We start from the raw sequence: 71,192 nt of genomic DNA, 5'->3' as shown, positions 1-71,192 counted from the left end.
TCTGTCAGTGGCACAGACGATGTATGTAAGGGAAGTTTCCATCATACAGTCTTTTTTCTTTTTCAGTGATTTGACAATGGAGATGAACAGGTTCCGCCTGATTGGTCCACTTTCCACCTCCATCCTAACGGAGGCGCTGAAAACTGCTTCTGTCCACACTGTAAGAGTAAATGTGAATGTAATGCTGTTTTCTAATCATGTTTTTCTTGACAAATTTGCAAAACCTAATATATAATTTGGTAATACTTTGGGCTGTGGCTTTTAAACATTTTAAACATCCCGGCTTATGCTTATTATCAAAGATTTTATCTTTCATTTCTATTAGAGGACTACATCTAAGTGGATATGATCAGAAGCTGACTGTTCTTACTTAAATACAGACTGTTCTTGCAGCTTTAAGTCTTGTAGAAGGGTCTTAGCTTCTGCTTCATGGGTAGGGCGTCCCTAAAATTCCTGTAATTGTGTGCCAGTTTTTGTGTGTTTGTGCTTGTTTTCTGGGGCTAGTTTTAGGGATATGTGATCCCCTAAAATGTTTAGGAGTGATGTGTCTAATTCAGCATTTCCAGTAGAACTTTCTGTGAGGATGGTGTTCCTTTGTGCTATCTAAAATGATGACCACTAGCCACATGTGACAGTTGAGCACTTGAAATGTGGCTAGAGTGACTGAATTTGTACCTTTATTTAATTTTTTTTTTGAGACAGGTTTCACTCTATTACTCAGGCTGGAATGCAGTGGTGTGATCCCGCTCACTGTAGCCTTGACCTCCTGGGCTCAAATGATCCTCCCACCTTAGCCTCCCAAGTAGCTGGCACATGCCAACGTGTCCAACTAATTTTTATTTTTATTTATTTATTTATTTTTGAGTCAGAGTCTTCCTGTGTCGCCCAAGCTGGAGTGCAGTAGCATACTCAGGGGATCAGGCAATCTTTCCTCCTCAGCCTTCCAGGTGGCTGGAACCACAGGTGTGTGCCACCATGCCTGGCTAATTTTTTGATTTATTGTAGAGATGAGGTCTCGCCAAGTTGCCCAGGCTGGTCTTGAATCTCTGGGCTCAGACAATCCTCTCACCTTGGCTTCTCAAAGTGCTGGAATTACAGGTGTGAGCCACAGCACCTGGCAATCCAACTAATTAAAATAATTTTGTTTGTAGTGATGAGGTTTCACTATGTTGTCCAGGCTGGTCTCAAACTCCTAGACTCAAGCGATTCTCCTGCTTTGGCCTCCCAAAGTGCTGGAATTACAAGCATGAGCCACCGTGCCTGGTCCTTTATTTAATTTAAATTAGCTAAAAATTAAATATGAATAGCTTTTTTGGGTAGTGGCTGCTGTGTTGGACAGTGCAGGCCCAGAGTGCAGAGACTAGGTTAGGAATTTGACACTGGCTTCAGAGACTGTTTTTCTGTCTTAGTGCAGTTCATTTTCCAGTACCTGTGCTTCTCACTGATTTGACATGGTCAAATATGATGACAGAACTGAGCAGATCCTGAGCTTTTAGAAGAAAGATGTCTTAAAAAACAGAAGCCACTTCTTTCCATCTTTGTTTCCTCCACTGTGGTCTCAACTGCTGTTGTCTCTTGCCTGGACCATGGAGGAGCTTCTTACCCTTCCTCTACAGTTCCCCTTTTCAGTAGCAGATTGATCTCATAACATTTATTCACACCCTGTTGTTTCCTGATGAAAAGTTTTTGAATAGCTTCTCATGGCATTTAAGATAAAATCCAAAGCCCTGAAGGTGACCTGTGAAATCTCACGTCTTCTTGCCTCTGAGGACTCATCTCCTCACCTTCTGCACATGAGCCACACTGGTGTGCTCTCAGGCGACCATGTCAGTTTCCGCCTCCCTCAGAGCCTTCACACCTTCTTTTTTTTCCACCAGCTGAACATTCCTCCTCCACCATCCTTTGCTTATCTGAATCTTCCTCACTCTTCAGGTTACAGTTTACATCATTCAGTCTATCCCATTTCCCTCTAGAATCCTTTCCTGATTCCCCAAGGTAAATTACATCCTTCTTGTTTTCAGACAATCTTATATATTTCCTCAGTGTATGGATTTGTATACTTATGTAATGTCTGTCTGTGGCTCTCGTTAGACTGTGAGCTTCATGAGGGCAGGAGAGGGTTGGTCTTGTTCTTTACTCTTTTCCCAGTGCTTAGCACACTGCCTGACATAGAGAATGTGCCCCATGGGAGCTAAAAAGTTGGGAAGCAAATGTCTGAACCTAGGAAGTTTGGTTCCAGAACCATAGTACTAATTACTGTATTAAATATAGTGGCAACTGGTTTTCCCCATAACACATTCATTCCCACACACGGAGGAAAAAAGGGGTGGGGGCTGATACCACAATCATAACAAAATTATTAAGAGAGATTCATTATTTGTCTGGTGAACTGGAGTTGCTATCTTGCAGGGGGAAGAGGACACAGAGAAGATACCTCACTGCTGGTGGAGTGAAGCCTGTAAGAATCCTGATAGCGTTTCCCTTCATCACAGACAACAAGCCATTTTTGAATTGTTGGGAGGTATACTGAGGGCATGCTGGGTTGTATTGGGGAGGAAAGGAGTGGGGGGGAGGAGGTTAAAAGAGCCCTTTCTTTTTTTTTCATCTGGGGTCTCACTCTGTGGCCTAGGCTTGAGTGCAGTGGCATGATCACGATGATCACAGCTCATGGCAGCCTCGACCTCCTGGGCTCAGGTGATTCTTCCACCTCAGCCTTCTGAGTTGCTGAGACTACAGGCACATGCCACCATGCCTGGCTAATTCTTTTTTTTTTTAGAATTAAGATTTTGCTGTGTTGCCCAAATCTTCCCACGTTGGCCCCCCAAAGTGCTGAAATTATAGGTGTGGGCCACTGAGGCTGGCCTGCTGCTGTTTGTTATGATACAGCAAGAGAAGCCAGTAAGAGAGGTTCCAGGATTCAATGAATACGTGTTATATTCATGTCTGGTTATAAAACAACAAACAAGATGTTCATATTCTAAATAACTGGCAGTCTGATATTATGGCTGAATACATATGCAAGGTACTGCCCCAAGATCTATGTTTCCCTACACATGACTGCATTTGTGTTCAGAGCTGCCAGCTTAGCACTGATAGAAGCATGTGTGCTTATGTCATAAAATAACCTTTTTTATGTCAAGGTTTTTTGCAAGAAATTTCACTTTTTTGTAAATGTTAATTCTCTAAAAGTATCAATGGGAAAAAAGGGAGTACATGTTTTTGAATAATTAGCCCAAGAAGAAAGTTTCATTAGAAAATTGGAAAGATTTAGCCAGACATGGTGCCTCACACCTATAGTCCCAGAAGTTTGGGAGACTGAGTTAGGAGGATAACTTAAGTCTAGGAGTTTGAGGCTGCAATGAATTACGGATATCAAAAAAAATTTTTTTTTAATCTGAAGAATTTGACAGTATAAGCAAATATATATGTATTATGAATGACTTTCTATGAACTTCTTTTTAAAATTTTTGTTCTTTTTGTTGTTTTTAAAGGAATAGCATCACCAGCAGAAATTCCGGCAGGTACTATTCTGGGACTGACAGTTGGGGATCCTCGAATAAATCTGCCTCAAAAGAAGTTCAAAGCTCTGACCAATCCAGAAAAATGCCAAGGTAAAGTTCTTGAAACACGCCAGGTTTTCCTTTTGATGTTGAGCAGTCCTGTCTAGTGAGAAGAGTTCCGTCTCTGACACTTCTATAGTAATGTCATCTGTAAACAACTAGTCTTTACCGGCCTGCTTTATAAGATGATTACAATCAAACGAGATAGTATGTGTCAAAGTATCTTTCAACTAAAACATGTAGCCTGATGCTTATGTTCATTTTGTTTTCTGAGTGTCTAGGTTTAGTCTCTGGTAAAACCTGTCTCTCTGCCAACTATGTTCTCTAAAATGCCTGGCATTTTAGAATTTTAATTGTGAGGAAGGGATCTGCACCCGAAGCTGGTCTTGTGCTCAGTGGAAGCCTCTGTCTAACCATGCAGATGATCCAGGTTCGAATCCTGGCAAGGCCATCCCAGGTGCTGGAGTCTAAGGTGTCTTGGTTTAGACTGAGTAGAGTTGCCTGAGAAAGCTGATTGACTGGAGTGGTGTAGGATGGTGGACAAAAATTGAAGTCTGATCTGGGATTTGCAGCAATTGTGGTAATGTCTCGTTCGTTATAGTTACTGTCATTTAAACACGATTAATTGGAAGAATAATTAAAATTAACTTGTGAATTTTTGGAGGAAAAAAATACAGATTTGTGTCATTACAAATTTAGAATTTTTTTGACCTCTTCACATGTAGTTAGATAACTTATTAAGAGGGTAATAAATTGCTCTGTCAGAACTTCACATGAAAGGTGGATTGGATGAGTGAGGAGTTTGAAGATATATGGGTAAGTTAGTTAATTACGGAGCCTAAGACTTTAATCAACAAGTTACTGCCTCTTTTCTTTTTGAATGCCTATATGGTCTGGTGCAACATAATAGTTGCAGTGTTTATTACACTTAAGTGTTGAGCATTGTAATCACCTTAAAGATATACTTAAGCTCTATTTAGTTTCTCTTGCTACCTGAAATTCTTTTTTGGAATGAGGCAGTTCTATATTAAATCCTTTCTGAGACTTTTATGTTAATATGAATCAGTGCAAGGAAAATTAAAGTCTATCTTGAAAAACATGATTTAATTTCTGCCATAACAGGTTACCGTCTTGTTAGTCATTGTTGTGGTAGTTTATTAAAATGTGTTTTAAGTAATTTCTTTCTTTTTTATTTTTGAGGAGGAATCTCACTATGTCACCCAGGCTGGAGAGCAGTGGCTTGATCATAACTCACGGCAGCCTCGGTCCCCTGGTCTCAGGCGTTCCTTCCACCTCAGCCTCCCAAGTAGCTAGGACTATAGGGGCACAACACTGCACCCAGCTAATTTTTTGATTTTTTTAGAGACAAGGTCTTGCTATATTGCTCAGGCTGGTCTTGAACTCCTGGGCTCAAGTGATCCTCCTACCTCGGCCTCCCAAGTGCTGGAATTATGGCTGTGAGCCACTGCACCTGGCCTTATTTTAAGTAATTTCCTTGAAGGAGTATTTTATCTGGTATGTGAGCTACAGGAAGAAATAAACTTTTTAAGGAATTAGTATTGTATCAATATTATTAACAAATGTAACATCTCATCCAGGAAGACTCAATTCAAAACTAAGGTTAGAAATATTCTTTGATGGTCTAGGTCAGTTCATAAAAGATTTCTTTGCTTCTCTAAGTAAAACTCATTAAGAAAGTTTTAATTTAACTTTGGGTGATCCTTAAATACATTTAAGAAAGGAGAAAGCAAGCCATTTCCTTCCATCTTTGTCAAAATTCTAGAGTTATAATCAGTTAAAGGGCTTTTATCTGGGTAGGAAACGGTGAATGTTTTATGTGAGTCTTGGGGGAAGGACTCAGAATCACATTCAGACTTGACAGTCAATCTAGGCACACTAATGTACACACTGACTCAGCTGGCCTTATCCTTTTTCTCTCCCTAGCGAAGGGAAGATTATTAACCTCAAAGAGCCTTCCCCTTTGCCTTCAGACAGACTCTACCTTGAGGAGTTTTTTGCTTGTTTTTCTTTTAGAGATGGGGTCTTGCTGTGTCACCCAGGATGCAGTGCAGTGGCTTGATCATAACTCACTGCAGCTTTGACCTCCTGGGCTTAAGCCATCTTCCTGCCACAGCCTCCCCAATAGCTGGGGTTACAGGCATGCACTATCACTCCCGGCTAATCTACTTTGTTTTAGATAGACTTATTTTTTAATGCAATTTAGGTTTAAGGCAAATTTGAGCATAAAGTACAGGGTTCCTGTGTACCTTCTGTCCCTTCACATGCACAGTGTCCACACACTCGATGTCCCTACCAGTGTAGTACATTAGTTACAATCCATGAACCTGCACTGACACATCATTATCACCTAAAGGCTGTAGTTTGCATTAAGGTTGACTTTGGTGTTGTACAGTTCATGGATTTTGACAAATGTATGATGACATGTATTCACCATAATAGTATCATACAGAGTAGATTCACTGTCCTAAAAATCCTCTGTGTCCTGTATGTTCATTCTTCTCCCCAACCCCTGGCAACCACTGATCTTTTTACTGTCTCCATAGTTTTACCTTTTCCAGGTTGTCACACAGTTGGAATCAAACAGTATGTAGCCTTTTCGAATTGGCTTCTTTCACTTCGTAATATGCGTTTTAAGTTTCCTCCATGTCTTTTCATGGCTCAATAGCACATTTCTTCTTAGTGCTGAATAATATTCTGTCGTCTGGACGCACTATCTACTTTGTTTTATTAATTCTTATTTTTTAGAATATTTGCAGATGAGGTAGTGCTTTCCTGTGCCTTCACACTCTAAGTATCAGCCATCTCTTTTGTCTGCAGCTCAGTCTGAATGAAATCCCAACTCTTTCATGCACATCTGTGGCAGCGCTTCTCAGGAAAGCACCCTGGGTAGGCCGAGGCTGTTGGGATTGGAGCTTGTCTGCTCCGAGACAGGCTGCAAGAGCTTGCACAGCACACGGCGCTGTTACTTGAGAATCTGTTGACTGTTATCTCCATGAGGAAGAGTTATGTACAGAAGCAGTCACGGCTTTTAAGTAGCTTTCAGCTCAGATCTTTTCATCAACATAATTTTCTGTAATTTTCTCTAACGTTGTTTTCCCCCCAAAATCTGTTACGCTGTGGCCCAGTCGCTTCCAACTTATTTTTTTCCCCAGCCATCAGGCCCACGCAGGTATGTGCCTTGGAGTAATGTTTCTGTATTGGCATTTTAGAACCATAGCCCAAACTCATGAATTGTCTAGCTTTTTAAAAAAAAATTCTTCAGTCCAATAAAATAAGATCTGAAATCATTTTTTTTCCTAGTGTTTAAACTGCATTTGTAAGTTACTTCTGTCAATATAGGTATTTATCATTGAAGAAAATGCCTTCCCCTTTCCACTAGAATACTTTCTAGCATGTGTGGTGTGTTTAAAGAGTTGAAACACTATGTTTCACAGAAAATATTATTTTAAAGAGATGAACAAATATGTTCTATAGAAAGGCATAAATAGTTCAATATCAGAGACTTGTAATATGGGGCAGAAGAAGATGATATCTGTTGGTTCATCACCATTGAGTCAGGGATGATATACAGAACCCTGAAGCCAGTAGTTAAAATATGTCTTGTGCTTTTAATATGGCATATTATTATTATTATTACTGTTTCAGAGACAGGGCTTGCTATGTTGGTTGAACTTCTGAGCTCAAGCAATCCTCTTGTTTCAGCCTCCTGAGTAGCTGGGACTACGGGCTTGTACCACTGTGCCTGGTTTCATATACCATATTATTGAGAAATTGTTTGCCTCTGCAGTAACTTCTACAGTTTGATTATCTTAAATGTGGAATTAGGCAGTTATTTAGAGGCAATTTAATATTGTGGTGTTTGCATATTATACTTGAAAGCTATCAAAGAGAACAGTTTAGGAACCTTTGCTATTTCATAGATTATGAAACCAACGATAAGAATAACTTAATTTCTTGCCAAGTAAACTCTTCTGAATAAGTTAAGTAAATACCTGTAAAATATTTTCTTGTAGCAGGTCTATTGCCAGCATTTAGGGTTCGACTTCACTGGTCTGAAGGATGTGATTTGAAGGCTGTTTCTTTTCCCTCTTAGATAAGGAGAGCATTAGACAGCTGCTCCTGGAGGGCGTGCCTGTGGAGTGTGCACATAGCTTTATCTGGAACCAGGATATCTGTAAGAGTGTCACAGAGAATAAAATCTCGGACCAGGTAACTCATAGTGTAAGGATTCTCGGTCAAGTCATGAATGGCAGGTTGCATTCATCATTTTAGAGACTATAAAAAGTTATTTCATTGTCTGTAGACTCCCAGACTTCCTTTTATTTTCAGACAACTTGTCGATCCCTTACTCATGATATATACTATGATTTTTTTCTGTTCTAAGAATAAGAGAAGGATCTTATCTATTATCTAAGGATAAGAATCTAAGAATAAGCATACATACTATGGTTTTTTTTCTGTTCTTAGAGATAAAGTAAGAATAATCTCTTAAAAAAAGTTAATACAAAGACTTATTCTTGCAATGATGATCTCATGGTTTAAGTATGTTTTTCTTTTCTTTTCTTTTTTTTTTTCTTCTCTCAAATGTTCTGTCTTTGATTTCACTGTGGTTGAGCACCCACCAGGGCTAGGCATTGTATTAGATGCTGGGATGGATGACTAGGGTATGGTCGAAGAAGTACAGGGCCCTAAAGAAGCCTGTGGAAGGCGTCCTGAGCCCAGACCAGGGGAGTGAGGCTGGCCCCCTGGATGGATGGCTGGTATTTGAGGTAGGAGTCAGGATTAACCAGACTTCTTAGGGGCAGGGTCAAGGCTGCAGTGGAGAAAAGACTGCAACAAGTGAGAACAGCAAGTGCAGGGGCCCAGACTAAAAACAAAATGACATGTTCATGAGTCTCCAAGTAGATCAGGAGCTTGGAGTTGAGGTAGGGGCAAGAGATGAAACTGAAGAGGTAAATAGGGACCAGGGCATAGAAGACCTGGAGGCATTTTAAGGAGCTGGACTGGAGGCATGAGGCACCATTGGAAGTTTTAAGGCAGGAGTGACATGATGAGATTCCATGCTGGCAGCAAGCAGTATGGAGGGTGGATTAGACTGGGGGTGTGGGTGGGGAGTGGGAGAGCTGGAGAGAGCACTGTGAGTGGCATGGCCTCAAAAAGACCCTTGAGATAATCCTGGTGTGACATGGTGGGGCCTGAAGGGTGGCAGTGTGGCTGCAGGGGCGGGGATGGGGTTTAACACATATTCCTGGAAGGGGAAATTGACAAGACTGGTGGTTGATTGGGAGATGGGAGGTCATCAGCGGGGAGGCGTGAGATTAGCTCCTCCCTTTCTGGCTTGGGTTTAGGATCTCTGCCAAAAGAGAGCCAGAACCATGTCTCCCCTTGCTCATTGCCACGTTCCCGGGTTCTAGAAAAGCACATAAGAGGTAGTTAGTAAATGTTTGAAAGGACTGAAGTGTGAGTCATGGCATTGCTCAGCTGGGTGGGGAATGCAAGAGGAGAGCAGGTACAGTGGAAAGATGATGAGCTCTGTCCTGGGTAAGCCAAGTTTATCCCCAGGCTGTGGGACTTCTCAGGAGTGAAGGCCTAGGATACGGTTTCAATTCCAGGAGGAAAAGCCAGGGCTAAAGGGATACATATTTTGGAATTACCAATACAGAGAAGGTAGCAGAGACTTGAGCAAAGGTAAAAAAGAAGAATCAGGACTTGGACATGGCTTGAAGAACATCCGAGGGTAGCAGTTAGACTACAGCATGGAGGTGGTCCCTTGTCTAGTTTTTCTAAATTGAGTGGGTAAGTTTTCTAAATTGAGTAAATTTTCTAAATGACCTACCTTTTAATTTCTTTTTACAGCTCCAAGAAAAGTCTGAAAGGATGTTGTTACTCCCTACATTTCCCCTTATAGTAATTTATAGCATTTTCTATTTTAAATCTAAAGACTTGATGAAAAATTTTCTCAAGAGTCAGAGTATTTTTTCCAGTTGCCCATCCCTGAAAAGTTGTCACTCATTTGTACCTTATATTACTTCATTACAACACATCTTTTTTAAAATTTATTTTTATTTTGTTTGTTTATTTATTTATTTGGGATAGGGTCTTTCTAGGTTGCCTAGGCTGATCTCGAACTCCTGGGCTCAAGCAATCCTCCTGCCTTGGTTTCCCAAAGTGCTAGGATTTTAGGCATTAGCCATTGTGCCTGGCCAGTAAATATTAATCAAAATAAATGTAGGGACAGAGAATCAAATGTAAGATTAATCTTGATATGAGAGATCAGCAGAATGATATATATCATTTTATAACTTTGAATCATCTAGTATATTCTAGCCCAATTTTAACAAACTTTAGATAATTTGGCATTTTCTACCAAAACACTACCATAGAGGACAATCTTTATTTATAGGAAGAGTACCTTATACTTAAAATGGCTGACATTTATTTATGAAAGTTATCTCTGACCTTTTTAAAAGAACAGTTACCTTCCTAAAACTGTTTATAGGGAGACCTGGTAGAATCTCCCAGAAGACTAGGGTTGTTTGTCTTGAATTATTTTTTTCCACTTTAGGATTTAAACCGGATGAGAAGTGAATTGCTGGTGCCTGGGTCACAGCTTATTTTAGGTCCCCATGAATCCAAGATACCTGTGCTTTTGATTCAGCAGCCAGGAAAAGTGACTGGTGAAGACCGACGGGGCTGGGGAAGTGGCTGGGATGTCCTACTCCCAAAGGGCTGGGGCATGGCTTTCTGGATTCCATTTGTAAGTTACCTTTTGATTCTGACTAACAGTTGCAACACTGCATACATTCCTAACTGCATACATTCCTAATACAAAATGAGAGCTGAAAATGTCCCAGACTTTATGTACAACTTAGACACCGGGTGGTATATTTCTGTGCTTTAGAGCTGTAATCCTGGATATAAGCTACTTCATGCATACTGTCCCTGAGGCCAGGTTCTCATGATAAGACCTATGCTGACATATTGTGAATTGTTGAGGTTTTTTTAAAGTGGCCTGATTTTTGAATAGTGGTAACAAAATGATGAAGTTTTTGACTTGACAATTTGTCATAGTTTAAAAGCAAAAGCCTTAACTTTTACAGAAGTATAAAATACATTTTTTTGCTTCTAAAATGTTGATTATAATCCTATACTTCTGTATACCAACTGCAGCTACAAATTTGATTAAAATCTAATTTTTTTAAAATGGTTATTTTAAATATTACTTTGATGCTAGAGAGTGTAAAAGGCGGGCTACCCTGTCATGCTGGTAATTAATTTTTAGCCTCTGTAGTACAAGGGGCATTCAATTAATCATTTGAGAGTGGGAATTTTAAAAAATAAATCTACTTAATTTTTTAAATTATGAAATATTTCAAGCATAAAGAAAAGTCTATATATTGACATAATCAGTGCCTATGTACTTTACCTACCATCCAGCTTAAGAAATAAAACATTACAGATTCATTGGAAGTACCTTGTGTACCATACATTCTCCAGTCTCATTTTGTTTTTTCCTTCTAAAATAATCCCTGTTCTGATTTTGATGTTTCTCACTACCATGAATATTTTATAGCTTTATTAAGTGTGTTTGTATCCCACAATAAAATTACTGTATTTGGCATGTTTTTAGACTGTGTACCTAATTGTATATGTGCTTTTGCAGCTTGCTATAGCCACTGGGCATTGAGATTTTTCCATGTAAACTGATGAAGTTTAAATCAAACTTTTACTGTTGCATGGTCACCCGCTGTATATGTTTACCCATTCTTTTGATGTGCATTTAGGTTGTTTCTCATTATTCTCACATGAACAATCAGGCAATTCCACTTCAAGTTGGGAAACTGACTGTGTCTTTTGACATTTCTTATAGATCTATCGAGGTGCAAGAGTTGGGGGATTAAAAGAGACTGTAGTACATTCTCAGTATAAAAGGTCACCCAACATCCCAGGCGATTTTCCAGACTGCCCCGCTGGGATTCTGTTTGCTGAAGAACAAGCTAAGAATCTTCTTGAAAAGTACAAAAGGTAAGAAACCGGCTTCTTGAGTTTGATAATGTTTTAGGAAGAGAAGAAAGGCCTGTTCATATTGGCCAACAATGTTTGCGATAGCTTTGGTAAGTTTTATTCTATAATGTGGAGTTTTGTAGACTTTTCCTTGAGTTCAGCATTGCTGAGAAGTAATTAAGATATTACTTAAGTCAGGAGGTTGTCTTTTATCTATCTGGCTTTTATAGGATCATTTGGATTACAAATCCTTCTGTTTGCTTCCATTAATAATGGAGTCTGTGGACATGAGTTTCAGACACTTGTTAATAGATTCCTGCCACCAGCCTTCTCCCCCTCCAAAATGGAAACTGTGTTTTAAAAAACTGATTATAGAAGTATGAAAGTGTGGCAGGCTGTGACTCATGGGCCAAATCTGGGCTGCTGGCTATTTTTGTTTGACCCATGAGCTAAGAATGCTTTTTGCATTTTTTAGTGGTTGAAAAACACAAAAGAATAATATTTTATGACAGATGAAAATTATAGAAATTCAAACTTGAGTGTCCATAAATAAATGTGTATACAATTTATTTTTATTTTTACCAGAGCCATTTGAACAGAATTATAAAATTTTAATGAAACTATGAAAATATATAGAAGATAATGTTGTATAGTCCTGCCATGTAGAGAGAGATAAGCACTATTTTTATAGTTTAGTATCTATCTATCTAGACTTTTTTTCTCTTCCTTTTTCGTTGGAGGTGTGGCCAGTGAGAGGCCTGGTTTTCTTTATATTGTGAAGTACATTTTAACATGGGGAACCTGTATTCCCTACCAAACTGTAGCTTCCAGAAGCAGAGAGACTCATCTCTCGTTTGTTTTGGCATCTGCAGTGTCTAGCCAGTGCCTGGTGCATTGGGGCCTTAGTAACTTGTGCTTGTTGTTTGATGAATTTCCTTGTCTATGAGCTTCATCTGTTCACTGCTGCAATCACAGAGACAGGCAGAGTGCCTGACCCAAACCATGTTCTGAATGGTGGATGAATGAATGAATGAATGAATGAATGAATTAGTGAATGAGTGGTGATACCTGGATTGGTAGCTTATCAGCTCTCTAAAGGCAGTGATTTTGTGTTGTACATCATTGTATCACTCATAATATGTAGTGGAGGGTCTTCTGTGTGTTGTTACTAAATAATAATTGACAATAATACTTCTCATTTTTTAAGATTTTTTATGCATGCAGATTTTCCATACAATTTTTTTTTTTTGAGTTGGAGTTTCACTCCATCACCCAGGCTGGAGTGCAGTGGCACACTCACAGCCACTCCAGTGTCGACCCGCTAGGCTCCAGCAATCCTTTCACCTCAGCCTTCCAAGTAACCAGAACTACAGGAGCATGCTACCATGCCTGGCTAATTTTTGATTTATGTCGAGACAGGTCTCACCAAGTTGCCCAGGCTGGTCTTGAACCCATGGGCTCAGGCAATCCACTCGCCTTGGCCTCCCAAAGTGCTGGGATTCCAGGCTGAGCCACCGAGTTCGGCCGATACAATTTTTTTTTAAGCAAAAGGATGGTACTGTTTTGAAATCTGCCTTTTAAACAATATATTTTGAATTCTTTTCTCATATAAAAAAAATATGACTCTAAACCAAGTATTGATAAACTTTCTTGGTAGCAGGCCAGATGATAAATATTTTTGGCTGTGTGAACCCTTTGGTCTCCGTGGCAACTACTCAACCCTGCCATTGTGGCACGAACACAGCTGCAGATGACATGTAAATGAATGAGCATGGCTGTGTTCCAATCACATTTTATTTATGGACACTCATTTGAATTTCATATAATTTTCATCTGTCATAAAATATTATTCTTTTGTGTTTTTCAAGCACTTAAAAATGTAAAAAGCATTCTTAGCTCATGGGTCATATAAAAATAACCAGCAGGCCAGATTTGGCCCATGAGTCACAGCCTGCCAGCTCTTGTTCAAAACATAACTTTGAGTGGTCACGTCGGATTGCGGTGTGGTTGCACCATAGTTTATCAGTGGCCCTTTGGTTATTGCCAGTTTTTTGTCATGTGCTTCTGTGAACACCTCTCTATGTTCATCTTTCCATATTTGTCTCGTGTTCATACGTTTAACCCATATTTATTTAGATCCTGCTGATTCTAACGGCTATTAGGCTGCCTCTGAAATATAAACACAGATTTAGATAGGTTAGGTCCTCACTCTCCTGACTGTGACTGTGAAAAAAGAGGCGAGGTGATGAGCCAGGAGTAAGGAGGGGAGAGAGGCTCTTGGAGATCTCAGGAATTGATGTCAGCAGTTTCTGGGAGAGTGGAGGCTGGAATTGACTGGTTTCTCCAGTCAGCTGTAAGAGATTTATAAGAAGTGTCAAGAGCATTCACTTAAGATTGTGTTTATACAGGAGGTGAATGGCTGAGGCATTGTTGTGGGGAATGTCGCATGACTCTGAGAGCAGGGTACTTGACGTTGAGATTTTAAGGGGGAGCAGGTGTTGGCAGTGACCAAACCTAAGGTATGACCAGGAGAGTGGGTGCTTGAGGTGGGGATGTGAGAGATAGGGCATGAGGGTGTGAAATGATGGCCCCAGGGCATTGGAAGGATGATTTGTGTAGATGCGGAGGTCACTGGGGGTGATGATGAGTCATGGCAGCGGAGGGGAAAGCAGTGTGGCATATGAACGGGGCTGCCTGGAAGTTGGTAGACAACCTGACCAAGGAGAGAGAGTCAATGGTTTATCTGACAGTGTGGGTGTGACCCAGGACCGGGCACCTGGGCCCTTGGAGGAGGAAGGAGGTGAAGAAGAATGGTCTGGACACATCAGGAGACCATCCCTGCACATCCCTGGGCCGTGAGAGAGAACCAGCCAGCTCTGGAAAGGGACTGTAGGGGAGAAAGCAATGAGCTTAGGCTAATTCTCTGTGAGTGAGGTGTCTGGCTTAAAAAAAAGGTGTTCACTTTAAGGCGTGTGATCTGCTATTGCCCAATGGCTGTTTGTACTAAATTGAGCATTCTATCTGTAGCTATAGATTTCTATTTTCCCTCACTCTGACCAACAGAGGCTATTATCAGTCTTTTATTGCCTAGACTGGTGGGAAAAAATGGGATCTTATTGTTTTAATTTCTGTTTACTAGTGACCTTGAATATTATGTGTGTGTTTTGCCATTTTGTGTCTTTTTTGTAAATTGCTCATTTCTTTCTTTTTTTTATTTTTGGAGTTGGAATGTCACTCTGTCACCCAGGCTGGAGTGCAGTGACGCCCTCACGGCCACCCCAGGGCTCTGGCGATCCTTCCGCCTCAGCCTTCCAAGTAGCTGGAACTACAGGCATGTGCTACCACGCCTGACTAATTTTTGATTTATTGTAGAGACGAGGTCTTGCCAAGTTGTCTGGGCTGGTCTCGAACCCACGGGCTCAGGCAATCCACTCGCCTCGGCCTCCCAAAGTGCTGGGATTACAGGCTGAGCCACTGAGCCCATTTATTTCTTTTGCTCCTTTTTCTATCAGAATATTTATCTGCCCCTTTATTGATTTTTTTTGGAGCGTTCTTAATGTTAATTCAACTCCTTTTATTGATTTTATAAACTTTTTTTATTTACTCTTTTTGATATACTTTGTAAATATTATTCCTTGCTTTCTTTGCCTTATAATTTTATATGTATTGGAACACTTTTTTTTTTTTTTTTTTTTTTTAAGTTGGAATCCCACTCTTGTCCACACTGGAGTGCAGTGTGGACTCTGGCGATCCTTCCGCCTCAGCCTTCCAAGTAGCTGGAACTACCACGCCCAGCTGATTTTTTTTAATTATTATTTTTTACTGTAGAGACAAGGTCTCGCCAAGTTGCCCAGGTGGGTTTCGAATCCGCAGGCTCAGGCAGTCCACTTACCTTGGCCTCCCAAAGTGCTGGGATTACAGGCAGAGCCACCGAGCCCCGCCTGAAACACATTTTTTTCTTACATGGTTTTAGGCTTTAGTGTTCTGCTTAGAAAGTCCTTTCTAGTCAGATGACACAAATATTTACCTATTTCTAAGAGGCAATGTAATGTAATGATAATGAAGTCACACTGATGAGGTTTGTATCTTAGCTCTGCCATGTATTAGCTTTGGGGCGTAGATAGGAACCCATCTCATGGTGTGGTTGTATGTATGAGGAGGACTCCATTATTGAGGGCAGTGCTAGTTGCTGAAACAAACAAACCTCAAATTTCAGTGCCTTAACACAACAAAAGTTTTCTTTCTGGACCAGGGGCTGATGCTTCAGAGATCAGGGCCCCTTCTGTCCTGGGGGTTCACTGTCTCTCCAGGGTCTCGGGGGTCTTTTGTGTACAGCTGGCAGAGGGAGGAGGAACATGGAGGAACATGGGCTGGCCCAGGATTGCCACACATGTCACTTCTACTCCTGTTCTGTCGGCCACAAGGAAGATGAGGCTGTGTAACCTAGCACTGTGCTCAGAAGAGAAAATGAATTCAGAAGTGAAATCCTAGCCAGTCTCTTTGTGCAAGGATTAAAGGAGTTAAGATTTATAAAGCACTTGGAGCAGCAGTGGCACAGGGTAATTGCTCAGTGAGTGTTAGCTATTGTTATTGTTACTGTTATTCTAGTCTTTCCTGGATTTACATTTGTGTGAAGAATGAAACTGTTTTACAAAACAGGAAGCCATTTCTGACCCCAGACTCACACTCCTACCTCTTACCATCTGTATTCTCTTACTTCATCTAATATTGCTCTATACTGGGAGCAGAGGGATGTGTGCCTAGTACAGGCTCCCTCTATCCATGACCTAATACCTGATAATTTACATATAAAACCGAGGGAGAATTTGTTTAAATCGTATTTACCTTTTTGGGGGGGATGAAGGAGCTATTTTTAAAAACCTAACCACAATTCAGATTGTGTCTTATTTCCTTAGTATCCTATTCTTGCTATTTTACTTAACTCAGACTAGGAATTGCCTTCACTTCTCTTGATTATCTTTTCTTTAAGCTTTAGAAAGTTATCATTTCAAATCCCCCTTTCCGTACTGTTTATTCCATTTGCACCTAAAAGCTCAAAGAGGTTTGTAAGAATATTGTGTCCTCCTGAACCATGTTCCAACACTACATAGTCTGTGAATTAAATGTGCTCTCTATGTGAGGGATTGAAATGGATGTACATGGTTGTCCCTTTGGGCTTTGGAAGTTCTCTGGGTGAGGTGGTACCCAGGAAGTGCTTTGTCATCTGCCTCTCTTAGGAGACCAGTACACATTTGGTTTGACCTTGAGAGTATAGGCTCAGCGTGAATCCTCAGTCAAGCCTACAAGTTCATGTCCATTTGAGGTCTTAGGACACAGCACACAGCAAGAAGTAAATGAGAGAAGGAATGTTTGGCCTTTCCTGGAGTAGACCATCACCTGAAGATTTTGTCTTGGACTGCTAGGAGTCCTCCAGGCAAGAATGGCCAAAGCCAGGCCAATCTCTACTTCTTGGGATCAGGCTTTGGTTCTCACTAACTTATAGTATTTCTCAAAGGTTCTACTTCATTTATACATCGCTAGGAAGGTCAATTAGTATCACCGTTGTGGAGGGCACTTTGGAAGTATCTGTCAAAATCAAAAAAGCTCATATTCTACCTTGGCAGTTCCACTCCCAGGTACTCATCCTCTGGATGTACTTGCACATTTGCAGCATGTTCAAGGTCATTCACTGTAGCGTTGATTGTAGAATCAAAAGGTTTGAAAGTAGTCAGTGTCCTTCAATAGAGGACTGTCTGAGTCAATTAGGATATATTCTTGTGGTAGAGTAAGATACACAAAAGAATGAGGGAGCTGTCTGTACTGGTATAAAGTGATCTCCAAGATATTTTGTTAAATGAAAATAGGGAAGTTAAGCAAAAAGTACTGTATCTAGTATGCTACCATTTGTGTAAAAATAAGAGAAATGTGTACCTATCTGCTCGTAGGTACAAAAAATGTCTCTGGGAGGATATATAAGAAACTGACAATGATATAGCATTTGTGGAGGGCAGCTGGGTCACTAGAGTGAGGGAGAAGCTTCACTGGAACCTGGAACCTTATAAGTGTGTAGGGACATGGTTGCATAGTTCCAGGGGCACCAATTACTTGTAGCTTTCAGATATGGTACTTCCTGAGGTGGTTTAGTGGCCATGTGGAGCTACACTGTAGATATGTTATCTGTTAAAGTCCAAAGGAAACAAAAGACTTGGCTAGTAAATTGGTTATTATTCTTTATCACATATTTCTTAGAAAACTTTGTGTGTATGTTTTAAATAGAGATGCATTATAATGGCCATACTTATTTTAGTTGTCCAGTCCCAAATTCTTCAACATTGGTTTTCCTCTTTGCTTTTCATTAGACGCCCTCCTGCCAAACGACCTAACTATGTGAAGCTTGGCACCCTGGCACCTTTCTGCTGTCCCTGGGAGCAGTTAACTCAAGACTGGGAGTCAAGAGTCCAGGCCCACGAAGACTCTTCTGAAGCTTCATCTCCAAATGGCAAGGAGAGTGACCTAAGAAGACATGAGGTGCCTTACACTTCCACGTCTGAGAAGACAAGTCAGCCATCTGATGAGTTGGGCACATCCAGGAATCACCCCGGGGAGCCGGAAGAAGTAATGGACACAGAATGTCAAGGCCAGGCGGGGCCTGAGAGGGTCGTGGGCCAGGAGGTCAGTGAGAACCACGTTGCTTCCACTGGCGGTCAACTCTGTGTTCTTAGGTAAGTGTAGGTGACTCCTGAGTACATTTGGATTGTATATTTTATTTTATTTTTGTAAGGCAGGGTCTCACTCTGTCACCCAGGCTGGAGTGCAGTGGCATAATCACGGCTCACTGCAGCCTTGACAACCTGGGCTCAGGCTATTCTTCTGCTTCAGCCTCCCTAGTAGCTGGGACTAAAGGTGTACACCACCACACCTGGCTAATTTTTTTATTTTGTAGATACAAGGCCTTGCTATGTTGCCTAGACTGGTCTCAAGCAGTCCTGCCATTTCAACCTTCCAAAGTACAAGGATTATGGGCGTGAGCTGCTGTGCCTGTTTATTTTAATATTGAACAGGCTACAGGATGTAAAAGTTATCACCGCTCCTTTATGCAAAACCCAAGTGAATTTATAGACTTTCTGGAAGGGAAAGCCAGTTGTTAGGTGTTTCATAGAGGACCCAGAGAAACAGCTTAATAATATTTGATTTAGGGCATGATGCTAATTGATGAGATGATTTAAAATATAGTCATCCTAAACGAAGATAGATTTTTCTAGGACATATTTCATTTAGTCTGAGCAAGCATTCTGTGTGTGTGTTTTTTTGTTTTGTTTTGTTTGTTTTTTTGAGTCAGGGTCTCACTCTGTTACCCTGGCTGGGGTGCAGCGGCACAATCATGGCTCACTGCAGCCTTGAACTTCTGGGCTCAGGTGATCCTTCTGCCTTAGCTTCCCGAGTAGCTGGGACTACAGGCATGCATCACTATGCCCAGCTAATTTTTGACTTTTGTAGAGATGAGATCTTTTATGTTGCCCAGGCTGGTCTTGAACTCCTGGACTCAAGCAATCTTTTCACCTAGGCCTCCCAAAGTGCTGGAATTATAAGTGTGTGCCACTGTACCCAGTGCTTTTAATCACTGAATTTCTTCAGTTCCTTTTGAATTATATGAATTTGAGGTGGATTAGCATGACATGCAGTATAATATCGTCCTAACCATGAAGCTACCATATAAAATGCATCTGTTCTCAATACTGCTGCATGCTAAGCTGTTTATCAGCTCCCCTGTATTCTGTGCTCTGATTCTTGGCCTCATAATTATTTTTCTGTATAGTAACCTCATAATTTCATATTGTTCTTTCTTATAAACTGTCCCTTAGAGTTTCTTTTCTCATTAAAATATTAGCTTCTCTTTGTTTTCACCCTCTCACTGTGATTACAACCCTAGATTCTTTCTCAGTCTTATTTTCTCTGCCTTCAGCTTCTTAAACTTTTAGTCCTTCACTTTCAGAATGGCAGGCATGTGAAAAAAGAAATATTACTGAAAGGTATTACAGTGCATTTTAATTTTTTAAAAGTTAATATTTTGACTTGGAGGGCTGAGTCAGAAGGATCGCCTAATCCCAGCAGGTTGAGTCTGCGGTGGCTGTGAGCGTGCCACTGCACTCCAGCCTGGGCGGCAGAGTGAGACTACAACTCAAAAAAAATTATATTTTGATACTTTCTCACAAATAGTATAAACAAATCTAACTCTAGTTTCCTTGTGTGAAATCTCAAATGTGTGTCTCTGACTTCATGTAGGAGTAGGATATTGCTGAAGCAACTGTCAGCCTGGTGTGGACCCAGTTCCGAGAACAGTCGGGCAGCCTGGCGAGCTCCCAGTAGGGGCCAGCAAGGATTGACCAGAGAGGCCTGCCTGTCCATCTTGGGCCGCTTCCCCAGGGCCCTGGTGTGGGTCAGCCTGTCCCTGCTCAGGAAAGGCAGCCCCGAGCCACACACCATGATCTGCATCCCAACCGAGGAGGACTTTCTCCAGCTCCATAAGGATCGGCACTGCTGCGGGCCCCAGGAATCCAAGCACAGCGACCTGTTCAAGAGCAAGATCCTGAAACAGAAAGAAAAGAAGAAAAAGGAGAAGAGGCAGACGCGGGGCTGTGCTGCTTCTGAGGGCCTGGCCGGGAGAGATCCCCCAGCCAGGCAGGGAGCGCTGACCCAGGGGCTGTGGTCAGGGCCTCTCCCACGTGTGACATCACACTGCTCCAGAGTGCTCCTTGGCTTCGTCACTCAGGGCGATTTCTCCATGGCCGCTGGCTGTGGGGAAGCCCTGGGGTTTGTGAGCTTGACAGGCTTGCTGAATATGCTGTGCAACCAGCCGGCAGCCCAGAGGGGCCTCGTGTTGCTGAGGCCCCCCACCTCTCTGCAGTATCGATTTGCGAGAATTGCTATTGAGGTGTGAATGTGGGCTCCATCCCAACAGGGCACAGGTAATAACTGTTTGCCAAGTCTCACAACTGGAGAGTCCCGTTTTCCTGTCTTCTGCTCTAAAATATCATGTGAAACTCCCTGGAAACAAAAATTAAAAATTATATATAATGCAAATGATGAAATGTTTGCATCATTGCAGTCGTGTCATGGATTTCCAGCTTTCCCTGTCCCTGCTGTAATACTTCAAAATTATTTGCCATGTACAACCGGAAGCTCTTGTATTATGATCTCTGGGTCTGTAATTCTTGCTGAAAATAATTAGAGGCTCTACATGTTAGGCACATCTTTTTCTGTTAGGGACAAAGGGCTGTTAGGTCTGTTTGAACAACCTGGTAGTTGAGTGATAAGCAAAAATAGACACTTAATGATTTGATTGTTAAAGAAGAAGAAATATGGGCCCCTGATGGCCCTGTTCAACCCTGCACTGTCATCTGTGTGTTGAACAACTTAAGCCACGGAGGAAGAAATCCTGGATAATTTATTGCTGCCTGTTTTCAGGCAGGTTCAGTTGATGACATAAGTGCAGGGCTGGAATTAGAAAGGGGTCCATGACTTTATGACCCCTTGACCTCTTTGTTGTTGACCAACACATGATCTTAGGAGTTACTTATATTTTTTTAAGTAAAAAGTTAATATTTTTTTGTTTCTGTAAAGGATTTCTCAAAGCCGTAGAAGAACATTTCTCAAAATAGGTTCTACCAAATGTGTTGCCTAATGCAAATGATGAAATGTTTGCATCATTCCAGTCATGTCGAGAGATTCCAAGGTCAAGTTGGTTTGGGAAACTGTGGGTTAAACCAAGTTAAGCATTTCTTTATTAAAGGACTTCTGGAACCTTCCGTGTGAAAATGTGCATTGTGAACCTCCAGGAAGTAGATAATAGTGTGGAGTATTTTCTAAATCCTTTTGATCCCTGAGCTCCTTTTACAAGGAGCAGCTTATAGGACCAGTCCTAGACGCACGCTTCAGGCAGTGTGACTGATCAGAGCATAGCTACCTCTGAAAGGTGATCACTAAAACCACAGGCTGCTTTTCAGCACTTATGCGGTTGCATTGTCCACCTGAGATTTGAGCAAGTTATAAAAGAAAGGGCTCATCCTGTCCCATAGGAAGAGAGGGCCTTTTTCCACCTGGGACTCATCAACTTTTTGTTGCCATGTATGTCTCATGTGTACCCTTGGTCTTTACTCTCCTGGTGTAAATTTCTAGTAGATCTTTTTTGTCATGTAAATGTGTGGTTAGGCATCATTTCATGTAAATGTGGTGGGTTTTTGCAGTAGCATTTGGCAATAAATGTCTTTGAGGGTGATGAGCTGGGGCAAGAGACAGGTATTGCAGTGGTTGGAAGGTACCTCGAGCCGATGAGGTGTCTGATGTGCTTGCTCACCTTGCTTTGGATGTCTCTGGTCCATTCCAAATGAGACCGAAAACAGTGTAACTAACAGGCATCTGTCAACAAAATAAATGAAAATGTCACCCAGTGTCAGCTGTGGGTACTTATTGGACCTTTCCTAATTTGTTTTCTAGGCTCTAAGTTGCTTCCTCTGGGGCCGAGCTCGCTTGATGACAGAAGTTGAGCATGGTCAGCTAACTTCATCCTGCACAGTACCCTGCTTGGGACTTGCCATCCTGTTCCTGACTAGGGACAGGGCACATTTGCAACCACTCTGCTTTGCAGGTGGTATATACCCAAGAGCTGTGCACCAAAAAGATAGACTAGAACTTCCCAAAATGCACTCCTGGGAGTACCAGTCCCTGCAGCTGTTCCTAGAAAAAAAAGTGTTTTATGGCTAAAGACATTTGGAAAAAGCTATATACGGTAACCTCCTGTTGCAAGTTCACAATGAATAATTGCACCAGCAAGGCTTTGCAGATCTCTTTTTTTCCTGAGTCAGTCTCACTTTGTCGCCCATTCTGGAGTGCAGTAGCAGGCTCACAGCCACCCCAGCATCAACCTGCTGGGCTCCAGCCATCCTTCTGCCTCAGCCTTACAAGAAGCCAGAACTACAGGCACGCACAACCATTTTTGATTTATTGTAAAGATGAGGTCTCATCAAGTTTCCCGGGTTGGTCTCGAACCCATGGACTCAGGCAATCCCACCTCGGCCTCCCAAAGTGCTGGGATTACAGGCTGAGCCACCAAGCCCAGCCTGCAGATCTCTTTAGGAAAGAAATCTATCTCTCAGATGCCCCCCCCACTTTTTTTGATTTTGCATACGTGTTGTCTGGAGAACACTAGTTTCACAGAATACGCTTTGAAAATCTGACAGAATCGGCACAGAGACAGTAAAGAATCCATGTCCCTTATGAAAAAGACCCAGAGAGGAATGGCTTTACTTTCTGAGGTGATGAAACCGATTAGCATTTCTTTTGATCCCACCAGGTGCCTGCCATGCTGTGCTAAAGCCACAGAGCTACCAAGGATGTACCATATGGCCCTGGCTTGCTGAGGGGGCAGTGATTTTAGGGTTCACAAAGTAAGCATCCCAAAAGGCAGAGTTGTGAGCTGAGTACACAGAGACCAGCTACACACTTGAGGTGTGTAAGAAACAGGATCAATTCTTTTTGTGTGATCATGTGTTTAGTAATGCTGCTAATTTCCATCACCCACATTCATCAAAGAAAATCGAGAAAATGGAGCTAAGCAATAACCATCACAAAATTCACATCACCTGAATTTTTACCACACAGGCGAAGCCAGTGTTATCTTCTGGTACATATCCTTCTAGGCATTAAGTCCCACTTGGATGTTTCACAGTACAGCTTCACAGGCCTTGTGAGCTCATGTTGCAGAAATGCCACTTTATTTTTTTTAAGTTGGGGTCTTACTCTGTCTCCCAGACTGGATTCCAGTGGCACTATCATGGCTCACCGCAGCCTCGACCTCCTGGGCTCAGAAGTTCCTTCCCCCTCAGCCTCCTGAGTAGCTAGGACTATAGTCATGTACCACCACGCCCAGCTAATTTTTGAAATTTTTGTAGAAACAAGGTCTCACCATGTTGTCTAGGCTGGTCTCGAACTCCTGGGCTCAAGTTATCCTCTCGCCTCAGCCTCCCAACGTGCTATGATTACAGGCATGAGCCACCATGCCTGACCAGAAGTGCCGCTTAAGAAAAAGTGTTAGTAATTACTTATCTAAAAATTGACAACATACAAGTGCAGCTGAAGTGCATGTTGCCAGTTCCTTACAGAGCCTGATTGGCAGGACCCCTAAGGTTACTATTCCTTTCATGGGAAACAGGAAGTTAGTAGGTAATGGCCTGTCATGTACTCAACGTAGCATTGCTCTGTTGGCAGCCACAGGCCTGACGTGAGTTTTTTCTTCCCAGCCAGTGGGAAGTGAGGGGATCAGTTGACAGGCTGTCTGGACTCCCTACTCGTGACCAGCTGACCTGGAGCACAGAGCCAGGTTCAGAACTGGGCTGCTTAGTAGATAACACAAAAGCTGTAGCAGTGGCGGGTCACTCCATCAGCAGTCCCGATTACCCAGCAATTCGGTTTACCACAGACCTCCCCCTACCCCGAACATGGAGGAACACAGGTGCCATCTTTTCTTTGGCAACAGTGACTTCTCATCTTGGCTGCCCATTGAAATCGCCTGATGGGACAAGCCACAGCCCAGAAATCAATCTCGGGTTGGGCCCAAGTATCAGTACTTCTTAAGAGCTCCCCAGGTCCTGATGACAGAAAACTCAGGCTGAGAGCCACTGCTTTTGGAGGTCTGGCTCTTGGGACCCTCTGCCCTTTGGGGAAGTGTCCATGAGTAGGAGGCTGTGGAAACCCTAGAATGCCCACGCCTTTAGCAGGCCTGTTTGCCACGTGGAAAAAATGGATTTCTGCAACATCAGCTCACAGGCTTAGTTGCCTGCATCGTGAAGTGTCCAGGTGGGACTTAATGAACGTAGTGTGGAGGGCTGGGTGGTCCAGAGCAGGAGTTTCCATCTGGGGAAGAGGCCTGGTTTTGAAAAAGAAAACAGCCTGGCTCGTTTCTTGTGTAACGCTCACTCCTTGAGGGGTGTCAGATGAGGTTTCCTTTTTTGTTTTTTTCTTGGTGAGTATCCTTCCAGATCAGCTGTTCTCAACCTTGGCTGCACAAAACACCTGGGGATATTTCAAAGCACTGGTGCCAGGGGGCCCACCCCTGGGGATGCAGATTTAACAGGTCAAAGGTGTGATCTGGATGTTGAGATTTTTAAGCACCCCCAGGTGACTTGCAGCCAAAGTTGAGAACCACTGTTCCAGACTTTTAAAATGAGGTTCCAATGTAATTAGCCAAAGATATTGCTTCTCGGCCATGGGGAACTTGCAGGGTGGGACAGCAGATACAGGCTAGCTTGAGGGTCACACAGGCTGTTATTGATGGCCCTGGGGAGGGGGGCTGCTGGAGCCGGGCAAATGGCCAAGTTCATGTCAAGGCATTTCCCCTCAGCCTTCTTTTTGAACATTTAAATTTAACCAGATACGGTTCTGGAAGAATCCACCCTAACTATCTGTGTGCTTTCACTTAAGGAAAGGTTTTTGTTTGTTTATTTTTGAGACAAGGTCTCTGTTGCCCAGGCTGGAGTGCCGTGACATGATCATGGCTCACTGCAACCTCAAGCTGCTGTGGACTCCTCGAATTCAAGTGATCCTCCCGATTCAACCTCCTCAGTAGCTATCACGACAGGTACATGCCACCATGCCTAGCTAATTTTTAAAGGATTTTTTTTTTTAGAGACAGAGTCTCGCTGCCCAAGCTGGTCTCAAACTCCTGGCTTCAAGCGATCTTCCCACCTAGGTCCTCCAAAGTGCTGGGATTACAGGCATGAGCCACCGCTCCCGGCTGTGGAAATATTTGCAAATATGGAACTTTCCTGGCTTCTCTCTCCAGTCTCATTTTGTCCCTGGGGCTCTGAACACACTGGTCTTCCAGTTCCTTGAACAGTCAGCTCTCGGCCCCTCTATGATTTTGCATGAACTGTGCTCTGCCTTCGAGAATTTTCTCACCCATTCTCATCCCTTCCTTCTGAGCTTGATGTTTGTTTCTTGGAGAGGCCTTCTCCACCTACCCTATTTAAAATAGCCTCCTCCTGCTTTTGTTATTTTCTTTTTCTTTTTTTTCTTTTTTGAGTCAGAGTCTCTATCGCCCAGGCTAGAGTGCAGTGGCACAATCATGGCCACCCCAGCCTTGACCTGCTGGACTCAGGCAATTCTTCTGCCTCAGCCTTCCGAGTAACTGGAACTACAGGCATGCACCACCATGCCTGGCTAATTTATTTATTTATTGTAGAGACAAGGTCTTGCCATGTTGCCCGGGCTGGTCTCGACCCCTTGGACTCGGGCAATCCTCTCGCCTCTGCCTCCCAAAGTGCTGGATTACAGGCATGAACCACTATACCTGGCGCTTACGTTATCTTCTATCACAGCATGGATTTATTTCCTGATGACATCACAATATATAAGAATTCAGTCTTGTTTACTTGTTTGTGTAGTCCATTAGATTGTAAACCTCATGAAGGTGAGACAATGTCATATTGGTGACCCCAAGTTCTAGCACAGTGCTTAACCCATAACGTGTGTGTAGTGCATTTTTGTTGAATTGATGCATGCAAGAGTATGTATCTATTAAACTGTATGCAGTTAATACTCTCGGAGGCCCGGCACTTGGTGTAATGAACAGATGCGCCACTAGGTGGCGCCAAGACCTCACGAGTAAATAGCCTGCTCTGGAAAAAGCATCAGCGCTAAAATACAATTCAATGTCGTTAGACTGGGGAAGATTCTGAGGTCACAGATCAATATTTCCTCTTTTTGGGGACAGACCCACATTACCCAAATCCCAGTTTTAAAGGGCTCTATGGTTTTTAAAGAGGTGCCTAGAAAAGAAGCGTCTTTAAAGCTTTATCCAAAGAACGAATCCCATCCACATTCTCTCCAGGAAGTCTGCTCGGTCTATCATGAGCTGAATGCCCCCCATGACGGGAGCTCATTACTTCACAGGAGATGCCATCTCCCCCCTGGCTGCGTGCTGATGGGTGGGATGGCCCTTACGCTCCTGCTCCATCCTCTCTCCCTACACTCTGATGTCAGCTAAGGTGGAGAACCACCCCTTTATTTTTATGAAGTCAGTTATTAACCTTTTTGCTTTCTTTTCTCCAGGCAAAACAAGCCTTATTTCTCTAGCTTTCCTGCTCTTGTTTCCAAAATCTCACAGAGGACCTTAAATTATTTTTTGGACAAGGCATGATTTGTTCTCAGAACAACCCCGCACAGCTGCGGGGGCCTCAGGCCGGGGCTGTGGCTTCGGGGAGAGGCTCAAATGTTCTGGGCCACAGTGGGCTGGGCCCCCCCTGAAGTCTCCAGGCTCCCACTTCCTTGCTCTGCAGGATTTAGTCACTACTGCTTGAGGGCATGTGTTAACTTGGTTTTCCTTAAAAGCAGAGCCTGGGATGGCTTTCGTGCAGGTAGTTTATTTTAGGGAGTGACCTAAGGGAACAGGAGGCTGAGAAGAGGGAACCAGGGAAGGAGTGAAAGTCAATCGAGTGTGCAAGTGTGTGTTACGAGCTGGTGGCCCTTGGGGGTCAACCAGGACTCCATTCCCCTGTGGATGTTCTGAGGAACTAAGTGCACCTTTGCATTGTCTACATGAGGCCCAGGAGAGGAAAAATCTTTATTATTATTATTTTTTAAAGAAACATATCACTGAGGACAGAGTGCAGTGGTGCAACCATGGCTCACTGCAACATTCAATCCCTGGGCTCAAGCAATCCTCCTGCCTCAACTTCCCTACTAGCTGGAACTTCAGGTACACGCCACTACACTCAGCTAATTCTTAATTTTTTTGTAGAGACAGGGTCTCACTATGTGTCAGGCTGGTCTTGAATTCCTAGCCTCAAGCATCCTCCCACTTTGGCCTCCCAAAGTGCTGGTTTTACAGATCTGAGCCACCACACCCAGCCTGGGCATTCTTTATTTATCAGCTCCCATTCTTCCTAGCAAAGGGTTGCCCCGATGAATGTTCATTTCCTGGGACCACCAGGTTTGCACAGGCGCTAGAATGGCTGGGGTGTTCCGTGAGCCTCCCACAGAAGGCAGACTAAGAAGCCCAAGGGCAGAAAATCAGGGCAGCCAAGGCAAAGTGCCATTGGTCTACACCTGTGCCCAGCAGGCTGAGGCAGTGAGGGCTGAGCCCAAAGTGTGCCAAGAGACAGAGATGGGATAAAAGATGTCCAGCATAGGGCCCCCAGGAGACAGGTGGTTATTTCCAGTTGCAACATTTGCGGAGTCACGTTTGTGTGTGTGTGTGTGTGTGTGTGTGTGTGTGTGTGTGTGTGTGTGTGAGAGAGAGAGAGAGAGAGAAAGAGAGAGAGAGACAGAGCATGTGCACACCTTTACATGGGAATGGAAGGATAGGTGTCAGGAATGCTTGATGAATACCCGGAACACTGCCAGAGGGTGGCGCACAGACTCTAAAGTCGATCTTGCCTAAGTGTAGGGCAATTTCAGCCCAGCTGCCCAGCAAGATCTCAGACCCAGCGACCTATGCCGGGCTCAAGTTCCCACTGATGCCCGCAACAGTCCTGAGGAAACCAGCCCACGACTGTGGTCTGTAAGTAAACCCAATGAAGACGCCTGGCTGGCTTTGGAACCAGTTTTGCCATCAATCTTGCCTGGCTACCTTGTTCCGTGCCTTCTGCTCAGCTGCTCCGTTTCTCTGTTTCTCAGTAAAATGGGGGAGGCTAGGGAATAGGCTGGTTACTTAAGTGTGGTTGTGGAACCAGCAGCAACAGCAACAGACATGCAGAATTCTAAGCCCTGCCCCACTGCCCCAGACGAGTGTAGAATCTGCATTTGAGCAAGGTCACTCATGGTTTGCACACACAGGAAAGACTCCTGGGCTATGCCAGTGGTTTCCAAACCTAGTTAGCAGAGCCCCTGGGGGCTTGCTACAGACACGCACTTCTTAGCGTCAGGCCCTGCAGATTTCCACTCGACCAGGTCAGCGGTGTGGCACTGAAACTCGTAATTTTTATAAAGCTCCCTATGTGATTTCGGGGGCTCACATTTGAGAAAAGGTAGCTTTTTGACTTTTTTCCCCCCACTTCTGAGATTCTGATATTTTTGTCATTGAGTTTTCACCAGTTTGAATGTCACTCTTTTTGGGTGTTATGAATTAGAGTACAAGGGTTTTTTTATTTGTTTGGTTTTTAAACAGTGAGATCTGGGCCACTGTAGGGTCAGCGGTGTGGCACTGAAACTCGTAATTTTTATAAAGCTCCCTATGTGATTTCGGGGGCTCACATTTGAGAAAAGGTAGCTTTTTGACTTTTTTCCCCCCACTTCTGAGATTCTGATATTTTTGTCATTGAGTTTTCACCAGTTTGAATGTCACTCTTTTTGGGTGTTATGAATTAGAGTACAAGGGTTTTTTTTATTTGTTTGGTTTTTAAACAGTGAGATCTGGGCCACTGTAGGGGTTTTTTCCCTTTCTTTTTCTTTCTTTCTTTCTTTCTTTTTTAACAGTGAAGGCTAGTTTCTGGTTGCTGAATGTTGAATATTCTGGTTAGGAACTTGCCTTTCTTCCAACATCTGGCATCTGTCCCTTACGTAACTTCAGGGGTCCTACTGTGTCCTAGCTCTGGCGACTTCACACTTCTGCAGGGGCTTACATGAGCTCCCGTAGAGCCTGGAATGGCGTCTGACCTCTGCTAGGCACTGGGGGGAATGTCTGAGATGCCAGGCCCCACCTCCCTGGTGTTGCTGTCAAGAGATGAGGCCCAAGGGAGCTATAGAGAACAGTCACAGTGTCTGTTTGCATCTGCTCTCATCAGGCGTCTTGAGGTCATTCCTGTCCAGCCACATCACCCCACACAAGCCTGAATGGCCTTTGAGAAAACAACTTCAGTCCTTCCTGCTGGGAGCCTTGGCTGGGGCGTCTGTGGAGGCACCACCCTCGTGGGGAAAATGCCCAGCAGGAGCAGCACTGAGCGACCCCGGGTGCACAGGACACTTTCAGGTGACAGCAGGGAGGACGAAGACCTCAAGGGCCCTCTACCAGGCTGAGATGTTAAAGTGTCTGGAGGCTCCAAACTCAAAGCAAGATTCCCTTACAAGGTCCTGGAATGGGAACCCTCTTGCGAAGCCTAAGTATCTCATCCCACCCAACTCTTTTTCTGAGTCAGGGATCCTTCTCCATCTGTGAAGGGCCTGGAACGCTCTCTTTTGTGGAACAGGGAGGGAATGGAAGGTAGAAATATCTTCTCATCACGGTTGTCAGCACTTGGCTCCCTGAACAGATAGTCACTGGCTCAGGAGTACCCCCTAAAAGGAAGTGGCATCCAAGGGGAAGCTGACCTTCGATGTGGGGCCAGCATCATTCACAAACAGAGCTGTCTGGCTCCTCCCCTCCCTCCAACACAGAGGTGGGAGTAAGGAAAGCTGTAGTCTGGGCCTCCACTTTGTACCCAAGTAGACTCTGGACATAAGTCTGAGAGGGGCGTATCTCCTCTATTGTGGCAATCACAGAGTCAAGCGGGGAACAGGGACAGCCAAGGTGTCCAGCACCCCAGCATGACACCTCCTTTGTCACAGCCACCAGTGGATCCTCAGCTTCTGTCTCTCTGAGTGTGAAAGAACGGCAGTTTGAGTAGCTCGGGAGGTGGGACGGATTGTTCAGTTTCCAACTACTTCATTCAGCCGTGAGGAATACAAAATAGGGGACACTGACAGCCCTCACGACACACATGTGGACTTGTCCTTCAGCTGTTCAAGGTCAACAGTTCCCTGCTTTGGTGCCACGTGAAGAGTGTCAAGGACTGTGGCCCTTGGTCTGGCCCAGGAATCTGGTCTTGCTCATCTTGATGTTTTTCCCTGGGAAGATGGCCCTGGAGTTCTGAGACTGATTTCGTTCTCTCCCTGCTTTTGCCTGGACCCGCCACTGCTGTTTTGGAGACGAGCACCACCCAGGTCATTCATCTTGCCCTAGTGAGGCATCCATGAAAGGCCTGTGATGACGTCTCCCAACTGGCCCACTCATGTTTGAAACGCCAGCCAAAAGCAAAACAATAAAACACACACTAGCTGTCCCCACACCCAGAGGGGAGTGGGTCTCCTGCACGGCGTCTCTTTCTGAACTGACAGGTCTCACGAAGCAGTCACCTCTCCTCTTCCTGCCCAGCCTTGGCCTTCAAAGCCTCCGCTCACTGGATTCTTTTAAACTCCCTGGAAGCTGGGCCCAGCGCCCCTGCCCGCAGTGCTCTGGCTGGCCTGCTCCCGGCCCTGCGTGCAGGCCTTTTGGGCACAGCTATTCAGGCCCCACTGGGGATTAATGCTAATCTCCTGTTCATGTGATCAAATGGAGAGTTATTCTTTCCATCTGCCACCCCCCAGGGCAGAGTTCTGGGCGCTTTTTTCCTCCTACCCGGAGGTCTCTGGGGGCAAAGGGAACTGCGCCCTGCCCTTGGACATCCACAGGGTGGCCAGGGGCAGTTTCCCCACAGGGCGGCTGAAATGCATTGACTGTGGAGTGGCCGACCACCTCCTCCTTCATTTTGCCGAGGAGACTGAAGTCCAGGCAGAAGGGACATCAGGTATCCAAAGTCACTCAGCCACTCAGCTGCTTTGTTGCAGAAAAGGGACCACAGCCCAGGTCTCCTGCCACGGCAGGACCAGCTCTTTGAATCCAGCATTTTTTCAGAAAGAGTGTCTAAAATCTACAGTGAAAACGAGCCGTGAGCTGTGCTGGATTCGAGTTCTGTGTCTCCTCTTCCTTCCCTCTTTTGAGCTTCCTGATGTTTCTTCAGCATTCTCCCCTCCACATCTCTTCTTTCAAGGCTGCCTGGCAAGAACGAGGCTTGGCTTTAAGTCCTGCCATTCTCTGGCCAAGAGACTTCCGGCAAGTCTCTTAAGCTCTCTGACCCTCAGTGTTCTTGTCAATACAATGGAAATAATATTAGTGTCCACCTCACTATCTGGAAGCGAAACTCAGATGGAGTAACAGAAGCATAAGTGCCTTGAATTTATATTTGTGGAGCACTTGCTAGGTGCTAGTTAGCTTATTTCTTATGAATGATGACTCTTAATCCTCCTATTAGTAATCTCTTGACAAAAAAGGGCTTGCGATGTCAGGGCCCAAGTATCCGTGGTTGAGCAGTGCCTGGACATTCTCGGAGACTTAGAGAGGGAAGGAGGTAGGGGTCACCAGCCTGGGAGCCCTGTTTTTAGCACAGGTGGTGGCAGAAAGTGCGCCCGAGAAGATGCAGTTTCCAGGTGTGACCGCGGGGTGGTGCCGTGGACCGGCCCTGGGGTTCTCAGGGCCTCGGGAGAGAAACCACAGTGCAGCCCGGGGACTGATGTGGGTGCCACCCCTAGAGGGGCGTCAGTTTCGTTTGTTCCGTGCTACAGTCCAGGGTGGGCTTGTGTTCCTTTTGATTCAGCAGGCTTTTGTGGGACTCCAGTCACAGATCAGACTCAGGGAACCCAGAGGGGGGTATACCACCATGTCTCTCCCTCCCCCTAGGAGCTCACATTTGCTTGAGATGGGGGGCAGATGCCCACTCAAACTTTCCTTCCAGATGAACACGGCACAAGCAAGACATTTCACCATGGCCTTAAAAAAATGGAAAACGAGCCGGGCTCGGTGGCTCAGCCTGTCATCCCGCGCCTTTGGGAGGCTGAGGTGAGTGGATTGCCTGAGCCCGCGGGTTCGAGACCTGCCTGGGCAGTGAGACCTCATCTCTACAATAAATCTAAAAATCAGCCGGGCGGGGTAGCGCGTGCCTGTAATTCCGGCTACTCAGAAGGCTGAGGCGGAAGGATCGCCGGAGCCCAGCGGGTCGAGGCTGCGGTGGCCGGGAGCGGCCACTGCACTCCGGCCTGGGCGACCGAGTGAGACTCCAACTCAACAACAACAAAAAAAAGGAAAACAGTGTTTTTCTAAGCCAAGAGTCAGGCTTTCCCAGACCCCATCCCATCCCGGCTGCTCTCTGCCATGCCCCCATCCTCAACAGAAAGTGGAGTCAGAATTCCAGGCCTTCCACGAATGTTCTAAAGACCAGAAAAGGGCCCTCCTAAGCACATCCCACCTTCGTGACCAACCCTTCTGTGTCCCCGGGGCCGACCCCTGATTCGTTTAACCTAGCAAACTCTATTTCTGCCTCAAAATGCTACTCATTCTACCCTTTACAGCATCACTTTCCCCAAACTCTCCAGAATGAACGCCTGCCTCCTCTGTGTTGTATAACCCCGCAACTGTGCATTTACCACCTGCTGTATACATCTGTCCTGCTGGACCCAAATGTCCCTGAGGGCAGGGTCCCTGGGCTTCTAGCCCCAGCACCTGGCTCAGTGCCAGGCAAGTAGAGTGTGCTCATTAGGCATTTGTGCAATTTTTGCAATCGATATGTTATATTTTTGCATATTTTTGAGATACATGTGATATTTCATGTGCATAGAATGTGCAATAATCAAACCAAGGATATTTAGGGTATCTATCACCTCAAGTATTTATCATTTCAAGTCCTCACTTCCAGTAATTTTGAAATAACTATATAATGCGTTGTTGTTTACCCTATACTACTTGAGAGACAATGCACACAGCTATGTATGCATGCAGCAGTGGTTAACTAATTTAGTCCTAACAACAACCTGTGAATGTGCCTTTATCTGCGTTATTTCATGGATGAGGCAATGCTAGTTGCTGCAACAGACAAACCCTGAAATCTACTGAAATTGCTGGGTGTGGTGACTCATGCCTGTAATCCCAGAACTTTGACAGGTCAAGGCAAGAGGACTGTCTGAGCCCAGGAGTTCGAGACCAGCCTGGGCAACATATTAAGATTGTGTCTCTACAAAAAAAAAAATTAGCCAGATGTGGTGGTGTGCACCTGAAGTCCCAGCTACTCAAGAGGCTGAGGCAGAAGGTTTGCCTGAGCCCGGGAGGTCGAGGTTGTGGTGAACTGTGATTGTGCCACTGTATTCCAGCCTGGATGACAAAGTGAGACCTGGACTCAAAAAAAAAAAAAAAAAAAAAAAAGAACCAAATACCATCACACTGGGCATTGGGACTTCAGTATATGCATTTTAGGGGACACAAACATTCGATTCACAATGCCTGCCCCTACGGCCACATGGACGCTAAGTTGCCCTGGCCTGGAAGTCACTTCTGTTCACAATTCACTGGCCAAAACTAGCCACATTGTCCCAATATAAAGGCAAGGCTGGGGGTGGGAGCACAGACATAGTGAGTGAGCACCATGAAACTCTGCCACAAACCATATACGCCTGTGTGCACAGGCGCCAAGGCATTTACCCACATACATGTGCACGTACCTGAGTGCTCACACCTCTGAATCACGCTCCAACACAAGTCATCGACATGAAAGTGACCTGTAGAGACACATAGAGCCTGCAGAATACCATGTGTTAAAAAAAAAGCACATGTGTAAAATAATCCACGTGCTGGGGATTGAGAAGGATTGCATTTCTTAAAGAAGATTTTTTTCCCCCACCATTGTTGGCAAAGTAGCATGCTTAGGATTGAAACGAAATAGATGTTTTGGGAGAAAACTTGAAGAACCGCAGGCAAAAAGCAATGATGACAAAGAGGAGATGGTAATGTTCTTTCTGTTTCTGAGGATAATAGAGTTTGGGAGACAAGCAGTTCTTGGGTGGTTCACGGAGAGAGCAGTGAGACAATAATCTTTGCAGGATTTTGCTTGCGCGCCAAGACAATTGTTTTATTTCTTGTGACTGTTTTGCATATATATATAGAAAAGGAGAGCAGCAGAGGGGGTGGCTACACCCACAGCCTCACCGCTGCTTTGTGGTGCCACCAGCCGTGTGGGTGTTGACGCTGCCACTGGGACGAAACGCGCCTTCAGGGAGGTTACCCGATGACGTTTTGACATTATGGAGACTGGAGGTGACACATCTGTGTGGGAACTAAAATATTTGGGTCAATGAGAACAATAAACAGGCCTTAAAAGGAAGAAGCAAAGATTCGAAGTCCTCAGTGTTGATTTTTGCCTTCTCCCTCTTCAGGGTGACCTAGAGTGAGTATCCGGGACACGAAGGCGTTCTTTTGTTGGGGCATCTCTGGCCCTGCTCAAGCAAGGATGACATTCCCTGGGACTTCCGGCTTTCGCCCCAACGACTCAACCCAGTTTGACATGTATTCATGGAGCAACTGCTGCAGGCCTGGTCCCTCTCTGGGCACATAGACCGCAATGTTCTTTTGGTTGCTGCCTGTAGGGAGCTTGCAGTTTGGCAAAAGCGGGAGCACACATGCTTTCGTTACTGTAAGGCAAAGCAAAGGGGGGGATTCTGCCGAGATTGTGTGTGTGTGTGTGTGTGTATATATGGGGATGGTTTATGAGAGTGATTCAGGAAGTTTTCAAGCTAGGCCTGGGGAAATGGGGAGGATTTACCCCTGGGGACCTGGAAAAGCATGAACTTCCCTAGAAGCTGCCCAGGGAGCAGCTGACTCAAGAAGTGGATGGAAAGTTTGGGCGGGGCTGGAGCCACCTTCCTTGGGTCCTTAGAAGCCCCCATGCCTGCTGCTTAGGAAGCTGCATCTTGCAGCTGGACCAAGGCTGACTGCGGTGGGGAAAGATCGGAGGCCGAGATGCCTCTGAAGAGGAAGGAGGTGGACAAGGCCATGGGAAGGAGAGATGGGGCGGGGGTTTGTCCCTCTGGGCTCTGCTGTCAGCCTGCCGGGCCAGCTACCTGAGCTGGAAGGAAACATCATGGTTGTCCCTAGCTGCCAGCACTACACTGTGGGAGGAACCCTACAAGGGCTTTCCAGATGGAGCCTGGAATCGGGAGCTGTAGCTAGCTTACCCCTTCAGCAAGTTCCTTGACTTTAGACTCTGTAAGATGGCAAATCTTTGTTGAGCATTTACTCTATGTCAAGCAGTTGGTTTCTGAGACTCTGCCAAAGCTGTGTCACCTCATGCTGCCCTGCAGGCCAGTGACAGATGTAAAGTGGTTAGCACTGTATTTGGCACACAGTGACTTCTGTGTGAGTTATGGACTATTGCAGTCTCAATGTTTGTGTCCCCACCAAATTCATATGCTGAAGCTTTAACTCCCAATGTGATGGTATTTGGAGGAGGAGCCTTTGGGAAGTAGTTAGGGATAGATCAAGTTATGAGGATGGGGCCTTCATGAAGGGATTAGTGCCCTTATAAGACAAGACACCAGAGAGCTTGCTGTCTCCCCCACCCCCCTGTAAACACACAAAAAAGAGGTCATGCGATCACACAGCCAGATGGTGGCAGCGTACAAGCCAAGAGAAGAGCCTGGGAATGAAACCTACCTTGCTGACACCTTGATCTTGATCTTCGACTTCCCAGACTTCAGAACTGTGAGAAATAAACTTCTGCCATTGAAGTCACCCAGTTGGTGGTATTTAGTTATGGCAGCTCACACAGATTGACAGTTACCTAAGTTGATCCTTTAGTAACTCCCAGATCAGCATCTTTGGACCCATTTTTTTTAGATGAGAAACTGTGGCAAAGGGAACTTAAATAGCATGGTCTGAGTGACACAGCTATGTAAGTCCCAATTTTAACACAGGCTTTGAGCCACACCTCTCCAGGGGAGGTGAGAAGCTTGGTTGCCAGGGTTCAAATCCTGAGTTCCGGCATTTCATTCAATTTTCCTTGGCAAGTCTCCTTTCCTCAGTGCAACTCAGGATTTTCATCTGTGAAATGAGCAGTATCTGGGAAGATTAATGTAGCAGTAACACAGTGAGAGAGTGAAGGCTCTCTCTTGTAGTTTCCACCCAGAAAATGAGATTAGGTGAGAAAGACCTGGAACGAGTGATGAGGCTTTGCAGGAGCTGCTGTTCATTAATTATTAGGTTAAATATCTGTTGTATAATAATGACTACAGAGAAAGATAAGGCTCTTTAAAAAGATATAAATAGAATGTATGTATGTGTGCAATTCCACTTCTGGACATATATCCCTCAAAATTGAAAGCAGAGCCCCAAAGAGGTATTTATTCATATATCCATATTCACGCCAGCATTATTCACAACAACTAAGAGGTGGAAATAGCCCAAATATCTATCTGATGGAGGATTGGATGAGCAAAATGTGGTATATCCATACAATGGAATATTATTCAGCCTTCACAAGGAAGGACATTCTGACACATTTTACAACATGCATGAATCTCGAGGACAGAAGGAAAGCGTATGCTAGGTGCAATAAGCCAGCCCCCAAAAGACAAACACTGTGTAATAACTATGACAATTCTCATGGAAAGAGGAACTATCTTGAACATCCAGCCAGAGAGGCTGGACTTGAGCCTTTGGGAGGATTTCCTGTGAGGCAGGGCTGCTGGCCTAGACAGAGTGGGGTGAGCAAACTGACGGGGTTTCTCTCCCGTCTGTTCCTGTGATAGGATAGAAAGCCGCCAGCCTATGGTCCTGGACCTCGTGTTGGTACATGGCGGTGGCAGCTCTGCCTGCTCCCAGCCGCATGCAGGCTCCTTCGTTCCAGCCTCACCTCCTGCAACAGCCAGAGAGCTGTGTCACACTTGGCAGTCTGTAGGATACACTGCTTAGGCGCTGGCAGTCAGAAGGCCTGACTGTGATGGCACTTCCTGTGATGGGATGAGATGCTCAGTTTCTTCTTGTCTGTTTCTCCGACTGTACAAGGACTAGGAAGACTCACTTCGTTGGTGTGTGGTGACACCCACACACCCACACTCCCACTCTGTGAAGCCTTCCTGATCTTCCTCAGCACAGACTTTATATGATTTTTCCTCTGTGCTCCTGGTGGGCCTTGACCATACTCCCATGAGGGTGAAAACCATATGGAATCATAAATTTGGGGTAGTAGGTCTGGGTCACTACTGGGTCCTTGGCACATTGTTGGAGTAATTAACATTTGTTCAATTGGTGAATGAGTATACAGGGCAATCCTGGGTGTGAATTGGGAAAGACCTTCGTCTGACTTTCCCTCTCTCTTCCCCACCCAGCACCCTCCTCTCACTCATTACCATGTTCTTTAACCTCCTCTTAGACTATCTCTGGAGTCTGGGGAGAGACAAAACTTGGTTGAACAGGATCTCTTGATGTCAGTCGCCCAAAGATGTGAGTTGGATCAATGAGATTTAGTTTCTACCTCTCCCAGATGCTCTTGCATCCCAATTGTGGGCAGTGACTTGATATCACAAAAAGACACCAGGTGTGGCAACTGGTCTCCAAGTGGGCTTCTTCTTAGTGATCCTCACTTCCAGGGATTCAAACCCTGTGTGGCTTCCATGTTGAACCAGGGCTGGCCCATATGATGACTAGAATATGATGGAAGTGATTGTGGCGACTTCCAAGTCTAAGTCAAAAGGCATCGCAGCTTCTGCCGTGGCCCTTGGATCTACTACTGTGCCATGAGGACACTCAAGCAGCCCCAGGGAAGGGCCCACATAGAGGCCCTGGTCATAGCCAGCACCAATCTGCAAGTCATGAGAGTGAGTCACCTTGGAAGGGGGTCCTCTTGTCCCAGTCTAGACTTCCGATGACTGCAGCCTTAACTGATATCCAACTACAACCTCACAAGAGCTTCTGAGCCAGGACTGCCTGGCCAGGGTGTCCCTGAACTCCTGACCCATAGAGATGATGGTTATTGTAATCAGTGGTTATTGTTTAAGTCTCTGAGTATTGAGGTGATTTGTTATGCAGCATTAGCGAACTAATACAGACAGGAACTCAAATCTCAGACATCAAGACCCTTCCTAGAACCAAACTGCCCACCCCCCCAGAGTAAAGCTGGGCTGTGTGGTCCAGGAGTGTATCAAAGTCATCTTGCTGCTTGCATGTGCCCCTCGTTGTTGCCCCAGGGCCAGTCCCTCCCTTTGGGAAGCCGTGGGTCTGCTCCCCCTCCCCACTCCTGGACTCCTCAGTACCTGCCCCAGAACTTGGCGCCATCAGCATGGCCGCTGGCTCTGCCTGCTCTCAGCATGCTTCTCAGTCCCCAGGCTGGGCTGGTTTGGGTGAGGACCACGATGTAACTGATGATTTTCCTCCTGAATCCCCTGAGATCCTGAGTCATGGTTCCCATGATTGTTTTGAAAGAACAAAAAAAAAAACTGGGGTAGATGGAATTTTCTGTTTGGAATCTGGAGGGAAGAACTGATAAAGATGAAAAAAAAAGATTTTAAATTTTATATGTGAAGTGTGTTGCTCTTAAGTTGTTCTCAGCAAAAGACCTACTCAACCGGACGGCAGGGGCCTTGGGGGCAGGGACTCTGCGTCTTCTCCCTTTCTCTCCTTTATTCCTTCATTTGTCCATCTGTTCATTCATTTACTTAACAATGCGCATGCAAGTACTAGCTGTCAGGCAGTGTGGTCAGTACTGGAGAGACAGCAACAACCCATCTTCCCTGCTCCCAGGGAGCTTACAATGGACAATAGACAGAATAATATTTGCTGGCCAGGGGCGCTGAGAAGAGAAGTGAGGACGAGAAAGTGGAGAGCAGGGTCAGAAAGTGATGGCTGTTTTAGGCAGCGAGTTGGGAAAGCCTCACTGAGCCGGTGACATCTAAGTAACAGCTGACAGAGATGAGGACTGAGTCCTGTGATTCCCGAGGGAAGACTGTGTCAGGCAGAGGAGCAGTCAGGGTCGAGGCCTGCAGTGGGAGCAGCCAGGGGCTTTCAAGAGCCATCAAGAAGCCTGTGTGGTTGGGAGCACTGGGAACAGGTGCCAGAGTCGTGGGGCTGAGGTCACAGGGCGAGGGGGGAGACAAAGCACTTGGGCTTTTCCTCAAAGTGGGCTGGGAGCTGTGGAAGGGTCTTGAGCATCAGTATCCTAATGCAGAGCACACTCTGCCGGTGTCTCCTTTATCCTGATGTCTCCTAGTAGATGCAAACATCTCAAGTTCCAGTCCCCACCTGCTCATGTAGGGTCTTGGCCCTCCTCCTAATGAGGCCTCAGGTGTGTTTTTACCTTAGCCCCTAAGCCAAGGTTGCTGGTTCACAGGTATGTGGGCATGCAAGTGTGCAGGTGTGTGGATGTATAGTGTGGGAGTGTGTGGGTGTGAAAGTATACAAGCATGCAGGTGTGCAACTGTGTGTTGTGCAGATGTGCTGGTGTATGGGGATGCAAGTATGTGACTGTGTGGGTACGTGGGAGTACACATTGAGAATGTGTGGGTATGCAGGTGTGAGGGGATGTAAATGTGAAGCTAGGCAGGCATGCAGGTGTGTGGGTGTGCAGGTGTGTTGGTATGCAGGTATGTGGGTGTTAGGTGTGTAAGTGTGCAGGCATGCTGGTGTTCAAGTGCACAGGTATGCAGGTGTGTGAATGTTGAGGTGTACTGGTGGGTGGGTATGCATGTGTGCAGGTATGTGAGTGTTAGGTGTGCGGGTTGCACAGGTGTGCCATGTTGGGTCTCTCCTGCCCTAATACCTGACATCCACCCTCCAAGGAGCCCTTAGGAGAGGCCCACCCTCACTCTGCTGCTGAAGCCTCTCATGGGAGCACTGATGTGGGTGCCCCTAAGTCCACTCCTCCCCAGGAGCTAGTGGAGTGTAGGTTCTGTGTGGGTACAGAAAAGTGGCCATCTCCTCCAGCTCTATCACACCTTTGTCACCTCCATGACACCTTTGTCACTCCCATGCCCTGCCACACCTCTGTGAGACCCAGCAAGCCCCATCTCTCCACCAAGCAGCACCTCCAGGTTGGCTCTCACCCACCTGAGAGCCCACACACAGAAGCCAGGCTGCCTCCACTTCTCTTGTTCTTTTGCCCAGCATGAAATCTACCCTTCTCATCTGATACAGAAAGGCCTGGATTCTGGCAGTGACAGGAGGTGACAGAAGTTGTCAACGCCAGCAGGGTCTGCGACCCAGGCCAGTTGGCCAGGTGCCCTAGATGCTCACATTGGCCACCGGTGTCACTGTTTTCTGAGCTCCGTGCATGCATGTCTCCTCTGGTCCCTTCCCACGTGGCCACAACTGGCTTGCCCTCCTTGAGGGTGACTCCAGGCTCCCCTTCCCTCCACAGGTCCTTTCTGCATATCCAGCACCCACAAGAGCTCTTGCCCTGGTGGAGGGAAACTTAATATTTACTGCCTGAGTCACGTCCTAGGTGCTCGGTCACTTTTGGATACAGCCTGAGACAAATACTCTCTGACAATCTTAGACACCTCAGGAGTGCTCTCTGTGTACTTGTGATTTGCACCCACAAAGTCCCCATGCCCCTTTGCTAAGCAGGTTTCACGCTGGACTGTTGTCCTTGTTGCTCTGACACAGTCTCCTTGCCATTTTTTCATCTTTCTTCCTCGGATCTCAGCAGAGATAAATCTTCAACCTCTCCACCCCTGCCTGAGCCGCTCTATGACTCACGAAGCCCCACGCTTGAGAACAAACAGGCTGTCCCCACTTCCCCACCTCTGCCCTCTGTGACCCAGTGCTCTCTCTCCAGCGATGATGAGCCTTTATTGCAGCGACGGGTCAGAGCTTGGACCTGGGATGGCAGCTTTATTAGAAACAGATTTTGTCATGCTCCAAGTAGCTAGTCCTCCTGTTTATCGCAGTCATAAAGCTAAACGGGACCGTGCAGGGTCAGTTGATCCCTGCTTTCAGGCCTGACCACACCTACATCATTCCAGAGAGGATTTATCTTTTATTTGTTGTTATTTTTTTAAAGACCTCCAGAGAGAGCTCAGAGCTCAGCCTCCTTCAGAAACCTTCTCTGGTGTGACATTGATCTTGCGGCCCTGCCACAGATGTGTGTGTGTGTCTGTGTGTGTGTGTGTGTGTGTGTGTGTGTGTGTGTGTGTGTGTGTGTTTGCATGTGTATGATGTGCACGCTCTGGGTTTCTACAGCGATTCCTGCCCCCTCTACCCTTGGTCTGTCTTTGTTCCGGTGCAGGGTCTGAGGCGGTCACAGCGGAGGAGCGTGTGGACCTCAGAGCAGGTGGCAACACCGTGGCGTGGGAAGAGGTGACACACTTTGGTGCCTAGATTCCAATCCACCCCCTCCACTGACTCACTCTGTGCCGCAAGCCAAGGCTGATTAGCTTTCTTGAGCCTCAGGTCCTTCAAATGTGAGAGGGGCAATAATCACTATTTGTGACACTTTTCAGGGTCGCAAGGATTGGAGATGACATATGCACAGTGCCTTGTCCATAGTCGATGCCCCATAAATGCCTGCTATTATTGGGGGCAGAGAGAGAACATGCCTGTGGGAGGCAGCGGGAACATTCTGACTTGAGACTCTCTTGAGAACAGAACGTGTGGTCTGTGTGGGCATACATCAGTCAGGGCGAATCCTCCTGGGGTGCCACCTCTGCTCACGGCACGGGGTTCCTGGGGAGGGTCCGAGGCCACCTGAGCTGGGAGGGGTCCTGGTCCTGGGGCCATTTGCACCCTGGTACTTCCGGCTGGCTGCCCAACAAATCCTGCCCTCGGCAGGGTGGGGGGTGGTCCATGTGTTCTGTGGGGTGTGATAGGCATTGCCCGACTCGGGGAAATGCAACCTGTCCCTGGGCTGTTGGTTTCCATGGCAGCACAGGGAAGAGCATCCAAGCCACCAGGCAGTTATGCTTAAAAAAAAAAGTAGCATGATTTGGGAACCTAGTGACTGTTGTAGTCACGCCTGTGCAGAATTCAGAGATTCATTTATGTAACACATTTATTGAGCATCTATGATGAACCAGCATCAGCGAGCACCACAAAGGTCCCTGTTCTTGAGGGACTCTCCTTGTGGTAAGTGGGAGACACACAATGAACAATAAGCACAATAGTACATGAATTGTACAGTGTTAGGAGACATCTCTGCTAGGGAGAGAAAGGACAGAGCAGGGCCATGGGAACCAAGGGGACTGGGAGACGTCGGGAGGGTTGTGATCTATTGTGATTATTAAATAAGGTGGTCAGGGTGGGCCTCCCTGAGAAGACGACATTCAAGCAAAAACTTTAAAAGGTTGAGGCACTTAGCCTGGGAGAGAGAATAGCCTGTGCAAAGGCCCCGAGGCAGGGGTGTGTCTGGTGTGTTCAGGCCGAAAGCAGTGCGGCTGGAGAGGGGTGGAGGAGGGAGGGAAGGAGGAGGAGCCCTTCTGGGAAGAGAGGTCATGGAGGTCGGATGTTTTGACGGGGGGGCTTTTCTACTGAATGATCAGTTAGAAAACTGTAGTATCAGCCACTGAGAGGTAATGGTACCCGCAGTGGAGATAGAGACGAGTGCAGGACAAATCCTCTCCCACAAAGAGCTGCAGTTGAATAGGAGGAATCCTATGAGCACGTAGGTGATGGAACTCAGGGTTGAAATGTGAAGCGTCATCCCAGAGCACAAAGGGGATTCCATGGTGGGAAGGAGCACCTATGGCTGATAAGAATCACAAAATTCTTCAATATTAGAGATGGGCCTAGAAGAGTGGCTAGATTCCAGCGGGGCACAGGGAGGCCGGCCATGAGGCCAAGAGTGACAGCAGGGGCAAAGCGAGCGTGGGGGCTGGAGTCAGGCCTTTCTCCCCCTCCAGGGCACCCCTGCCCACAGCATGTGTGGGAATCTGAAGGGCAGGCAATGGCTGGGAGCAAGGGTGGGGGAGGGAGCTGGGTGGTATTTCAGGTGGGAGGATCTGACAGGAGGGTGGCTGCCGGGGCTTGGAAGGAAGGGGAAGGGTGGGGAGGTGGGTTGTAGGGGACCCGCCACATTTCAGTCAGGGAGCACAGGGATGCCACGAACAGTAGTTTGGTGGCAGGCAGAGAACAGACAGAGGGTAAATGTGGGGGTTTGCCTTTATGCATCCTGAGATTATGACGTCTGACAGGCCATGGTCAGGGGTGGTGGGGGTGGTGGAGAGTGCCAGGCAAGGTGTGTGGGCATGCTTGGCTCCTTATTGAGTTGCGCTGCTTTGTTTGTTTCAGGAGGAGCTCACAGAATCAATGAGAAGACTGAACGATTAGACTTGGAAAAGGAGAAGAAATCAAGTGAAACCAAATGGCTGGATACACGGCCAAGGTCAGGTTTCCGGCAAGCGCCGGCTGGCGCTGCTGGCACCATCGCAACTGAATGTTGGATGCCACCGCTGCTGGAGGCCACAGAATCCATTTTAAGCTGCCCAGTGCTGGAGTCCCAGTACTCTGGGGTGGAGCGTCGATTTTCACTGCTTGGGGAGAAGAAATCTTGCTCTTCAGCTTTTATAGTGGAAGAGAAGGTGGTCTGCTTTCCAGCAAGTGTTCCACCATGGTAGCTCCCCAAACATAGCACGAGGTCAGCTGCTGGGAGCAAAGGACACAATAACCCTTGTATGAGTTTGCTACATCTACTGTAATAAAGTACCACAAACAGGGGAATTTAAAAACGGAAATTTGGCCGTGCTCGGTGGCTCAGCCTGTAATCCCACGCTTTGGGAGGCTGAAGTGAGTGGATTGCCTGATCCCGCGGGTTCGAGACCCGCCTGGGCAACTTGGCGAGCCCTCATCTCTACAATAAATCAAAAATTAGCCAAGCGTGATAGCACGTGCCTGTAGTTCCAGCTACTTGGAAGGCTGAGGTGGAAGGATCGCCGGATCGCCACTGCACCCCAGTCTGGGTGACAGAGTGAGACTCCAACTCAAAAATAAAAAATAAAAACATAAAAACAGAAATTTATTATCTCTCACTCTGGAGTCTAGAAGTCCAAAATCAAGGTGTCAATAGGGTTGGTTCCCTTGGAGGTCTGTGGGGGAAGAGTCTGTTTCATGCTTTGCTGGTGGTTTCTAGGAGCCTCAGGTGTTCCTTAGCGCATTGATGGGTGGTGACCTCACTATGTCTTCACATTGTTTTCCCTTTGTGTGTCTCTCTGTGTCCAAATTTCCCCTCCTCTTTTCTTTTGTGTTGGGGTCTCATTCTGTCACCCAGGCTGGAGTGCAGTGGCACTGTTACAGCTTACTGTAGCCTCAAACTCCTGGGTTCAGGCGATCCTTCCATGTCAGCCTCCTGAGTAGCTGGGACTACAGACATGTGACACCATGCCTGGCTAATTTTTTTTTTTTTAATATTTCATAGACACAAAGTCTCACTGTGTTGCCCAAGCTTGTCACTAACTCCTGGGCTCAAGTAATCCTCTTGCCTCGGTCTCCCAAAGTACTGTGATTACAGGTGTGAGCCACCACACCTGGCCCAAATTTCACCTTTTTTATAAGGACACCAGTAATTCTGGATCAGGTCTCACCAAATGACCTCTTTTTAAAATTTGATTACCTCTGTAAAGACTTTATTTCCAAATGAAGTCACATTCTGAGGTAGTGGGGGATAGAATGTCAATGTTTCTTTTGGGGGGAGGAGTTATACTATTCAGCCCACAACAGTTTCCTACAGTACTTCACTTTACTTTTCTTCCTCTCAAGAACAGGATGGTTTTCATCCTGATGGTTTTAGACAGATATTTATATAATTGTCAATTTTTAAATTATGGAAATTAAATCAATCTGCTTTGCTGTTTTAATCATTCATAAAAATCAGTTAACAAGCTTTGGTTTGCTCTCAGTGATTTCTGTTGATAGACTGTCAATGCAACGCTCTGTTCTGCTTGCGGAGAGTGTCCCTGGCTGTGGGATGGATGCTTTTTCCATTATTAACTTTATTGTTGTGGTGCAAAAATCAGTCAGGAAAGTGAGGCTCTTATTGCTTTTGGACCAAGAAAACTTGTTCAGCACGTGGGCTTTGTGAAGGGGCCAAATACCAATTTACAACAAAGACCCGTCACTCCCAGCCCACCCAGGAACGGCTGGTTCATCAGCCAGACCTCTCCCCAAACACGTTTTTTGTTTTTATTTTTTGAGTCAGGGTCTCACTCTGTTGCCCAGGCTGGAATGCAGCGGCACGACCATGGCTCACTCCAGCCTCGACCTCATGGGCTCAAGCAATCCTCCAGCCTCAGCCTCCTGAGTAGCTGGGACTACAGATGCATGCCACCATGCCTGATTAATTTTTTGATTTTTTTGTAGCGATGAGGTCTTTGTAGCTATATTGCCCAGGCTGGTTTCAAACTCCTGGGCTCAAGCAACCCTCCCACTTCAGCTTCTCAAAGTGTTGGTATTACAGGCATGAACACCGGTGCTGGGCCTCCCCAGACATTTGATATCCCTGTGGCTTTAAGAAAAAAACTTAAAGTCACAAGTAGGCCTGCAAGGCCTGATGTCTGGGGCTCTTCTGCTGTCTGTTGAATAAGCTTTTCCTGTCTTGTCACCTTGTGTCTTTGCTGTCACTTGTCCTCTCCTGTGTGTTCTTTTATCTTTTCTTTTCTTTTTTTTGTGCATATATTTACCCTGCAGCATCCTGCTTATTATTCTGAAGGAAGATGTGAAGTCTTTGTACTGGCCCTAAGTCTCCTCTTTCCCTAGTCCTTTTACATTTGTGTCACCTTCTCTTTCTCCTACATCTTCCTTCTGAGGCCCAGCAGGCCAGACATAATTAGCTCTACCTTACAAGTGAGGTAATGGGACCATGGGAGGCAGACAAACACGCCACCATCTTGTCTCTCTCCAAACAGTACTAGAAAAAAATTGGGGAGTGAACCCAGCAGACCCCCAAATAAACTTCCACAGAACAACAGGAAGGGAAATAGAAACACAGAAGAAGAAAGCAAATCATCACTTTCAGGGTTCTGTGGAGAGGGGCTTTCTGTCCAGCGTCCAGTGAAGCCCCTGGGCTGAGGAGGGCCGGCAGAGCTGAGTAAACAGGAAATGCCAGGAAGCTATTTTTATTTGGTGCCGTCTTTACTTTCCCTTGTTTCAGTGGAAAATGAGTCTGGATTCCACAAAACTCCTTAGTGAACAACAAATATAACCGGAGGCAGTGCCAAGGCTGTCATTCCTCAGCAGTGGTTTGGACACATTTCTTCCTTGTGGAGACGTTGGAAGGCTCAGGCCTCAGCCGAGCAGGAAACAGGTGGTTTGCTTTAGAGAAGGCCCGTGGAACGGCCAGCGAGGCGGGTCCTGTGCCCCGGGTGACAGATTTCTGTCCTCCTCCGCAGGAGCCTGTGTTCCCATCAGCAGCCGAGAAGGGGGTTTGGCCCTGTCATGCCCTGGGCAGCAGTCAGTATCCCAGGCTGCCACCATGAGACCCCGTGCCAAAGGGGGTGGAAGATGGCCATCATGTACCAGGCTTCGTGAGGGCGCCCACCCTGTTCCTGAAGGCAGAGCAACAGAGTCTCAACTTAGCACAGGAATTCCCAGTTTGGCGTGGGGGTGGTGAAAACCTGGGGAGGGGGAGTGCTGCTCCCCCCACCCCACCCGGTTCGTTTCTCTCGTTTTGTCGTAAAACCCACCTGCTCGAATGTGCACTCCCTGGTGGGCAGAGAGTGGAGGATAAGGTGTTTAAAGGGCTCTTGCTGTTGTTCTCCCTGGGTTTTTTTCTGTCTTTGTGACTGGAGAAACTGGCATTTATCTTTACACCGAATAGGATTCCCATTGTGTCTCCTACTCAAGTGATCCTCCTGCCTTGGCTTCCCAAAGTGCTGGGACTACAGGTGTTTACCACCATGCCTGGCTAATTCTTAAAAAACATTTTGTAGAGATGGAGTCTCGCTATGTTGGCCAGGCTGATCTTGAACTCCTGGCCTCCAGTGATTCTCCCACCTCGGCCATCCAAAGTGTAGGGATTACAGGCTTCAGCCACCACTCCTAGGCCTATACATACATTTAAAAAATAACAGGGTTTTAATGTTCATTAAGAGTAAGCCTGGGATCTCCCAGGGACTTCTGGTCATTTTCTTGAGTCCACCTTCTCCTGTCTTCCATGAGAGGGGACCCAAAAAACCCTGGAATTATATTTTGAATGCAGACCCCTTGTAGTACAGGCTTCCCTGCTAGGTAAGTGTTCTCAGAACTCATCGGCATCAGTGTACCAACTAGCATTGTCGTGAGAGGCTGTGTTCGGCTTCAGTGACCTACTTTTTGGAGGTTCTTTCAATGTGTCTGCCCATTTCATGATGAGTAATTTACGAGTGCACCTGCCCACACTGCACTGAGTGTCCAGCAATTTTTGACCCTGTTCACCATCACCAGATCTCAGCCAGAGTGACTTTTTTTTGTTTCCACAGATGAAAAATGTCCTCAAACTGAAATGTTTTGCGGATGAGGAAGAGGTGAAACAAAAAACAGCAGGAGCACGAAAAGGCACCAACATGGACAAGTTCAAAAATGGCTTTGAGCAGTGGAAAAAGCATCTCGGTAGGTGTATTGCATCAAACAGAGAGTACTTTGATGGTGACTGAAGCTTAAACATGTAAAAATAAATACATAGTTTTTTATAAATAAATTCGGGGTTTTTTGGGTCCCCCCCCCGTATACATACATTTAAAAATCACGGGTTTTTAATGCTCACTAAGATTAAGCCTGGGATCTACCAGGGACTCCTGGTCATTCTCTTGGGCCCACCCTCTTCTGTCTTCTATTTGAAGACTGACTTCGACTGCTTGTGGGCTCTCATGAACAGCTCTTCACTGAAATGTGGATACTGGAAAGAATGTCCACCTGGTTTTCATGAAACATTCCTCAAATGCTTCACTCCTTCCTTTTATGCTGCCAGCAGTCCCATCTAACTATTGTCTTCTGGAGACTCGACTCCCATGGAAATCAGGCCCTTTGGTGGCTAGGAACAGTCTCTCCAGCTGCGGGGGGGAGGGGGGTCGGCTGTTACTGTGAGAGTGCCATGAACTTCACATATCTGTGACTGAACCCTGGTCATGGCTCTGCAACATGCAGCAGCTCTCCTGGTCACCCTTCCCACAGTCTCTGCTTCTCTCATAGTATTTCTTTTCTTTTCTTTTGAGTCAGGGTCTTACTCTGTTGCCAGCCTGGAGTGCAGCAGGTTTTGTAGAGATGAAGTCTCACTACGTTGTCCAGGCTGGTCTTGACCTCCTAAGCCCAAGTGATCCTCCCACTTCGGCCTTCCAAGGTGCTGAGATTACAGGTGTGAGCCACCCTGCCTGGCCTCTTGTATTTTCTTGCCTCTCATTCCTCTGTGAACAGATTTGACTCTGAGCTCTTTTACTCTCATAATTCCCTCTTTCCTGTAACTTTAGCTACTGACCTTGGCTTACCCAAGGCGCTTCTGCCTCCACACCTGTCTCGGAAGTCTTCAAGCTCCAGCTCCTCCTCCTCCTAACTCCTTGACTCTCTCCATGCCTCGCAATCCAGGCGCTGGAGGGCAAGGCTCTGGCTGGTCTAGCACACCCTTCTCTGGGCACAGCTGTTTTGCTGGAGGCCATCTCAGAGGTCACTGTCCAGCCTATAGCCCCACTACCCGCTACACCTGGTCATTTCTGGTGGGATATGGCAGACCACAAGTGCAAAGCTGGAATTCAGCCATCATTTCTTGAACATTTCTCACTCCATCTCATACGATCATGAACGCCTAAGGAAGATACAGAGGAATGTCCTTAAATTGTGACTGGTGAGGTTTTTTTTGTTTGTTCGTTTTTGATTTGGGGGTCTCATTAGGGCTAAGAGTGTGGGTTATAGAGTTAGATGTCCTGGGTTCAAATCCCAGCTCTGCTGCTTGTCAGCTGAATAATACTGGTCAAGTCGCCCAGGCACAATCACGGCTCACTGTAATCTCCACTTCCTGGGCTCAGGTGATCCTTCCACCTTAGCCTCTTTGAGTAGCTGGGACTACAGGCCCGGGTCACCACACCCAGCTAATTTTTTTGTTTTTTGTAAGGACGAGGTCTCGCTGGTCTCGAACTCCTGGGTTCAAGTGAGCTTCCCAGTGATAAATGACTTTTTGAAAAGATACTGATTATGTTCTTATGTGCACCTCACATCCCAAGAAATGAAGTTAATGCCATCATTGACCTCCCATATCTAGCCTGAGTTCTTGAACCATATCACAGCTGGTCACTCAAGGCCTTCTAGACTGCCTTTCTATGCTTACCGAGTCATCTTCCCCTTTCTGTGAAATGTGGAATACTTTCTGTGAAATACCCACATTATAGGTGCTTACTAGGCTTCCTTTGAGCCATTCAGTCTCTTTTTTGCTCAAGGGATATCTTCCTTTGTTCAAATTCTACATGTACTTCGAAGACCAGCTCAATACCCTGTACTTGTTTCCTAGGGTTCACACAACAAACTACCACATTTGATGGCTTGAAACAATAGCAATTTAGTCTCTCACAGTTCTGGAGGTCAGAATCTGAAACCAGGTTGTCAGCAGGGCAGTACTTCCTCTGAAAGCTCTAGGGGAGAATTCTTGCTTGTCTCTTCCAGTTTCTGATGGCTCCAGGTATTCCTTGGCCTGTGATTTCAGGACTCTAATCTTTGCCTCTGTCTTCATGGGGCCTTCTCTGTGTGTTCTCTTCTAAAACACTTGTTGTTGGACTTAAGTGCTGTCCAGGTAATCCAGGTTGATTTCATCTCAAGGTCCCTAACCTAATTACTTTTGCAAAGCACCTTTTTCCAAATATGGTCACATTCTCAGGTTCTAAGGCTTAGGAGGAGGACATATTGGTTTTGGGACCACCATTTAGCCCACTACAATCCCCAATTCCTCTGAAGACTATCCCCTAGACCTTTCCTTTGAGCCTCTGTTCACATCTCCTAAGGCATTTTTGACATTCTAGCATAGAGTGTATTTTAGCACTAGGGCTAAGAGTGTGGGTTATAGAGTTAGATGTCCTGGGTTCAAATCCCAGTTCTGCTGCTTGTCAGCTGAACGACACTGGTCAAGTCACTTAACTCCTCTTGCCAGGGCCAGGACACAGTGAGGGGCTTAGGACACAAAATTTAAGGAGGCACTCATTCTCAGGACCTATCCTGCAAGTAAGATTTTCATGAGCTTCCTTAAATTTTGTACCTTAGGTTTCTCTTGACTTACCCTAGCCTCTGCTCTGACTCTTGTCTTGGTTTTCTAATCTGTGAAGTAGGGATAAGGACTTCCGAGCTGGAGGCATTGTTAAGAATTAAATGAGCAAAACAAGTAAAAGACTTAGCACAGCATATGGCATATAGCAAGGACTCAGTAAAGGGGAGTTGTTGTTTCTCTGACTAGACAGTAAGCTCCTGAAGAGCTGGTCTTCATGTCTCTTTTGTCTTTACATTTCTAATAACCTTAAATTGCCTAAACTTGGAAGCAACCACAATATCCTTCAGAAGATCAATGGATAAATAAAGCATCTGGACAATAGAATACTACTAATACTAATACTAATAAAATATCCAGACAATGGAACACTACTTAGTTTTACAAGGAAAGACCTATCGGGCAACCCTCTTCTGGGTTCCCTCCTGCTGCCAGGAGCTTTTCTATCTTCTGAATCAATTTATACCTAAAAAAGAAAGAAAGAAAGAAAGAGCTAACAAGTCATGAAAAGACATGGAGGAATCTTAAATTCATATTATTAAATGATCTAGTTGGTATGGCTGTCCCCTCCAAATCTCATGAAGTTGAAATGTGATCCCCAGTGTGGAGGAGGGCCTAGTGGGAGGTGATTGGGTCATGGGGGTGAATACCTCATGAATGACTTAGGGCCATTTTCACAGTAATGAGTGGGTTCTCACTCTGTTAGTTCACATAACCGCTGGTTGTTTAGAAGAGCCTGACCACTCCCTTAACTCTCCTGCTTGCTCTCTTGCCAGGTGGCACGCCTGCTCCCTCTCCTCCTTCCACCACGACTGTAAGCTTCCTGAGGCCTCATCAGAAGCCCAGCAGATGCTGGTGCCATGCAAAACCATGAGCCAAAATAGACCTCTTTTCTTTATAAATTACCTAATCTCGGGCATTTCCTTATAGTACTGCAAAAATGGACTGACATACTAAGTGAAAGAAGCCTATCTGAAAGCCTATCATATATTACTACATATACGATTTCAACATATGATGTTCTGGAAAAGGCAAAAATTTGGAGACAAAAGATCAGTAGTTTCCAAGGGTTAGGAAGGGGAGCACAGAGGAATTTTAGGGCAGTGCAATTACTCTGTGTGATGTAACCATGGGTACACGTCATTATACATTTGTCCAGACCTATAGAACGTACAACACCAGGAACGAGCCCTGATGTAAACTAGGGACTTTGAGTGATAATGACACCCCAGTGTAGTTTCATCCATTGTAACAAATGTACCACCCTGGTGGGGAATGTTGATAATGTGGGAGGCTGTGTGTGTGGGCGGGTAGGGAGTAGATGGAGGATTCTCTATACCTCCTGCTCAATTTTGCTGTGCACCAAAACTCCTCTAAACACACACACACACACACACACACACACACACACACACACACACACACACTACATTGAAAATTGCAGGTGGTCAATTATACTTGAGTGAATTAATGAACTTTGCTAAGTCTGAGGTAATTGGGTTGATAGTCTATAATCAGGCAAATAACCCAAGCTTCAAGTCCTTGGATCAAGAGTTCTCGAGCTGATTCATGCCCTTGTTTGTGGATAGTGTTTAGAAGGTTTAGGTGAAGTGCTTTGGACAGAGGGAAGGGAGCCCAAGCCTCAGAAAGTTTCTGAGGTTGGTTTTCAAATTAGAACCATGAAGGAAAGGCCCTGAAAGTGGGATACGTGAGCACTGGAAGGGTTGGCTCGTGACTGGAGAGCAGCAGCTCAAATGTGCAAAGTGGCTTTGGTCCATGTGTGTTGGTCCTACCAGGAATGGAGAGCTCCTTCTTGGTTACGCACTTGCCAGCTCCCTGGGAAGGAGATTCTTTCCCAGAACATGGAGACTATCTTGCATCTTGCCTGGAACTCTGTGAAACTCTTGGCATCGCCTGGCTTAGCTGGGTGCACCCCGAAACACCACATTTATTTGATATTGGGATAGATAGTCCTCTTTTACATTGCGGTTGGGACTCATTAACTCTCAATAAGGACCAACAATAAAGGAGGAGTTTTCTCCCTCTCTAGCAAAAAAAGTTTTTCTTTTCCTTGGATGGGCCACAGCTCCTGTAACTGATTTGCGCTCCTGGCACAGGATAGCATGTTGTGTGGTACCCTGAGGCTGGTGAGAAAGGGAACAGACTCAAGAATTCCTGGGTGGGAAGGCTCTTCCCCTGCATTTACCACAATTGCTAAAACGCTACGTTTAATAAACCAAGACTGGTCTATATTTGTGTGGAAACTGTGTATGTGTGGAATTTTATTTTATTTTTTTCCTTCAAGATGGCCATAATATGAGCCAGACTGTTGATGAGTCTAACGATTAGAAGCAGCCTCTAAATTCCCCACACAATTATGTTGGGCTCAATTTTGAGATCTTGTTCTAATAGTTCAAAATGTGTGGTGTTTATCTAGCAACCTCCCTAAAAGACTCACTTCCACCAGTGCCAAACACGTGCACTAGCCCTGCAGCTGCCCACTGCAAGGGCTGCCTCTCTAACCAACCATGGAGTTTAAGTGAAGCCGTCTGGAAGGGTGTTGGGAAGGTTCATTTTCGTAACTGCTATATTTATGTCCGTCATATCACTGTTAAATTGGCAAGCATGAGGCAGCCTTCAGTGTGGCTGAGCGTGTACAGTCACCATTCCTGGATGAGCTGTGTGCTTGGAGACAAGGAGCACAAAGAGGGTTCTTGGCTTCGGGAACTTGGCTTGATGTTTCTCTCCATCTGAGTCATGACCACCATTGCACCTGCTTCCTTTGGAGCCAAACTTGCACATTATCACCATTACTCTTTCATAGCATTAAAATTGCACTAATCTATGAAATCTGTCTTTTCCCTTTCTTTTGCTGCCACAGAATAGAGTCTCCAGGAGTCTGTGGGATGTGGGGGAGGGTGAAGAATACATTCTGGATCACTGTTTGAGAAATTTTTTTATTGCATTTGTTTTCAAGTGATTCTGGTAATGAAAGTATTATAGTTAAAGAGCAAGCAACCTTTTAAGCTGAAAGGCAATCAGATGGTAAAGGCCTCTGCTTTAGTCTGCTACATGGGAGGTGATCGTTACTCCCCTGCAAAGCTACTCTCAGCTTGTAGTATGGGATAGAAAGGCCCTTCCAGTATAGTTAGTGGTGTTCACAAAGGAACCACTGCCTTCAAAAGAGAGAAACTTGGACCTCAAGAATGAACTCATCACTTCCATTTATAGCTTATGTGAGCTAAAAGATCCTCAATATCAAGACATGGTTCCACACTCCCATTGTATCTGATTTGTTGTGAACCAGGTAATGTCCTTTTGTAAACTCTTGATGTCCAAGCAACAGGAAAGAAGCTGCACGGCAAGGACAGAACTGTCTAGACCAGGGGTTGGCAAGCTATAGGCCATAGGCTGGCCACTTGTTTTTGTAAATAAAGTTTTATTGGAACACAGCCATGCTCATTTGTGTACACATTGTCTATGGCCGCTTTTGGGCTACAGCAGCAGAGCTGAGTAGTTGCGACAGACACTGTGTGGACAACACAAACCCCAAAATGTTCACTCTGGGTCTTCACTAAAAAAAGTTTGTCTACCTCTGGTCTAGACAAATAGGCAGACGAGCCAAGTGCTGGCTAACGGTCCCCAACTCACAACGCCAAGAGCAGGACTTAGTTGGCTTTAGTTGTCCTGCACTCTGTAATTTTAAAAATCTTACAAGCCGGTATGACTAAAGCTCCTATTCACCATCCTTTGGAGCAGCAATATGGAAAGTAAAACTAGATATGAATATAGTTTATATATTATCTGGACTTTTTTTTTTGAGTCAGGGTCTCACTGTTGCCCAGGCTGGAGTGCAGTGGTGCAATCACAGCTCACCGTAGGCTCAATCGCCTGAGCTCAGAGTGATCTTTCCACTTCTGCCTCCTGAATAGCTAGGACTATGGGCGTGTGCCACCATTTCAGGCTAATTTTTTGATTTTTTTAATAGACTATGTTGCCCAGGCTGGTCTTGAACTCCTGGACTCAAGCAATCTTCCTGCCGTGGCTTCCCAAAGTGCTAGGATTACAGGCATGAGCCACTATGCCTGCCCTGGACTTCTAACGCATTGCCGGATTGCTTAAATGTGTATAAACCAGTGTCATTTTTCAAAACTTTTAATATAAATGTTGGTGGCTATTAAAGTACTGGCATTATGCTTGTGTCTATACAAAAATCTACAATGCTCAAAGCCACACACTATAGCTGTGAATGTAATCCTACTTGAGGTAAAATTCTTCAGTCTAATTGTTTTCCCAATCTTTGAAACTAGTTTTAAAAGTCACCAGAAATCTGTAGTTTAAGGCACCAAACACATTTCTCAGCTGAGCCTCCCAGTGCCAACATGCTGGACCAATTCAGTACAATGTGCCATAAATTATGACTGTGTTATCTGAATGAATGGGACACTTTCCACAATGGGAAGAATTGATACCAGGAGTTTGGGAGCCAGGCATGGGCTCTGGGTTATTTTTCATACATTGGTGATGAATTCAAGTCTCTCTCCTTTGCGGCCAGGCTTGGCCAGTCCGGTCAGGAGTGTAGGTTATGACAAAGAACAACAATAAGACCTGAAGCCATTAAGATTACAGTTTCCATAGCTCCGAGTTAAACAGCCTACATACATGCAAGACAGTTGGCTGGAACAATATTGGACAGACATGTCAGAAGGGATCTGGCGATTTCAAAATGTCATTAAGGATATTTGATGTTGGTGACAATGAAGACTACGTCTTTTCTTCTCATTTAAATATGTAGATCATAAATAACAGACATTATTGTGGATTCTACTTACAAATATGTCTTAGTAGATATGTGATGAATTGCAGCAGAAAAGTCATTCAGGCCATAGAAGCACTCAGGCTTTCTCTCGAGGCTCAGATCTGACCACCTGGCTGTGTTCTATGTCTACAGATTTAAGTGGCTAAATCTAGTTCTCTAACCATAACTCTCCTTTTACCTAGAAGAATTTACAGAGCTTGAGATAATGACTTGGGGAAGAAGGTGTGTAGTGAAAATATCACTAAGAACTTAAGGGTGATTTTTTTTTTGAGACTCGTTTTGAGCATTAGAACATATAAACCCATTTGATGAGATCTATAACAAATAACACATAAAGACACAAGGGATGACATTTTCCTTCAGTTTCAAGTATAATAGAATCATGCAGCTGAAGAAAATGACACCAATTTACATTTTTATTGAAGAATAAACATTGGCCCTGATTCTTCTTTTTTTCTTTCCTAATGCTTCATGAATTTACCTGTCATCCTTGTGCAGGGGCCATGCTAATCTTTGTATTGTTCCAATTTTAGTATAAGTGCTGCAGCAGCAAGCACAGTCCTAATTCTTATATTTTCTTTTTCTTATGCTTAAGAAGTCTACTGGCCAATGTCCTTTAGCTTTGATATACACTGTCACAGAATGCCATGTATAAATTCTAATTTAAAAGAGACCCTTAATTTTCAGAGGAGGATTTTGATAGCATGAGTTTTCAGAAAAGATGACTGGCTGTTCTAATTCAGGACTAGAAAGGTGAGCTTTTTATGGGGAGCCTGATAAAAAGTGTCCTAGAAAAGAATGAATGCGCTTAAGCCTTTCTTTGAGGAGCAGGGCTGTGGGGGCTAACGTGTCTTTTTAAAGTGAAGCAACTGACACTGTAAGCCATGTGGGAGAAGCAACCCATGTGTTCTGTGGCCAAACTGCAAATGTACATTTCTGTGCAACATTCCTGCTTGAGCAGCCAGGCTCAGATGAAGATTGAGCTGGTTAGATGATCACGGGGGAGAGGGCTGGCATGTGGGGGACACTTTAAATTACGTTCCATGAAGACATTAGACTGTCAAAGCTTAGGAAGGCCCTCACTGTCCATGGACACTGAGGTGGGGGAAGGGACCGAGGCGAACACTAGCACATGTCAGCATCAAATAGCTGCTGACACAAATTGAACATGTGCAATTTTTTAAAAAGGTGGTATCGAATAACAGGCCAACAGCCATCCCTCTCGGCATTCAGACCTCTTTCTTCTCTCCACTTTGGCTCTTTGTTGAGTCACTTCCATCAGGCAGAGTTCCATAGGATAAGCTATTTGAATCTGGTTGTATTTTGTCCAACATTTGCTTCCCTGTGGAGATAATAATCATAAAAAAATCTTCTGAGTTCTTACAGAAGAATAAGTCTTAATAATTTCTCTTCAATTGAGGCCACATTTTATCCTCCCTTTTAATATATGTGGTCACCCTCTTAAAAGAAGAGATAAATATCAAAGAAGAAAAGGCCCACAGATCTCCATGTCATGAGCTATGTGAGTGTGCACTGTCTCTGTGAGACAGTCACCTCCCCCAGCCTGCAGGATCCACATGGGGGCATGGAAATCAGGTTGGCTCAGTCCAGAGATTCACATGAGGCAGTTGCTCATCTTCAAACCTTTCTCCCAGGGTTCTGTCTTCTTTTCCACGTTTAGTTATATAACAAAAAATAGTTTTTAATAGTGGCTTCTAAAGCTACTACTGCGCCTATATATGGGGCTTTATGAAAGAAAAAAATAGAGCTAAAAATATTCAAACTTTATTTCCTACCAAAGAACCTCTAACCATGCAAGCCATCTCTCATGTACACCCTTGCTGTGGATGCCATCAAATGTTCCTGACTGAAAAGATGGCTCGAATGGCACAGAGGACACAGACTTCATCTCATAGGGCCACGTTTCTCTTAGGGATGGGCTTTACTTGTTTTTGTTTCAAGGGCATGGTGCTAAAAGAATGGTGGAGGAAGCTGTGATAACATCTCCACCCTTGTCCTCCCAAATTCCTACTAAAGCTGGAGACTGCTGGGGGTGGGTAGGTAGGGGAGGAGGTGAGGACACAGACTTTGCTTCTCTTGTCTGCATGTCTAAGCATGTTATTTCTCAGTGAGAACGGGAAAGAGGATGCGTGTTAGCTCAATCTGGATTAGTGAGGTGAGAAGGCGGCGAAGAAGCTACTGATGTTCTGGTGACCAGGATGCCCCACAGTGCACAAGCCACCTCAGGCTTCCCCAGGAATAATGTTCCTTAGCTGCCTAGCCTTCTGTCCTCTGATGTTCCTCCACCAATGGCTCTCCAGGAGGCAGGGGTCTGCCGTTAGTAGTCAGTCTCACTCTTTCCCCTATCCTTTTCAAATTTAAGGAAGCCCCAAAAAGGAAATCCTCCAAATCACCCAAGTCAAGAAAACATGGCCAGTTCTTTTATATCCCAGTGTTCTGTGCAAAACTGACACTCAATAACATTATTAACATCTACACTTAAAACATTACCTTTGGTTTCATCATCATCACTATATTTTTTGAGAGTAAGAGTTATGTTTTACATTAACTTGCCACCCAAAACAATACCAGCAGTTACTAACCTATACAGATAAAATTTTCAATGATAAATTAAATAATATATAATTTTACCAGGAATATTTCCAAGATCAATATAAGACTGCTGCAGATGTTCCTTTTCTCGATTTCTTGTGACCAAAAACACGCCAAGGAATGACAGAAAACACCTGTAAGAATAATGTTATTAAAGAACATGAAACAGTTCATGGTATTAAGTAACTGAGCTCTATCGTCTACATGATGACATGAATTCCATTGGTTTTGTTCATCCAGTTTCTCATGGTAAGCTGCCTAGAACTTGTCTTCATTGCTGTAGCCAATAATATTTGCGTCCAGAACCAAGACTTGGACAGTTTCCAATAACTTTCTGTCCCAGGTTTTTACCATCTGGGGGCTAATTCAGGCTCTAAACCCTTTGGGTAGACGCTAGGTCTCGTTTTCTACCCATGCATGCCCAGACTCATTATTGGCATGCAACACGAGTGAAAAAATAATTTATTCTTTAATTTTCTAAGAAATCTAATTGTCCTTGGCCATAAGAGTAGTCATAATTTCCAGACCTCAGAAGTTTGGCCTTGCCCAAATAATCTTATGAAATTGAATTTTTAAGATAGATGGTTTCCTACGTTGAAAATAGTCTAGGCTTAAGTTTGCAAAACAATGGTTATGCTGAATATCAGATTAAGAAGCGGCTAAGCATTAATGGGGTGCCACATGGAGCCGATGGAGGTGCCTATGCCCTGGCAGTATACTGTCAAAGTTCTGCTAGCAACGATAGCCACCAAATCTCTAAGGGGAGTTCAAGCTGGACACTCTGACATAAGAAAGGGATGCTGCCATCCTGATGTTATCATGTCCAAAGCAAGCGGCTTGCCCGTCTTGGCCTTATATTTTGGGTGACCCTAGAGGGATTGTAGTTCTCTAATTGAGATCTAATCTAGGGGTTCCCCAGGATGAGGCAGGTCTGATATACAAAAAGGCCGCAAGGTGACTATAAGGACCAGTAGATGTATCTCGACTTTGGCTGAAATTGAAAATCCCCAGTGTTTCAGAACCCTCAGAAGGATATCTAAATCACAAAGCCAAAGACACCAAGCCCTGTGTGCAGCAAGTTAAAAAATATGTTCCTCTTAGGAGTACAGGAAACTGATGTTTCTTATATTATTTTTCAATTTTCTATACCTCAGGTGCAATGCCAAAAATTCCCTATAAAACTAATAGAATTTCACATGCCTTACCTCTGAGACATTTACTCACCCAAAAAGATATATAAATACAGTGAGAAAAGCAGCACCAAGAAATTCCTGATAAAATATGATACCTGTAATAGGAATTGAAAACAAAATTGATTTTGAAGTAGGAACATTTATAATAGCTACACATTGTTTCACAAATTATGTTAATATATTATTTTTTCTAAGTAAAGTTACCCTTAAAATGTACATTCAGTAGCTCAGTTTTTAACATTTGTATGCTATACTTACATTTTAAATTATTCAAAAAGAACACAGATTTGTAGACCTTATACAATTATCGTTATGCTAAAATCAACATAATTGGCGTATCATTTGCAAACAGAGATTTCTTAGCCAGGCCAGGATTGTCCCACTGGAACATTCAAGAAAACAAAACTCTAGCGAGCATTTTCCACCTGCAGCTTAGGTCAGGGGTCGGCAGCCTGCCCTGAGAGTCTGGGTGAATTCTGGGGCCTTTTACATGTTAGGCCCACCTCGGGCCAGCTCTTGCTGCCCATGCTGTTGCTCTTGGCAATGCCTAGGGGTCTGTTGGCCTGGCCACATGCAGACTCAGGCGCTGGATCACACTCTAGCAACTGAAGTGCTACCTCAGCTCCCCTTCCCACAGCCCAGTCCCCTTACATCTTCTTCCAGTCTTCCCTTCTGGGGGAAGGAAAGCAAAGATGCATCATCTATTTTGATAGGATTTTTCTTCAATCCCCATTGGTCTCAATAATTTCTTTTGGATCTAAAGCCCCAAAGCATTCATAGAGTTTTTATTAAATAAGATATCTTTACATTGTGTATCACCTGGAATTACATTTCTGTATGTGTGTGTGGGGGGGGGGGACGGTTAGCCTTGCCAGCCAACACTTATTTATTGAGCGTCTGTGCCAAAAACTGCTCTAAGTGCTGGAGATACCATGATGAATGAGACAGAGTTCTGTTCTCAAGGAGCTTTCTCAGTACTAACCTTATCTCCTCACTTAGAGAATGAACTTCTTACAGGAAGAAGCCATGTTCAGTTCTAATGAATATTTGTTGAGTGAATGAACATTTCTGAAACATTTTTTATGTTGTTACATACTTCCTTGTAATCATTTTTATGTTTTCATGTTATTCATTTCTCTAAAGGCATTTCAAGTTGTTTCTAAATTTTTTTCTTTCATAAAGTAGCAGTGAACTCTGAGGCATACCTTGGAGATATTGTAGGTTTGGCTGCAGACCACCAATAAGTGAATATTGCAATAAAGTGAGTTGCACAATTTTTTTGGTTTCCGGTGTATATAAAAATTAAAATCTGTTATGTGTGCAACAGAATTATGTCTAAAAATGTTATAAATACCTTAATTCAAAAATGCTTTATTGCTAAAAAATGCTAATGATCATACGAGCCTGCAATGAGTCCTAAACTTTTTGCTGGTTGGAGGATTTTGCCTTGATGTTAGTATCTGCTGACTAATCAGAGGGGTTGCTGAAGGATGAGGTGGCTGTGGAAATTTCTTAAGACAAGACAAGAGTGGAGTTTGCCACATTGACTGACCCGTCCTTTCATGAAAGATTTCTCTGTAGCATGTAATAGTTTGATGGCATTTTACCCTCAGTAAAACTCCTTTCAAAATTGGAGTCAATCCTCTCAAACCCTGCCACTGCTTTATCAACTACATTTATGGAATCTTCGATACTCTTTGTTGTCATTTCAACAACGTTCCCAGCACTTTCCCTTGGAGTAGATTTCATCTCAAGAAACCACTTTCTTCGTTCACTCATAAAAAGCAACTTTCTCACCCATTCAAGTTGGATCATGGGATTGCGGTAGTTCAGTCACACTTTTAGGCCCCACTTCTAATTCTAGTTATCTTACGATTTCCACCACATCTGCAGTTAATTCCTCCACTGAAGTCTTGAACTCCTCAAAGTTAACCATGAGGGTTGGAATCAACTTCTAAACTCCTGTTAATGTGAATATTTTGACCTCCTCCTATGAATCATAAAACGTGGATCCTTTCCAGAAAGTTTTAATTTACTTCGTCTAGATCCATCCAATAATGAAAACCACAATCTATGGAGATATGGCCTTATGAAATGCATCTATTTTATTTTATTTTAAAATTTTTATTTTATTACAGAGATGTGGGGTACAAGTAAGGATTAGCTACACAAGTAGCTGCATGCAGGTCAAGTTTGGGCCACCAACTGGTTCTCACTTCCCCTGGTTTGGGATGAGGTATTCCTTGTGTTGTTATGTGCTTCCCCGCTTCTCTCCTTCCTTTCTTCCCTCCCTCCTTCCCCTGGCAGTGCCCAGCGATTGCTGATCCCCAAAATATACTTCTGAAATAATACATTTAAATAATAAGACTTGAAAGTCGAAATCACTCCTTGATCCATGGGCTGTAGAATGGATATTTTGTTACCATGCATGAAAACAGCATTCATCATCAGAGCTACTGGGTATCCAGGTGCGTTGTTAATGAGCAGTAACATTTGAAAGGGATCTTTTCTGAGCAGTAGGTCTTAAGAGTGGGCTTAAAATATTCAGTAAACTATGCTGTCAATAGATGCTCTGTCATTCAGGCTTTGTTGCTCCATTTGTAGAACACAGGTAGAGTAAGTTTAGTATACTTCTTAAAAGCCCTAGGATTTTTTGGAATGGTAAATGAGCATTGGCTTTAACTTAAACACCAGATGCACTGGATTCTAACCAGATGGTTAGCCCGTTCTTTAAAGCTCTATAGCCAGATATTGACTTCTCTCTAGCTATGAAAGTCCTAGATGGCATTTTCTGCTATTTTGTCTACATTGAAAACTCTGTTGTTTAGTACAGCTACCTTCATCAATGATTATGGCTGGATCTTCTGAATAACTTGCTGCAGCTTCTCAACAAGCACTTGCTGCTTTACTTTACCTTGCAGTTTTATGCTATGAAGATGGCTTTAAACCTCATGAACTAACCTCTCACAACTTCAAACTCTTCTTCTGTCATTTCCTCACCTCATAAAATTGAAGAGTATTAGGGCTTTGCTCTGGCTTTAGGGAATGTTGTGGCTGGTTTGATTTTCTATCTAGACCATTCAAATTTTCTCGATATCAGCAATAAGCCTGGTTCATGTTCATGCATGTGTTCACTGTGGTAGCACTTTTAATTTCTCTCAAGAACTTGTCCTTTGCATTCACAACTTGGCTAACTGTTTTGTACAAGAGGCCTTGCTCAACCTGTCTTGGCTTTTGACATGCCTTCTTCATTAAGCTTAATCATTTCTAGCTTTTGATTTAAGGTGAGAGTTGTTTGACCCTTTCTTTCACTTGAACAATTAGAGGCCATTGCAGGATTATTAAGTGGCCTAATTTCAACATTGTTGTATCTCAGGGAATAGAGAGGCCGAGAGAGAGAGAGAGAGAGGTGGGAGTGGTGCTTGGTCTGCAGAACAGTCAGAACTCACACATTTATCAATTAAGTTTGCCATTTTTATATGGGCACAGTTTTTGGCACCCCAAAACAATCAATGGCAACATCAGGGGCTCATGCCTGTAATTCCAGCACTTTGGGAGGTTGAAGTGGGAGGATTGCTTGAGCCCAGGAGTTTGAGACCAGCCTGGGCAACATAGCCAGACCTTGAACTCTACAAAAACAAAAAAAATTAGCTGGGTGTGGTGGGGTGCATCTGTAGTAGCAGCTACTTGGGAAGCTGAAGCAGAGCTCAGGAGGTGGAGGCTGTGATGAGACGTGATTTCACCACTGCATTCTAGCCTGGGTGATAGAGTGAGACTCTGACTCTAAATAAATAAATAAATAATAAATAAAATTTTAACATCAAAGATCACTGACCACAGTTTACCATAACAGATATAATAATAATGACACATTTGAAATAGTGCAAGAATTACCAAAATGTGATGCAGAAACACAAAGTAAAACATGCTGTTGGAAAACTGGTTTCCATAGACTTGCTCAGTGCAGGGTTGTCATAAACCTTCAATTTGTAAAACATGCACTGCAAAGTATAATAAAATGATATATAACTGTATATAGTTTTCCTGGTATTTTAGAAATTTTATTGTCTTTAGAATGGGTTTCTAGAAGTGGAATTTCTCTTTTAGAGTAGAAACATTAAAAACAACTGTAGGGTGGGTGCAGTGGATTTTAAGCAGGTAAAAAACATAATCTGATTTATATTTTTAAAAAATCATGTAAAGCCTGTAATCCCAGCACTTTGGGAGACTGAAGTGAGAGGAATGCCTGAGCCTACAGGTTCGAGACCAGCCTGGGAAACTTGGTGAGACCTCATCTCTACTATAAATCAAAAAAATTAGCATGGTAGCAATGCGCCTGTAGTTCTGGCTACTTGGAAGGTTGAGGCAGAAGGATCTCCTGAGCCTAGCGGGTTGATGCTGGGGTGGCCATAAGCCGGCCACGGCACTCCAGTCTGGGCAATGGAGTAAGACTCCAACAAAAAAAAAACTAAAAAAAAAAAAAACTCTATAGTTAGTTCAGTAGTATTAGGTAGTTCACACCATTGTACAACTAATTCCCAGAACTTTCTCATCTTGTAAAACTGAAATTCTATTCTCATTATGCAATTTCCCATTTCCTCCTCTCCCCAGCCACCATTTTGCTCTTTTGTTTCTATAACTTTGACTACTTTAGATATCTAATACAGGTGGGATCATACAATATGTTCTTTTTGTAGTAGCTTATTTCACTTAGCATAATGGTCTTAAAGTTCCCCCACATTGTAGCATGTGTCAGAATCTCCTTCCTTTTTAAGGTTGAATAATATTCCACTGCATGGATGTACCACATTTTGTTTATCCATTTATCTGTTGATGGGCATTTGGGTTGCTTTCACCTTTTGGTTATCGTGTATAATGCTGCTATGAACATAGGTGTATAAATATCTTTTGAAGACTTGGCTTTCAATTCTTTTGGATAAATGCCAAGAAGTAGAATTGCTAGATTATGTGGTAATTCTTTTTAAAATTTTTTTTGAGGAACTGTCATATTGTTTCCATAATGGCTGCACCATTTTACATTCCCACCAACGGTACACAAAAATTTCAGTTTTTCCATATCCCCACCACCACCTGTTATTTTCTCTTGATAACAGTAGCCATCCTGTTGGGTGTGAGATGATATCTCATTGTGGTTTTTATTTGTATTTCCATTATGATTAGTGATGTTGAATATCTTTTCACATGCTTGTTGGCCATTGTGTATCTTCTTTGCAGAAGCATCTATCCAAGTCCTTTGCCCATTTTTCAGTCAGGCTTTTTTTTTTTTTTAACTGTTGAACTGTAGGATCAAAGAGCAGAAACACTTTTAGGCTCTTGATAAAAACTAGAAAACTCAGTTCTAGGCAGCTGGTACCTTGCGTCCCAGACCGTGAGAGTGCCTGGGATACAGTAGCCTGATCAGCATTGGCTATTGCAATAAAAAGAACAAATGTAAACTTCACTAATTTAGTAGGCAAAATATGGAATCTATACATTTTTGTGGAGGCAGAGAGGAGAAGTTAATCAAGAAGCCTCGTCCATTCCACTCTCCGGTAACATCAGAGGAAGGTCTTAGACTCTCTGACTCATCAGTTACTCTGTATGCTGAGTATGAACAAACACCCAGCCCTGTTGGTCCTCCTAGAAAATCTTCACCTCTGGGCAACCACATTCTTTTTTTTTTTTTTTTTTTTTTTGAGTTGGAGTCTTACTCTGTCGCCCAGACTGGAGTGCAGTGGCCGCTCCCGGCCACCGCAGCCTCGACCTGCTGGGCTCCGGCGATCCTTTCGCCTCAGCCTTCCAAGTAGCCAGAATTACAGGCATGCGCTACCACGCCCGGCTGATTTTTTGATTTATTGTAAAAATGAAGTCTCGCTGCCCAGGCGGGTCTTGAACCCGCGGGCTCAGGCAATCCACTCACCTCAGCCTCCCAAAGGCGCGGGATTACAGGCTGAGCCACCGAGCCCGGCCACATTCTTTATTCACATTAATATTAACGACTAGGCTGTGTGTTATTCCTATAACTCTTTTCAGCCTTATTTCCTTTTCCAATAGTTTGAGGACACACCAATATGCAATCTTTTCTCTCTTTTATTAACAAGGATAAAATACTAAAGGAAAAAAATTAAATGTCATGGGATATAATCCTCTTTCTTTCTTTCTTTCTTTCTTTCTTTCTTTCTTTCTTTCTTTCTTTCTTTCTTTCTTTCTTCTTTTTTAAATTTGAGTTGGAGTCTCACTCTGTTACCCAAGCTGGAGTGCAGTGGCACACTCACGGCCACCACAGCCTTGACCTGCTGGGCTCAGTTGATCCTTCCGCCTCAGCCTTCCAAGTAGCTGGAACTACAGGCATACACCACCACACCCGACTAATTTTTTGGTTTATTGTAGAGATGAGGTCTTGCCAAATTGCCCAGGTTGATCTCAAACCCATGGGCTTTGGCAATCCTCTCACCATGGCCTCCCAAAGTTTTGGGATTATAGACATTAGCCACTGCGCCCGGCCTAATCTTTTTCTTTAAATATAAGTTTCAATTTTGTGAAACAGAAAATTCATTCATTACTTTAAAAATTGCTCACTGACAGTCACATTGTTTTCTATGAAATAAAAAAGATGTGACGATTAGGAAACAGATAATTCTGAATTACTTCCAGTGTACATATACTGAGAACTCCCAAGAAGGTGGCAAACACATCATACAAGTCAATGAACTAGAACATATCAGTACCAAATTTAGAAATGATATGCTTGAATCTACTATATTTTGGTTTGGACCAAGTTTCAAAGTGATACGTTTTTGTTTTAACACCATCATGTCTGTCATATTTTTGAAAATTGTTCATAAAAACGTAAGCTGCAATAGTAGAAAAATAGAGTCCAGACAGAAAAATAGTAGAAAAATAGAGTCCAGACAGTGAAAATAATAGTTTTAATTCTTGTCTGTCAAGCCTTCATATGGTACACGGAATTCAATGTTGTACCCTACTCTCCAATCAAGCTACTGAAGGGGACACAGGGAAGACTTAATGGAATTGGAGATGTCTGGGCCAGAGACAAGACTCAAGCCACTGTGATTATTGGAGGGGTTGGCAAGGGAAAGACTCCAGAAAACAGAACTTGGATATGTGTATTGAGTTCTCAAGGAAACGAATTTCACCTTCAATGTGAGAAAATACTTCCTAATAATCAGAACTCTCCAAATAATGAGAGTGATCCAAAACAGGACTGAGCCGACTAGGGAGGCAGAGCCCTGGGGAGCGTTCATACAAAGAACAACCTGTCCTAGAGGATGTCATGGGGGAGATTCAGACACCACAGGGAGGCTGTGCAGTTCCTTCTAAGCTAAACATTCCTGGATTCTCTCACTTACTCTGAGACAAACTTCATTTATGCTTGGAACTACTAACTATATATAGAATACCCAAACTCACCCGCAGTAATGGCACTGGTTGTAAAGAAAATATGATTAACAGGCACCACCGTCGTTGTGTTGTAGAGTTTCGTGGCTTGATTCAGGAACCTAGAGCAGAAGGCACTTACTGAGCGGCTCTGGCTTTCAGAGACCTCAGCAATAAGTTCACGATCACTCCAAGAAATGCATGTTCTTTAGCTACAACTACAAAGGAGAAGGAAGTGCAGTGCAAGGGCATTTCCAATCAGCAGTCATAGCTCATGTGCATCTGATGTATGAGATCAGATGTCAGGTTTTATGGTCTGTTTAAACCAACAACAGTAACAATGAAAAGCAATTAATCATATTCCGAGGCCACAGAAGTTTGAGTTGGAAGTGATTCAAGCTGCTGGACCAGTATCACACTGGGGCCGATTCATTAGGATAGATCCTAGAATCTGTTAAATATCATATCTGGGGAATAGTATAGCTATCCATTGACATGCCACGTGCCAAGAAAGAAGATGGAGAAGCAAAGGAATGTTTAATGTTTCTAAAACAATGCTCAGCCTTCCAGCTGCAGAGCACATGTGGGAGCTCAGCGTCTCTCTCTGGCCACCAACGTGAATTGAGGTTCCCATAACTGCACAATAGTCTGTCAAGGGCTAGACTATTTTTCAAAGTGGTGAATTGTGCTGATATTACTCAGGTGCTTTAAGAAAGAAAGCACTAATGTTTAGGTCCTACTCTAGAGCAATTGAAGAAAAAAACATTATGGGAAAAACCCAGGGGTAGGGGTGTGTGTGTGTGTGTGTGCACTTACACACACACAGGCATATGTAGGTATACATACATGCATGTGTATAAACAAATGTCTTCAGGTAGTTTTAATGGACAACCAGGTTCTGAGAACCACAGTTCTACAGTGTGATGGGTGCAGGAACTGAAATAAGGGTAATAGGATATAGTTGACCTTCATTTGTGTCTGCTGTCCAAGTTTATAAAGCATGGTATAGAGATAATGACACTCATCACCAAATCCCAAAGGATATTGTAGCAGTAACAATTAATTCAGAAGAAGAAAAAGAAAAGAAACAAAATAGCAAGGTTCAAGTATTAGAAACATACTCAATCTTATAAGGAAATAACAAAACATTGAGTTTCTGCAGTAACTCACCACAGACTTTGAAGCAGGTCCTAGATTCAGCTCATTATACCAATTAGCCTTTACTTCTAACACCTACAGAAAGAAGCACTCTTGTTCTGAGTATGAGCTCTGATTTCCCAGCTAACACAGGAATGGTGCTTTTTGCATAGGATTTTGGGGTAGACAGAAAACTTTCGGGTTGACTCAAGAAAGCCTAGCAGACAAAGGCAGAATCCCAATGTGAAATGGAGGGGAAGTGATTGGAGCAGATGGGGGTGGGGGGGCAGGAAGAGCAGAAATTAAAAATGTTCCATGTCACCACTATTAGGCCCCAAGAGAAACATAAAACAATCATTCTGCAATCCCAGGGGTACGAAGAAAATTCTGGCCAAAGATGCAAAGTTCTGGGGAAAGGATTTCCCTCCGGCCAAACGTCTGGTTTCGTCCATCTCTGGGCAATTAATGAGCATGAGCTAAGAAATAAAGGTGAAAGGTTCATGTATATCCTATATTTAGAATGAAATCCTGGATGTAGACCTGCCCCTTTGATTTATTGCTAATGACAACCTGTGTATGATGGATATTAATTACAAGCAGAAGAGCATCAGGAAAGTATCAAAGCACACTTAGCTGGATTAGGGCTGCACTTTAGAACTCACAAGACATGAAGGCAATGCTCAGTAAAAACTCATTATTGGATGCAAAGGACAAAGCAAGGCATGTTGGCTGAGGATAAGCTATAGGCCCTTCTACTCTTAGAAATCAGTCGGAGCTAATTTTAATTGTCATCTGAAGCCAATAAAGATGAATGCTTCGAGAAGTGCAGGAATGTTGAAAGATTAGTGAGTATGTAGAAGCTAACTTACTTGACTTGGAAAACACAAGATGCTACCATGATGATAAACATGATATAGAAGATGGGATAAGTTAGCTGCATTTTATCCGTCACAGAAAAAGTGATCATGCCTGAGACAGCTTTTACTGAAATAACAGTCAATGAAGCTGAAAAAGAAAACAAAAAACACATAATACATATTTGACACAGAATTACGGATAAATATCTTATGTTTACGTGCAGAGTTGCAAATACACCAATTAGGCTTTAAGAATGAACACAGGTGTGAGAGGTATAGGGGAGGACATGACATTGATCAAGCAGTAGGCCTGTTGCTCTAGCTGTGCTGGACTTGAAATTCACTTAAATCAGCTAAAGATCTGCTGTGTGACTGGGTACTTTTAAATCTTTGGAGCAAGAAGCTTATTTTTTAGCTATAACTGTTGAAAGAATGTGGCAGAGGTTCTAATTACTAGTAGATGGGACAGGTGAAGAAGTGAAGATAAGAAAAGTCAGATTGTCCATGTAACATTCATGGGAAAATATTAAACTATCCTAAAAAAAATTAAAACAAATAGGTCAGAAGACTGGAAAGTGAAAAGAAACTTTACTAAGAGTTGTACCAAGTCATCACTTCTCAGCCTTCTGATTAGGATCAAGTGAGTTGCACTAAGTCTGTGTATGAGCCTTTTTGTTAGTAGATGCTTAGAAGTTTCATTAAAAATATTTTTTGACAAAGACAATAATTGGAAGCAGGATCAGAGCTGAGTATTCATTTCTCAAAGCCAACTATACATCTAAGAGTTACATAAGCAGTATCTGTTTTTTTTCTAGGCTAAAGAGGAATCCATTGCTTATGAGAACAAACTTCTCATAGGTTCGGAATAGCAATTAAGAAAAAGGAGTTTGAAAGTTTTTATCACTAGAGTAATGGTAAAACCACATTTCTGTAGGAAGAATATACTGCTTTCTGTCTTACGTCCCTTGAAATTACTGTTGTAAATAATCCCATAATTTAGCTAAAACCCACAGAAAGTTAAAAAGTAGTTTTTACATGAAATCAAATAATTCTAAGTCAAAGGCAATGTAAAGGAGAAATATTCCCTTTGTTGCTGCAGATCTACCTGGTCATAACATATCTGAGCTTTCTTCCTTTTATATGAATATGTTTAAAACAGCAAATTATGGCCAACTAGGAAGAACCTCCTATAATTTCCTTTTCCAAAAACTGAAAATACACTTTAAGTTGAGGGGTACTAGGACATATTTCCAAATGAGGCATTTTATCTTGGGTAAAAATAATAAACAATAGAGGAGATCTGACAATAAATTCTAAAAACAGACTCCCAATCTGAACAAAGAGAACCTCACAACCAGGTCCCTCTCCATCTTAAAATGTCTTTCAACCTGATCCTTTTGCATATTTCTGACTGATTATGGCAATAGTCACATCTTAGTAACCTAGGAATTTTAAATATCTGTAGAGATCTGTATGTCACCTGATGGTTTAAATTTGTAGGCTAGCTCTTAAGGGACCTTGATTTCCTTCTAAACACTTTGCCTGAAATCAGAGCACAATGTGGTTGGTCTTGTGGTCTGAGCAGCCAGGTTTCCCAAAGGGACAATTAATGGAGAAGGCGTTGAACACACTGGCCCATTAGTCTCGGAACCTCAGAATTGCAAAGGACCTTAAAGGTCATCTAATTTACCCACATATCTGATTTTAAATTATACTTAAACACAGAACAACACTAGAGTTTTCATTAAGTTGTAAAACAATCAATTTTTACAGTTAATCATTATATTTTTAAAGCATGTACAAATGCCAAATGATTAATCACTATTTATTTTAATTCTGCAAGCTATTTCTAGGCTGGTATTGAATATGTCTAATTCTTTTTTGAGGGGGTGGATGGTTGATGAAGACAGATGGAAATACAAAATTGTAATGTGGTATCATCCTAATGTTGTACACATAAAAATAGAAAACACTTATGTATGCACAGAAAAAAAGGCTAGAAGAAATGACATCAAGATACTGTCAATGGTTATTTCTAGCACTGGGATTATGAATAAATTTTAAACTCATTTTTTAAAAATCTATAAAACTATGCATGTTCATTTAAAAAAATTGGAAAATGTGGAAAATCCTGGAAAGAAAAACTAAAATCATTTGTAACCTCAGCACTCAACCCAAATCATTTTTAACATTTGGACACATAGTTATTTTCCTAACTGTAAGTAAGAATATATCACAGCATGTGAATCATATGGAATACGCTACTTAGGAGCCTGTTTTCCAAATATATACTACTTTGGAACCTATTTACCAAAGTATTTTATTGGCTATAAAGAATGCTTTTGTATGAATGTACAACTTATTTAGACAATTTCCTACTTTTGTATATTTAAAGTGTATCCATTTTTTTACTATTAAAAATGAAGCTGTGACGAATATTCCTGAACATAAATCTTTGTGTATCACTCTACCTATTTCCTTAGGAAAATCACCCAGAGGGGAATTACTGTGTTGACAGCCACTGTGAAGGTTTCTGAAATATATCAGCAAACTGCATTCCAGAGAGTATCAGTTCCACTTTGTCGTATTGTGCTACAGTATGCAATTACACAGATTTTTATATTTGTCTTTCTCTATTTTCTTAATTATCAACAATATGCATATATTCTTTTCATCATTATAACACCATTTTTTTCCAAGCATGTGCTGACCCATTTTTGAAATTTATTCTGTTGGTTCTTAGTTCTTCATCAATAGCCCCTTCCAAAAATTTTCCTAAATCGTCATTGATATTTTCTTATTAGAGCCATAAATATTTTATTTATTAATTTGGTTCTGATAACCAG

At 44.0% G+C, this 71,192-nt stretch overlaps 2 protein-coding genes across 3 annotated transcripts in view; one reads left to right on the top strand and one right to left on the bottom strand.

Annotated features, from left to right (window-relative positions):
- Positions 1 to 20,669, top strand: part of POP1 (POP1 homolog, ribonuclease P/MRP subunit) — a 40,534-nt gene extending 19,865 nt beyond the window's left edge. Inside the window, exons 9-16 of the mRNA XM_008057656.1 lie at positions 67 to 160; positions 2,410 to 2,521; positions 3,492 to 3,611; positions 7,675 to 7,790; positions 10,147 to 10,338; positions 11,452 to 11,606; positions 17,945 to 18,307; positions 19,869 to 20,669. Of these exons, the coding sequence (XP_008055847.1) occupies positions 67 to 160; positions 2,410 to 2,521; positions 3,492 to 3,611; positions 7,675 to 7,790; positions 10,147 to 10,338; positions 11,452 to 11,606; positions 17,945 to 18,307; positions 19,869 to 20,523 (1,807 nt within the window). The 3' untranslated portion in view covers positions 20,524 to 20,669. The remainder of the gene's footprint in view (positions 1 to 66; positions 161 to 2,409; positions 2,522 to 3,491; positions 3,612 to 7,674; positions 7,791 to 10,146; positions 10,339 to 11,451; positions 11,607 to 17,944; positions 18,308 to 19,868) is intronic.
- Positions 20,670 to 50,306: 29,637 nt separating this feature from the next.
- NIPAL2 (NIPA like domain containing 2) lies at positions 50,307 to 68,490 on the bottom strand. Of its 2 annotated transcripts, XM_021712126.1 has the most exons (6): positions 68,359 to 68,393; positions 66,386 to 66,474; positions 58,986 to 59,049; positions 57,801 to 57,895; positions 56,384 to 56,490; positions 50,307 to 50,795 (listed from the first exon to the last, which is right to left on the bottom strand). In XM_021712126.1, the coding sequence occupies exons 1-6, from the start codon at positions 68,385 to 68,387 to the stop codon at positions 50,790 to 50,792; spliced, it is 390 nt and encodes a 129-aa protein (XP_021567801.1). In that variant the 5' UTR covers positions 68,388 to 68,393; the 3' UTR covers positions 50,307 to 50,789. The 2 variants fall into 2 exon arrangements, with proteins under 2 accessions (XP_021567801.1, XP_008055846.1); XM_008057655.1 differs by lacking the exon at positions 50,307 to 50,795 and having other exon boundaries at positions 54,379 to 56,490; positions 68,359 to 68,490.
- Between the last annotated feature and the right edge of the window lie 2,702 nt (positions 68,491 to 71,192).

This window comes from Carlito syrichta, unplaced genomic scaffold, assembly GCF_000164805.1.
Source record: "Carlito syrichta isolate Samal-C Ts95f unplaced genomic scaffold, Tarsius_syrichta-2.0.1 Scaffold303102, whole genome shotgun sequence".
Taxonomy (NCBI): Eukaryota; Metazoa; Chordata; class Mammalia; order Primates; family Tarsiidae; genus Carlito; species Carlito syrichta.
This window is presented reverse-complemented; position numbering and strand designations above follow the sequence as displayed.

Excerpts from the sequence above, each read along its gene's own strand:
- NIPAL2 (XM_008057655.1), bottom strand. The coding sequence starts at position 68,456 with ATGATCACTTTTTCTGTGACGGATAAAATGCAGCTAACTTATCCCATC. Across the intron at positions 59,050-66,385 it reads AACCAGTGCCATTACTGCGG|GTATCATATTTTATCAGGAA; the intron begins GTGAGTTTGGGT and ends TTCCTATTACAG. Across the intron at positions 56,491-57,800 it reads TGATCTTGGAAATATTCCTG|GGAAGCAAATGTTGGACAAA; the intron begins GTAAAATTATAT and ends TTATCTCCACAG.